This window comes from Triturus cristatus, chromosome 4_2, assembly GCF_964204655.1.
Source record: "Triturus cristatus chromosome 4_2, aTriCri1.1, whole genome shotgun sequence".
NCBI classification, from domain to species: domain Eukaryota; kingdom Metazoa; phylum Chordata; class Amphibia; order Caudata; family Salamandridae; genus Triturus; species Triturus cristatus.
The window spans coordinates 425375529-425447617 of NC_140586.1; positions in this window are offsets into that span (position 1 = coordinate 425375529).

Sequence of the window (72089 nt, forward strand, 5' to 3'; positions counted from 1 at the left end):
AGAATGAAGCAAGAGCAGTGCAGGAAGAACCAACAGATGTGCAAAAAGAGAGGGGTGCAGAAAGAGGCAGGAGAGGTGCACAAAGAGGCAAGAGGAGTATAGAAAGAAGCAGCAGGGGTGCAGAAAGAAGGAAGAGAAATGCAGAAAGAAGCAACAGAGGTGCTGAAAGAGGTGCAAAGGGTGCAGAAAGAGGCAAGTGAAGTGCAGAAAGAAGCTACAGAGGTGCAGAAAGAAGCAAGAGAATTACGGAAACAGGCAGGAAAGGTGCAATAAGAGGCAACGGGGTACAGAGAGAGGCAAGAGAGGTGCAGACAGAGGGAACAGGGGCGCAGAAAGAGGCCAGAGGGGTGCAGAAAAAAGCAAGTGAGGTGCAGAAAGAGGCAGCAAAGGTGCAGAAAGACACAAGAGAGGTGCAGAAGCAAGAGAAGTGCAGAAAGAGGCAAGAGAAATGCTGAAAGAAGCAATAGAGATGAAGAAAGAAGCAAGAGAAGTGCAGAAATAGGCAATTGAGGTACAGAAAGAGGCAAGAGAGGTTCAGAAAATGGCAAGAGATGTGCAGAAGGAGTCAAGATGGATGCAAAAAAGGGAAAAAGGGTGCAGAAAGAAGCAAGAGAGGTGCAGAAAGAAGCAAGAGAAGTGCAGAAAGAAGCAAGAGAGGTGCAGAAGGAGGGAATACTAGTGCAGAAAGAGACAACAGGGGTGCAGAAAGAAGCAAGAGAGGTGCAGAAGGAGGCAAGAGAACTGCAGAAAGAGGCAAGAAAGTTGCAGCAAGAGAGGTGCAGAAAGAGAGAACAGGCATGCAGACAGAGGCAAGAGAGGTGCAGAAAGTAGGAAGAGGGGTACAGAAAGAGGCTAGAGAGGTGCAGAAAGAAGCAATAGCAGTGCAAAAGAACCAACAGAAGTGCAGAAAGAGGCATGAGGGGAGCAGAAAGAAGCAACATTGGTACAGAAAGAGGCAAGAGAAGTGCAGAAAGCGGCAAGAGATTTGCAGAAACAGGCATGAGAGGTGCAGAAAGAGGGAACAGGAGTACAGAAAGAGGCAAAAGAGGTGCATAAAGAGGGAAGAAGGGTCTGGAAAGAGGTAAGAGGTGTATTGAAAGAAGCAAGTGAGGTACAGAAAGAGGCAACAGAGGTGCAGAAAGAGCCAAGAGAGGTGCAGAAAGTAGAAGAAATAGAAGAAAGAGGCAAATGAAGTGCAGAAAAAGAAAGAAAGGTGCAGAAAGAAGCAACAGAAATGCAGAAAGAGGCAAGAGAGGTGCAGAAAGAAGTAAGAGTGGTTTGCACACCATTAGAACCAATTTAACACCCAGATTTAGCCATACATAACTGGTTACCATTCTAGGTCTGCAAAGGGCCTTCCACTATTCTATAACACTTGCCGCTGCAATTTTGGTAACGTTTGAGCTGTTTGAGCCATTTGAGCTAGAAACAAGGTAATTTTTGTTAAAATCTGCAGATTATGCAGCAGATGATGGATTATGTGGCAAATGCTGGAAATGTATAATTGTGCAAAAGTCAATTCAGCCAAACAATTGCATAATTCCAGTGGCCCTGCGTATACCTCTGACTAGGCCCAGAAGTACTCCTCAGTGGTTCCTTCTTTTCTTTGTTTCATTGAGTTTATAGTTTATAGTCTATGGAAACAAGGTAGACTAATTCCGAGGTTACCACTCCACAACACAGACTATCATACCACACAAATACTCTCCATAACACATAATCCCACTCTACATAATTCCTATACACTAAATACCACATACTGTCTATCCACATAATTTCACTGCACAACATACCACATAATTCCACCACACACAAACTACATCCACTCCACTCCAAGAAACATAAATAAAACACTTTTACATTTACAACGCCAATAGCTCTAACTCTAGCAAATGTGAAACCTATTACATTGCAAATGCTTCTTTAACTAGTAGTTGCGTTTGCAGAGAGGTAGAGAAAGGGGGATGTGCCTCTGACCACCTCTCAGGAATTTTGCTGTGTACGACTTACATGAGGTACCAGGAGGGCTTCTTGGCCCAAATGTCCCTCAGGAGGAAAGTAGACTTCATCCCCCAACCCATAGTGTGCCAGTAGGTGTGTTTGCAGTGTGGTGGAGGAAGGGGGGCTTGACCTCCGAAGACCTCCTAGCAATCTCACTGTGTGGGACTTACTGGAGGTAACAGGAGGGGTAGTTGGCCCCCAAGGACAACCTTGGGGGCTACCTATCCCTCCTGTTACCTCCAGTAAGACCCACACAGCAGCATTAGTAAGTGCTCATAGCAGGCCACACCCCCTTTGCCAACCAGTCTGCAAACGCGCTCCCCTGCATGGAGCACCACCTGACTGCACCATAGTATTGAGGAAATCTTCGGCCAGCAGGCCTCCCTCAGAGTAAGTGGCAGAGCCTCCTGTTTTAGTGGTGGCACCGCAAATCCAAAAGTATTAGTTCATGCCATGTGCAGCTGGCGGGCATCTCCATAATGTAAATCCAATCAAATTTCAACGAAGGAGATGCCCATCCTGGTGGGTCGGGAAAACAGGAGACTCCGCCACTGACTCTGAGGGAGGCCTGCTGGCCGAATATTTCTTCAATACTATGGTGCAGTCAGGGTTTGTGGAGGTTCAATAACCTCTGTACGTCGGAAAAGAAGAAAAAAGAAAAGCAAGTAGGCAGCTCAGATAACATAAATAACTCGAGAACGAAAAACACCTTTCTGAAATATTCTTATTATAAGATGACACAATTTGGGGAAGACACAAGATTGCTTTTGAAACCTGTTTGTAAAGCATGAAGGACGTTGTAGTCCAACTACGGAGGTTACTCTGATCAGGACTGGACAAACTCGAACATTATTAAAAATAACTAGATGGTGCAATGATGGTGTAAGAGTACTGTTGAAAGCAAATATCCTTTTGCAAAAAACCGATAAGTTTGAAACTAATGTGCTCATGATACAAGGAAATGAAGCATAAATAATGCTGTGTCCCCCCTCACTGTTTACTGTTGTGGTATATTTATACCAGGAACAGCTGGTGTCCGTCGCTGCATATGATTAGGATCCTGGTGGATTGAAACGCGGAATGCTGATTTGATTTGAGCTGCCCAGCTACATGAATTTAGCTGCCTGCTAAGAATAAAAACATTATTTTGCTTACTTTCCGGATGGCTGGGCTTTTCGCCATGTTGTGAAAGCGGCAAGGGTTTGCAGTTGGAATATAAAGGCGGTGACGTCGCCAAAAAAGCCCCAACCCATCAGGATGGGCATCTCCTTTGTCGCAGTTCGATTGTATATATGTATATGTATATATATATATATATATATATTCACTGAAAAAACCATAGGTTTCAGGGGCGTTATTTTTAGGAATTGGAATTTAAAAAACCTGAGAAATTCACTGAAAAAACCATAGGTTTCAGGGGCGTTATAGTTAGCTGGACATTTCCCTCGTGCAAAACCCTAGAAATTCCCCCGTTATAGTTAGTTCAGCTAACTATAACTCGCGCCCCCGCAATGCACCGCTGATGACGTCACATATTACATCACTCATGACATGGTCAGTGACATCACTGATGACATCTGAAATTACATCACTGATGACATCACTGATGACGTCATCCATGTGATAAATTAGTGCATCTTCTCACACCCTTTGATATACTCAATCAAAATTTCAGACGTCCATTCTCAAAACCATAGATACTCCAATACCAATAACTACATACCCACTCATTGACTCTTAGATCTACACACACATCCACTCACTCACCTGTACAGTCACTCATACTTACAATCACTCAGTACAGGACTATCATATGCATTTATACACCTACATAGACACTCACACACCACCAATCATCCATAGAGGTACTCTCACACCTATTCAGTCATGCAGATCATTAATCACACTCCCATTTACTCACCTATGCAGTTATACCCACACAAGTTCACTTATTCATACAAATAGTGCCACATTCTTACACTCTTATACAATCACTGTTACAAGCACACACTCATCCATACAGCCACTCTCACAATCACACACTCTCACATATACCCACTTATATACTCTTACACACAGATATACTGCCTTTCACATATGTAGTTACTCACACATGTACCACTGAGATATACATTCAATCACTAACACACCCATACATACACACACCCAACCATACAGTCCATCACAGATGCACTCTTAAAACCATGCACCCATAGAATCACCCACTCACACATGTATGCACAGAGTCACACACACACCACCCACACAAACACTCAGGCACCCATACAGATACTCAGACAACTAATCAATAACCCATAGAGACACTCATATAGCTATTCACAAAACCATGCAGCCGCTTATACACCAACAGACAGACAGATACAGACATTCACACAGTTTAGTCACTAGTCTGCAGTAAGATACATTTAATGACTCACTTATAGAGTCAGTCAGGCACCTACTAAATCATCCATTCACGCACTTATACACCCACTCATTCTTCCATAGGTTTTTCCCTATATATATATATTAAACATATTTAAAATTTACAGAAACACACACTCACTGGATGACGTCATCAGTGATGTCATCAGTGATGTCATTTCAGATGTCATCAGTGATGTCACTGACCATGTCATGAGTGATGTAATATGTGACGTCATCGGCAGTGCATTGCGGGGGCGCGAGTTATAGTTAGCTGAACTAACTATAACGGGGGAATTTCTAGGGTTTTGTACGAGGGAAATGTCCAGCTAACTATAATGCCCCTGAAACCTATGTTTTTTTCAGTGAATTTCTAAGGTTTTTTAAATGCCAATTCCTAACTATAACGCCCCTGAAACCTATGTTTTTTTCAGCGACCGCCAGTAGATTATATATATATATATATATATATATATATATATATATATAATCTACTGGCGTTCGCCAGTAGATAGTTATAGTTAGGACCGTGTTTCCATAGGAAATCCGCAACATTCGATTTGGAATAACTTTGGCGCCGGTTGACGAATCCTCGCAAAATTTTGAAATAGGTGGGGCGCTCCGCTCCGCTCCTACCCTGAAAGTCTCGGGGGTATTCGTCAAGCGGGGGCTGAGAAAAAAGGGGGGTCCCAAAACGCGTTTTCCCCATGCAATTTTCCATAGGGACAATTAGTCCAAGGTACAGCCCGAACGGCTGAACAGTATTACTTGAAATTTGGCAAAGAGGTAGTCCTCAGGTCAGGCATGTGCCTTTTGCATATATGGTGTCAATCTGTTCAGTAGTTCCTGAGAAAATCAAAAGTAAAATCACATACATATCTGGGCGGAGCCTAACCACACATCTCATCGTGAGATCTGATTGGCTGTCAGTACTTCATCCAAGAAGTGTTGGCAGCCATCTTGGGACCAATATACATGATAGCACCTCATTAAAAAGCATTGCAGTTAATAGAAGGTTTTAAGACTTTAGTTACATTATAAATCATGTGTTGATGGTACCATACTCATTTTAGCAATTGTGGTGTGTTCTAAGGTGATTTTACCATGTGAAAAAGCCTTCTGCTGTGATATCACGAACCATGTTTGAGAGAAAACTATTTTCTCATACTTTTCCCACAGAGGTTTGGAAGGTGATCTATAAGCTAAACTGAGAGCATATTTTCTGTAAATTCACATTTTCTTTCTCAGTCATGTAAGAATGAAGTCTGACATTCTCAGTAAAACATGTACATCCAACAAGGGCAGAGACTGTCAGTTGATTCCTTTGTGTTCTACTGCAGCTTCACAGAGTGCTCTAAAGAACAACTAGAGCGCTAACAGTCTTACTTATGACAAAAGTATGGCACACCTGAAGCCATCTTGATTGGAATAAAGTAGTAACACTTAAAACATTTAATTTACAAAGGAACAAAATGAGGGGGTTCATGTTGCCATATAAATTATGATTAGTGCTGCAGAAAGAAAAACTAGGGCACATTTTGACTTCTGAAATCATCTTTAATTTCATAAAAACATTCTGACATGCAGACTGAAACATGCACTTTGAATACCAGCAGCAGACTTGCCTGGTGAGCAGTAGCTTTACTACAGTGATCTAATGAGCAACTAGAGTGCTAACATTCAGAATTTATGAAAAATGTGTGACACATCTGAATGCCTTCTTGATGGAATCAACGTAAAAAACTGAAAGTATTTCCTACTGAGGAGACTGCAGTAAATGAGGAAATTAGGAAACTTCATAACAAATAAATCTCCCAAGATGGCCACCAGAGACAAAAGAGCCCAAATGTAGCCCAAATATCACCCAGATGTAGCCCAAGTATAGCCCAATGACAGAATGTCCCAGAGTGTTTTTAAGAACAACTAGAGCGCTTACTGTCTTATGACAAAAGTATGGCACACCTGAAGCCATCTTGATTGGAATAAACTGGTAACACTTAAAACATTTAATTTAAAAAGGAACACAATGAGGGGATTCATTTTGCCATAGAAATTATGATTAGTGCTGAAGAAAGAAAAATCAGGGCACATTTTGAGTGACTTCTCAAATCCTCTTCTATTTCATTAAAAAATTCTGATATGCAGACTGAAACATGCACTTCTAATACTAGCAGCAGACTTCTGTGGTGAGCAGTAGCTTTACTACAGTGATCTAATGAGCAACTAGACTGCTAACATTCAGAATTTATGGCAAATGTGTGACATATCTGAATACCTTCTTGATGGAATCAAAGTAAAAAACTGAAAGCATTTCCTACTGAGGAGACTGCAGTAAATGAGGAAATTAGGAAACTTCATAACAAAGAAATCTCCTAAAATGGCCACCAGAGACAAAAGAGCCCAAATGTAGCCCAAATATCACCCAGATGTCGCCCAAATGTAGCCCAGGGACAGAAGTGTGCAAAACACTTATTTTTTTGTGTATTTGCAGTTTTATATAGTGCAGACTTGTCAGGTATTTGAATGTTTTACATGAACATTGGTTACATCACACAAGATCAAATTCATTTTGGTTGTAGACATGGGGAGATTAAGTGATTTGACCAGAATCAGAGAATGTTGAGCTGAAGCAGAAACTCCAACCTGGTTCCCCAGTTGCAAAGTCTGCAGCTCTGGAAGTAACACCACACCCTCTCCCCTTGGATGCAACATTTAATCAAGTGGTCATCTGGATAAAAAACTAAGATTACAAATAATTTAAAAGTTCTTTGTCGCTATTTGAAAACTCAGAAAATATGTCCTCATTTTAGTTTTTTAGAGCACTAACCATAATTTTGATGCAAATAAGACCCTCTCATATATGTAATTTCTAAAGGAAATGCTCTAGGCATTACAGTTTTGATCACATCAAGATGACGTCAGGCATTCCACACTTTTGTAATAAATATAGAATGTTAGCAATCTAGTTGTTCATTGGGATACTGTTGAGAGGCAGAGGCCAGGGGCACGGACTCTGAAAATTGAAGGCAGGTAGGAGAGTGCAGAGGCAACAATTTGACCACACTAGGCAGGCAGGAAGGGCAGTGGCAGCACAACAGACTATGGAGGGCAGTGGAAAGGGGGGCAGGGGCAACAAACCAACAATACAGGACTGGCAAGAGAGGCTGTGGCAATATATTAGACCATTGTGGGCAGAAGGAAGAGGCAGTGGTCATACAACCATACATGCCAACAGACCCATTTCAGCCTGGAAACGTCCAATGTTTTTAAGCTCAAATGGGCTTTATTTGATCTGTTTCCTGTCTACAATCTTCTCTTTTTCAATGTAACTCGAGGGGAAAATCAATACCCCAGTTTTATTTCAAAATCTCCCTCTTACCAAGTTCAAAATGTTCGCAAGTATGGTACATTGGATCATGGTAGGCAGGAGGAATTGGGGTAGGGACATGGACTCGGATAACAGAGGACAGGAGGGACATTGAGAGGTGCACCAAACTGACCCTACAGGGCAGGCATCAGGGTTTGCAGCAGCACAATACACCACACAGGGCATGCAGGACGGGAGTGCAGCACAACAATCCATAGAAAGCAATAGGGAGGGGACAGGACCATGCACATGGACAACAGACAACAGAGGGGAAAGAGGCAATGGTAGCTAGCTGACCATAATGGACAGACAGGAGAGAAAGCTGCAGCATAACAGACCAAAAAGGAGGGACGGATCAGGGGCATTACAGTGGAACCGACAAGCCAGGTGGGAGGGAATAGGGGTCTGCACATGGAAACAGAGGGCTGGGGACAAGGGGGCAGGGCAGGAGCAGCACGATGACCATGGAGGTCAGGCAGGATGGGTACTAGAAACAAGACACACCATGGAGAGCAACAGTGAGACTATGATGGCATACACACAGACCATGTAGGGAAGGTGGCAGGGGGTCAGGAGCAGCTAGCTGACCACACAAGGAAGGTGGGAGGGGCCATGGCAGCACAGAAGACCATGCATGGCAAGCGGGAGGGTTAGTGGCAGCACAATGGCTATGATGGGCAAGAAGGAGGGTGCAGGGGCATGCACAAAGGACCATGGAGGATAGAAGGGAGGGTCAGGACCTGGGCACAGACAAGAGAGTTCAGGGGAAGGGGCCTCACAACAGACCGCACGGGGCAGGCAGGAGGAGCAGTTGCAGTTGCAGCACAACAGACCAGGGAGGGCAGAAGGGTGTGGCAGTAAAATGGACCATGGAGGACAGGAGGAAGGGGATAGGGGCATGGCATGTGGACAGGCAGGGTGGAGGTGGCAGGGACAGGTTACAGTCATCTGACAATGCTAGGCAGGTGGTAGGGAAGTGGCGGCTCAACAGAACACTCAGAGGAGATAGGAGTGGCAGGTCCATGGAACATGGTGGTCAAAAAGGATGGAGCAGGGGCATGCACAAAGACATCGGAGGTCAGGGGGAAGGAGAATAGGGGCAGCAAGCAAAGCACAGAGGCTAAGCAGGAGGTCAATGATGAGCCATAGAATTGGGCAATGGAGGGCAGGATGAGTGGACTGGTACATCATGCTAAATGCAGGGCAGTGGCAGCACATCAGACCATGCATGGCAGGAGGGAGGAGGCTAGTCCATGGATTCAGACAACAGAGGATAGGGAGGAGGTGGATGGGGCAGCAAGCTAACTGTTCATAGAAGGTGGGTATTAGGAACTTTATTGTTATTAAAATGTGTGTCTGTGCGAACTACTTAAAATATGAACAAGTATGCAGCATAATCTCACTTTTATTCAGGAAGAAGAGGACGTTTGGGACTGTGACTCCAGGCTCACTTGGCAGAAACATCCCCTGACCCTCCACCCCCCATCGCAAAATGTAATGCCCGTGAAAAGGGTAGGTGGACGCAGTGTTATATAGAACATAGTCCTGAGAGCACGACTGAAAATGAAAACTAGATATAGTATATGGTATAAACTATGCACCAAAAAGTGTGATATAAGATGAACCGGGGCGTGAAATATAATATGCAATACATTGTGCGCAATGACAGATTCATTGGAGAGCGCGAGATAGCACAGGCACTAGCGCTTGCTATTTGATATGCGCCTTGGAGTGTAATATGCACAGGGCAGTGTTGTGTAACCTAAGTAGTCTCTAAAGTTGTAATATAAAATATGTGCTGGGTAGTGTAACATTGCATATGCATTGTGACAAAGATATGGATCCCAGATTGTAATATGTATGGCATAGTGAGGATCTTCGATTTTCGATCACAATCGAATAGACCCGCCATTTTGTAACCCGCCGCCATTTTGTGTTGCCATCACTCAGGCAGCACGGCGAACAAAGTCGATTCTGCTTTTCCCGTAGCTTGGTGTCGAAATTCGTCCTCGGCCTTTATTTGTAAAGCTGGTGTTTGGACTAGCCGAGTACACTTATCCTTGTCTGACTTTCCTAATCCCTGTTTCAACTATCTGTAGGCTCACACTATTCTTTCCAGATCATATCTTATCGACTGGCCTTCAATGTGTCCTGCTAGCATTCTCTTGTGTCATGACTGTCCTCCAATACACACAAACGTATCTCGCCACCTGCAAATTAGTTGTAATCTGTTAATGAATTAGTTTGGGGGTGGGATCACAAACACAGTTGGAGGAGAGATCTCTTCGAGTCATCTGATCTTTCTATTTTCGAACCTTTTCTACTGGCTCCGCTTTGTTTTCCACTTACCCTATTGGCTCTTTTCTTCCATGCTTGGGGCGTATGTCTTGTTAATAATCATGTATTGTATGCTATTTAATCTGATGCGCCACAGAGTGAAGTGGCAGTCTCCTGAGAACCTAATTTGTGTACTTCTAGGATAACTGTACTAGCTGCAGCTAAATAAATCCAATCTTCTATCGCCGACAGAGTGTCCCGTGTCTCTGTGTAACGAAGCAGGTGAACCCCGGAGACAGAGGGCGTACCCTGCGCCGCCAGGTCCAAAAGGTTCTGCTCGAAGGTCGTGAGGAACCTCGCAAGGAAATTCCGGAGGGTTCGCGAGCCACACTAAGCGACCCCTGTATGTCGAAAGTGGTCCGAAGGTCTTTTGCAGTGCGGTTACTCCTTCCTGACGGCTACTGGCGACCGCTGCCCTGACTGCCGCCCTACTTTGGCCCATTCCTTTGGTGATGTATGGTAAAGCGAGACGATAGACGGGCCTCTGTTGGTGGAAGAAGACGTCCTTAGTTAAGTTAAGTATTTTCGTGGATCGCGCCCACAAATTTTGATTCTTTGTTTGATGTCCTGAGGTTACTTAGATTTAGTCATTGCAAAGACTAAAGCCGAGGGTAAGTGCATTTGTACTGCTTAAACTGAGTTTTACTCCCTTGAAGTTTGTGAACAGTCCAGAGACATTGCAAAATGCCTGGTCAGACTAAGTTTGGAAGAATTTGTTGTCTTGGTTGTAATAGGGACTCCCGACTTGAGGACTCTTGTCCGATTCCTTCGGTTGGAACTCCCACATATGAGCTCTATTCGAAACGTGGTATCGGCCCCATTGCCTTTAACGGGACATGGACTCGATACACGAAGAAAGATGGTGTTCTTAAATGGCCAGAAAATGGTAGTTTTGACCCTGATGTGCTAGATAATTTGGAAGCAGTTCTGTTCAAAAGAAAAGCCCGGCCAGCAATGTTTGACTCTTTCCGCCTTTGGCGTAAGGAAGCCAAATAAAAAGAAATTAAACAAGCAAAACGAGATAGGAAAGCACAGGGTATGACAATTATTTAGGCTGCCCAACAGTTAAAAAATGATGAAATTGACAATGCGACTGAAATTTCAGAAAGACAACATCGTATGGCGATAGATAAATGCTATCCGGTGTTGCCTGTTTCTCCTTCTGATAATAAGAAAGATATAGAAGAGGATCCCGTAATGTCTCATTTATTAAGGTTGCCTCCACCCTATGCGCAAAATGCCAATGTACCTCAGCCGTTACAGCCTGCTCAGTTGCTGGTAGTACCTCCGCCGGTTCCGGCTCTTCAGCATTTGCCTCCTCCAGTACTACCGCCCTTGCCGGTTTTACCATTAGTTTCAACTTCTCAGCCTTCATCTCCTGATCTTAGCTTTCCTTTGCCTTCTGCTCCTCCTGTAATTTCTAGTTCTTCTCCTGTTAGTTCTCCTAATACTCTGTCTTCAGTTCTGATGTCCAATTCACCGTCTATGCGTAAGCGTCTCACAGATTCTGTCACTAGTGTTTTATCTCCTTTCTTTGGTGCTTTTAATGTGTCTCCGGCTTTTGTTCGAAGACAATCTCGTAGTCAGTTTCCAGATTTTGAGGAACGAGAGAAGCTAGATTCTCTTGCACGAAGATGGATCAAGAAGGGTCCACAATATAGTGTGTCTGATATTATGCCTACCTTTTTGCAATGGAATGCGCCTACACAGAGATATGTTTTTAATGTAATGTGCGATATTCTCATTAAAGAATGGGAAGATGTGAGTTCGAGTCCGATCTCACAAGATTTGTTAGATGTTCAAGCTGATTTTGAAAAAGGACTTATTGTAGGTTCTAAAGTCGAGGAAGCTGTAAGAACACTCATCTCTTATAGAACCTTATTGTTCTCTCAGATTTTTCTTGATTCTGATCCGTCGGTTAAACTGATGTCGAAAAATTATCCTATGAGAGAGGTTCCTCCAGTATGGAAGGAAGAAGTTGCGGCAGCAGGTGTTAATCCAGCTATTCCTGCTCACTTTCAGCACATATGGGCACATGTGCCATGGAAGAGATCTGAAGTTTTGGCCCTTAAGCAGACTCTACCAGATCCTCGTAAGAACCCTGCAGGTTATTACAAAGAATTATCTCAGACAATCGATGCTTGTATTATGAATTTAGCAGATATTGATATGCTAATGGGTAATGTAATCCCACAGACAATATGGGCTAAGATTCGTAGAGAGGATCACGCACAGGAACTGGGTGCTACTTGGAATGTTATAGCTGATACAGATAGAGATCAAGTGGGTGGCGCGAAGCCTGACGCATTGATCTCAGAGCTTCCTGGTAGAATCATTACGTTGATGAAAACTATGATGCCTGCATTGAGAGTGAATTGGGATAAGCTAGCAGCATGCAAACAAAAGAAAGATGAAAGTGTCTCTGATTTCTTTTCTCGTTTCGAAGAGACATTAATCGATCACAGTGGTCAGGACATGGCTACCGAGGGTGGAACACGATTATTCGTGGACAAATTTGTATTCAATTTGCTTCCCGAGCTGTCACACAAATTAAAGGATTTAGAAAGTTCTTGGGCTGTTTCTTCTTCTGCCCAGATATTGGCTACCGCACAATATTACGAGAATAGGGATAAAGAAGAAAAAGAAAAGCAAGAGAAAAAGACGAAAGATTTAAAAACGAAGGTTCTCTTGCAGCAAGCTTTATCCTCCACGTTATGTTCAGCCTCAGACTCAGCAACCACCGCAGTTTCAAAGGTTGTATCAGAAACCTGAGTCATACATTCCGCGACCTTTGTTAGGTCCTAATCAATGTGCCTATTGTAGGGAGGAAGGTCATTTTAAGAGTAGTTGTCCGATTTTATTGCAGCGCAATGGAGCGTTATCTGCTCTACGAGGTCGTGCTGGCCTTCAGTCAGCAAACAGAGGTAGAGGTCGAGGTATGTTAACTCAAGAACAGCGTGCTCTTCCTTCTCCCAATTCTAAGAATTACTTTGATCAGCAGAATGTGAGATCTACTCAGTATTATAATGAAGACCATTATGTTGAAGGCGAGAATGAGAGTCTTCATTCTAACTAGGACAGCCATGGACAAAGTAGAGGAGTTGTGCCAATCCCAGTAGATCAAAATGGTCCTTATGTTAACGTCACTACAATGGGTGTATCAGAGCCATTTCTTCTAGATACTGGAGCAATGAGAAGTTCTATCATTCATTCTAAACTCCCTGGGGCACCTTTGTCTGGCTTAACGAATGTTTCTGTAGGATTCTCTGGCGCCCCTGTTCGCAATCCGGTTTCTTGTCCTTTGCCTATTTCAGTTGGTCCTTATGATTTGGAAGCTCCACTTTTGTTGACGAGTGGTTGTGGCGAGAATCTGTTGGGTCTAGACCTATTGAAAAGAATGCATGCTACAATATATTGTTCTCCTTCAGGCGTACATCTTACTCTAGGTCAGAAGTTGATCTCCCCAATGTATCTGTCTAAAGATCAGTTTCCTCCTGAGTTGCTTTCTCTTCCAACAGCACTTTGGGCCACGGGTCCGAACGATGTGGGTTGTCTTGAGATACCGCCTTATGTTGTTACTCTCAAGCCCAATGTTGAACTACCACGTATCCCACAATATAGAATCTCTGCTGAAGGTGAAAAGGTGCTTTTGGAAATCATTCATGACTTAATTCGGAAGGGTGGGGTTGAAGAAACGAGAGGCAACACATGCAATAGTCCTATTCTTCCTGTTCTTAAACGTACTGATCCTTCTCAGCCACCTGTGTACCTGTTTGTGATTGATCTGCGAGAAGTAAACAAAATTGTGATTCCACAATTTCCTGTTGTTCCAGATATTACTGCCTTGTTGACTATGATACCTTCCACAGCGACTTGGTTTTCTGTTATTGATCTAAAGAATGCCTTCTTCAGTGTTCCCATTGCAGAAGAGAGTAGGGACATTTTTGGTTTCTCCCTTGGAGGCCGAAGCTTCCGATTTAAGCGCGCACCTCAAGGCTATTGTGAAAGTCCCTCCGTTTATAGTCAAACTTTGAAATGTCATCTTGATACTTTTCATTTGCCGTCTGGTGCTGCTCTCATCCAATATATGGATGACTTGTTAGTCATCGCTGACTCAGAAGATATCTGCAAAGACGTCACTGTTGCACTGCTACATCACTTATTTAAGCTGAATCACAAGGTTTCACCCTCCAAACTGCAATATGTATGTCGAGAGGTTACCTATTTGGGTCATCTCCTATCAAAGGAGGGACGACGATTGACACCAGAATGAATTCAAGCGATTGCACGAATGTCCGTAACATCCACACAAAGGGAAGTACGTGCTTTTCTGGGTATCACTTCTTATTGTAGGCAGTGGATCCCTAACTTCTCTTTGATTGCCAAACCTATGTTAGCACTCACTTTAAAAGATACTCTTCAGCCCCTTCCTTGGACTGATGAGTGCCAAAAGAGTTTCACTGATTTACGCACTGCTCTCTGTTCTGCTCCTGTACTAGGCACCCCAGATTACACTGAGCCTTTTACGCTGTATGTTCACGAGAGAGAAGGTTGTGCATTATCAGTCTTGACACAGCAATTTGGAGATAGACAGCGGCCATGTGCCTATTTTTCGGCTACATTAGATCCGCAGCTAACGCATTGCCCAGTTGTCTCAAAGCCACAGCAGCCGCAGCAATTTCTATCCCCCAGTCTGCTGGAATGGTGTTAGATAACACTCTCATTGTCATGGTGCCACATGCAGTGGATACCTTACTAAACAGAACGAAAACACAACATCTTACGAGTGCACGTTTAACTGGTTACGAGCTGACGCTTTGGCTAGTCACGTACACATCAAACCATGTAATACCCTGAGTCCAGCTACTTTGTTGCCCCTTCCAAATGAGGAGAGTGTTGAGGATCAGCATGATTGTTTCTTCCGTACCGAGGAAGAGACAAAAGGGAGAATTGACCTGAGAGACACACCGCTAGAGAATCCGGATGGGACTTTATGGGTAGATGGTTCTTGTTTCAAAATGCCTAATGGAGATCCGGTTTCAGCCTATGCTGTAACTACCTTACATACGATTGTGGAAACTGCACGCATTAGACACAATTCAGCACAAGCAGCAGAGTTGATAGCACTGACGAGAGCTTGTGTATTATCAAAAGGGAAAAGAGTGAACGTGTACACTGACAGTCAATATGCCTTTGGTGTTGCGTTCAATTTTGGGCGTCTCTGGAGAGAGAGGGGTTTCTTAACTTCACATGGCACTAAGATACAGCATGGTCAGTTAGTGACTGATCTCCTTGAGTCACTTGCTTTACCCATCCAAATAGCGATAGTGAAGTGTAGCGCACACAAGAAGATTACGGATGATGTTGGACGGGGAAATGCATTTGCTGATGAAACAGCAAAGAAAACAGCGAGAGATTCAACGAGTCGAATGTATATGGCAGGTCCTGCGAATTGGGTCAGGGAGAGAGTAATGTGTGAGAATACAGGGGAAAGCGTGAAAACGATACAGAAAGAGGCTTCAGAAAGAGAGTTGAGCAGGTGGAGAGAAAGTACGGGAATGTTAGATGAGATGGGTTGTTGGGTAGAATTATCCGAACATCAACGTTGGTTGTTACCGGATTCTTATGTACTCCCAGTGGTTACTATGGCTCATGGTCCAGCTCACCTTAGTGCAAAAGGCATTTGTAAACTTTTAGCCCCAGTTTGGCAAAATGAGAATATCCCAAAATGTGCAGACAACGTAGTAAAGCATTGTATTGTTTGTCTGATGTATAATCCAGGAAAGGGAACCCCCACTCCAGCAGGTCACTTTGCTCCTCCGTCATACCCATTTGAAGTGTTGCAAATCGATTACATTCACATGGATCGATGCAACAACCTCAAATATGTTTTGGTGGTAGTATGTGCCTTTTCGAGATGGATAGAAGCATACCCTTTGAAAGATAACACAGCTTTATCCACAGCTAAAATCCTTCTAAAAGAGTTCTTTCCCAGGTTTGGATTGCCGCGCATTGTCTGGAGTGACAATGGGAGCGAATTTGTTGGCCAAGTCATGCAGAAAGTTTGTGCAGGTCTTGGAATCAAGCAAAAGTTCCACGCGGCAAATCATCCTCAGTCAGCGGGTTTAGTAGAATGTTACAATGGTACCTTGAAGTTGAAATTAGCGAAGATTCAAGCAAGTACGGGACTTAATTGGCCTGATGCTTTACCGTTAGCTCTGCTATCCACCAGAACTGCAGTGCACTCTCGTCTGGGACTTAGCCCTTACAAAGTGGTGTTTGGCCATCCGGCCAACGTATGGGGAATACCTCGTCCTAAAAAGTTTTCCGACTTGCCCTATCCAATGTTAATTGACTATCTGCATGACCTTACAACTAAATTGCATGTCCTTCATCGACAGGTTCAGAGCGCTTTGCCGCAGGCTTCCACAGATCCAGGTCATTCCATCCGACCAGGTGACTGGGTCTGTACCCGAAACTTTCAGAAGAAGAAGAATTTGGAACCCAGATGGCGGGAGCACCGAATGGTCTTGCTAACGACAAGGACAGCAGTTAAAGTTGAAGGAAAGAAAAATTGGATTCACGGTGTGCATTGCAAGAAAGTACCCTTGCCTTTGCCTTTTGATCAGTGGGTTCGTAGAGGGGTTGGTGACTGTGAAGGCGAAACAGTTCCACGATTTGTACCCTTCAGCGATGCACACCTGAATGGGACATTGTCTGAAAAAGAGGACAACGGCATTTTACAGGAAGCAATTCCATCGCATCGTCGCTTGAATACGACTGAACCAAGAACATTGTTTCGAGACCAGAGTGTTCTAGGGAAGGAACGTTATCACCTCAGGCCCAGACAAAAGAACAATTAAAACTTTCTTCTCCCTTGTGTAGTGTTCTGTTTAGGTTGCAGGGTCATGGTAGGAGTCTAGGTCACGACCTGAGTAGTGACAATAGGTCTGCAGGATTTTCAGTGTCATAGGACGGTAGAGCATCGTGACTTCAGTGATCGAGGAAGATTGCCGTGAGCATCCACTAGTGAAAATGGAAACTACACCAAGTAATAAAGAGAGAAGAAATGAAATGAAGAAAGCATCTTGTAAAATAATGTACAGTCGTTACAGTGTAACTCTATGTGTTTTAATATCATTATGTATTGCTTTGGCGATTATTGGTTGGATAGTTTATGTTTTGCAGCCAAGAAATACCTCCCCTTCTTCCTCTTTGCCTTCTTCTACTATCTCTCCACACCTCTTTCATACTTTCCCTTCACATGAACTTGTCAGAAGAACTGAGTATTACAACAATTCCTTTGTCCAACTATTGAACCAGCATCAATTAGTGATTAACACAACTGATTGTTGGGTATGTGGTCTTATGCCACATACTACTGAGAAAGGAATACCATATCTAGTTCTTCCTTTCTCTTATGAGGGTTCTGCTTGGGCATTCTTTGTCATTTTTTCAAATGCATATCAAAGCAAATTTAGACGGTCCCTTGCTTCACAAATTAATTATCCGGATTTTAGTCATAGTTCCTTGATTAAGGGTATGGTAGTTATGGCTAAAATCATGGAGAACAGCAAGATTTCCATCGACGAAAGGAAAGCATACACCAATTGGAACGTCACCCAATATATGTCGAGTCTTAATAATAAAATGGGAAAAGAGAAATCCTCACCAATCTGGACTATACCACATCAAGGTAATTTCTGTTTAAAAATAAACGATCGCTCCTACACGTACATTTATTCCTCTCAAAACTCACCTCCTCTAGTACTGTCTCAAGTCACCTATTTCATTTGCTATGATAGAGATTATACCTGGTTACCAACAGGTTTCTCTGGTACCTGCTACATAGCTTTCCTTCTTCCTCCTATTTACACTGCTTCTGCCAATTTTCACTGAACCCGTCTCAGCCGAGGAATCATTGACTCAAAAGACACCGCGGGACAAGAAGGAGGAGATTTCCTTAAAGGTTTTCTTCCCTTCTGGGGTCCAATGGCCAACAGCAGAAATATAAGGCAACTGGTCCGTGTCGTAGAGACTACAATAGACATCACTGTAGGAGCCTTGAGTAATATCACGGCGGAACTACAGGCGGATCGTCTTATGACCTTGCAAAATCGAGTTGCCTTAGACTTTATTCTTGCCGATCGTGGTGGAGTATGTAAATTGATCGGGTCAAGCTGTTGTATTTTCATTCTAAATGACGCTCCGACAGTATACCAAACTATCTCCAAGTTGCATATAATCTCCGAGTCTATTCATCAGGACGAAGGAGATTGGTCTTTAACGGAATGGTTTTGGGGACTACTGTCCAAATGGGGTTGGAAAGCATTGACATTCCTTGGAATAATCTTGACTATTGTATTTTCTTGTTGCCTTTGTATGCACTGTGGTCCCGCTATCTGTGATCTTTGTGCTACTATGTGCATCCCAAAACCCAAACCTCAAGTAACAGAAAACATAAGGATGATGTTACAGCAACAGCTTGATGACCTCATGGCTATTGATGTTGACTCAGATTAACGTGAGTCTATCTTGCTTGAGTTCTGGCAAAAGGAGGGTCTGAGGAACTTCGATTTTCGATCACAATCGAATAGACCCGCCATTTTGTAACCCGCCGCCATTTTGTGTTGAGATCACTCAGGCAGCACGGCGAACAAAGTCTATTCTGCTTTTCCCGTAGCTTGGTGTCGAAATTCGTCCTCGGCCTTTATTTGTAAAGCTGGTGTTTGGACTAGCCGAGTACACTAATCCTTGTCTGACTTTCCTAATCCCTGTTTCAACTATCTGTAGGCTCACACTATTCTTTCCCGATCATATCTTATCGACTGGCCTTCACTGTCTCCTGCTAGCATTCTCTTGTGTCATGACTGTCCTCCAATACACACAAACGTATCTCGCCACCTGCAAGTTAGTTGTAATCTGTTAATGAATTAGTTCGGGGGTGGGATCACAAACACAGTTGGAGGAGAGGTCTCTTCGAGTCATCTGATCTTTCTATTTTCGAACCTTTTCTACTGGCTCTGCTTTGTTTTCCACTTACCCTATTGGCTCTTTTCTTCCATGCTTGGGGCGTATGTCTTGTTAATAATCATGTATTGTATGCTATTTAATCTGATGCGCCACAGAGTGAAGTCGCAGTCTCCTGAGAACCTACTTTGTGTACTTCTAGGATAACTGTACTAGCTGCAGCTAAATAAATCCAATCTTCTATCGCCGACAGAGTGTCCCTTGTCTCTGTGTAACGAAGCAGGTGAACCCCGGAGACAGAGACGTACCCTGCGCCGCCAGGTCCAAAAGATTCTGGTTCTTCAATAGCGCTGTGCTTTATAACATAGGCATCGAGGAAGGCACGTTAGATGGGGCAATATAACCCGTGCGAAGCCAAGTGTGGCATGACATATTCACGGGGTGGTGTTACAGTGCACATGGGCTAGAGAATGTCATAGCATACACACTAGCTGGTGGAATACAGCACAGAGGTGTGTGGCACTCGGCGGGCACTGGTGGCTGTAACACAGCATTGGGCTCAGCCAGGAGCACGCTGTGACTCTCAAGTGAGGTTTGTCTCCTTTCCAGAGAGTAAAATAAAAAGTATTACACATCCGGCGGTGGATGTGTGTTTTATTAACCGTGAGGGGGTTTCTTGCATAGTTTGGTCGAATTTTTGTCGAATCCCCTTTGAATGGCTTGGTGTGCATGTGTATTAAATGTGCCCGTCAATAGCTACCCATGTTTGTATAAATAAACGACAAGGGTGTCTACTTGGAGAGTACCCACCAGCGGGGGCGCCGGGATTAGGCACGGTAGGGTGTCAGACATGTCAGAGCTTCACTAGCGGTGTGAATACATTCTACGTGGATTCATTGTATGCATAGTCGCCTTTTAATGAATATCACGCAACTCGTCATGGTGATAGGTACATACGGTTTGTCCAGCATGTCCTAGGTGTTTCTATAAATGTATTTGTTTTTTTTAAATAAAAAACAAAGGCCGGCCCCGTGGGATGGGGTCCCCGGGGCCATAAGTGGCCTGAGGAGGGGGGCAACACAGCCCCCCTCCTAAAGAATAATTTTTTTTTAAAAAGGCTATGACCTGGGGGTTGGGGTCCCCGGGGCCGATTAAGGCTTGGGAGGGCCAAATTAATTTTTTTCAACCAAAAAAATTAGGGTGTAGGCCCTGGGGGATGGGGTCCCCAGGGCTAATAAATTAGAAAAAGAAAGGGGGCCACACAGCCCTCCTTCTTAAAAATAAATAAATAAAAGACCGGCATCGCGCCGGAGGCCACGCCCCCTCCTTGCAGCACTCTGCAAACGCACCCCCTGGGCAGTTGTAAGTTGAGGAATTAATTCCCCTTCAATACTGACTGTCCCTGAGGGCCAACTAGCCCAACAGGTATCTCCAGTATGCGCCAGGGAGCTGCGTTGCAGACAGGTGTTCTGAGGCCACGCCCCTTTTTACACCTCCATGCAACGCAGCTCTGTGGCACTTACTGGAGGTACCTAGTGGGCTAGTTTGACCCTAGGGACCCTTAGGATTCAAGGGGACTTAATCTCTCAACTCAGAATGCCCACAGGCCCTGTGGCACGTTTTTAAGTTGGGGAAATAATTCCCTTTCAATCATGAGGGACCCTGAGGTCCAATTAGCCCACCAGGTGCTTCCAGTAAGCACCACTGCTCTGCATTGCAGAGAGGTGGTGCAGGCCGTGCCACTTTTTACACCTCTCTGCAACGCTTACTGGAGGTACCTAGTGGTCTAGTTGGACCCTAGGGACCCTCAGGATTCAAGGGGACTTAATCTCCCAACTTAAAACGGCTACAGGGCGTGTTTACACAGTGGGAAAGGGAGGGGACGGGGCATGAGGTGACGTGTTCAAACACGCCCTGTGGTGCATTTTAAGAGGTAGTTTTAATCCCCTGCCCTATTATATACTAGGGGCTTACAGAGGAGGTCATGCTAATCACAGGGGGGCCCCAACACATAGTGTGCCCTAGTGTATGTAGGTGTTTTCACTGTATTCTGAGTGTCTTTTAACATAGCACTGGCTCTAGGACTGGTTAGTCAGACTCAGTTACCACCAGTATCCGTCTGAAAAAGTTGAGGGTACAGGATGATTTTGCAACAAGGCTTGTTTCTGCTCTTCTGTTTGTTCTTTCTGTACGTTATACTTCTTCCTGCACTTTTCTTCGTCTTTGAGGACTTCTGTTGCTCCTTTCTGCATTTCTTTTTTTTCTTTCTGTGCGTTTTTCCTTCTTTCTTCACATGTCCTATCTCTGTAGGCATAGCTAGAAATTAGCATTTAAAAAACCTTTGAAATTCACTGAAAAACACCATAGGTTTCAGGCACGTTATAGCTAGGAATTAGCATTTAAAAAACCTTGGAAATTCACTGAAAAAACCATAGGTTTTAGGGGCGTTATAGTTAGCTGGACTTTTCACTCGTACAAAACCATAGAAATTCCCCCGTTATAGTTAGTTCAGCTAACTATAACTCGCGCGCCCGCAATGCACTGCTGATGACGTCACATATTACATCACTCATGACATGGTCAGTGACATCACTCATGACATCACTGATAACATCATCCTTGTGATAGAGTGGCAGACCTCCTCTCCCCCTAATATAACCTTTGATACACACATTCAAAAATAGAAAACAACATTTTCAAAACAATGGACATACCAATACCAGTTACAACAACCTATTCAGTAATTGTAAGATCCACATCCACATCCACTCATTCACCAACAGTCCTATACAGTCACTCATACATGTACTCACTCATCATATGTACTCATACACCTATACATCCTGTTACACAACACCACTCATCCATAAAGTTACTCACACACATAATCACTCATGCTAATAAAGAATCAAACATCCGTTTACCTGCATATACAGTTATACACACATCACCACACTTACTTCTACAGAAACTTACACATACTTAGTCTTTTAAACAATCACTTATAGAAAAACATACTTATTCATACAGGAACTCTTTCAATCTCTCACATATACTCACTTACATACACCAATAGTCACATATACTAGTTTAAAACATATGTAGTTACTCATAGAGACACTATTGAGACAGTCATTCACTCACTAACACACCATGCACACACTCATCCACCCATACAGTCCTGCACACATGCTGTCTTCAACACATACAAACAGTGAGTCACTCATTCATGCACCTATGCACTCTGTAATACCCCCCACCGAACCATACAGACATCAGACACTTATACTGATACTCAAAAAACTAATAACCTATATAGACACTCATGTAGCTACTCACCAACCCATGCAGCCAATTATACACAAAGTGAGAGACTGATACAGATATTTACATATTTAAACATTACTCACTAAGCCATGTATTCACTAAGATACACTTAATCAGTCAGTTATACAATCAATTTTTCAAAAACAAATCATCCATTTAGACACATATACCCATTTATTCTTCCATCGACCTTGAGATATACATATATAAAACATATGTATTTTTCAGAAAAACACACATTCACTGGATGATGTCATCAGTGATGTCATCAGTGATGTCATTTGAGATGTCATCAGTGATGTCATGAGTGATGTCACTGACCATGTCATGAGTGATGTAATATGTGACGTCATCGGCAGTGCATTGCGGGCGCGCGAGTTATAGTTAGCTGAACTAACTATAACGGGGGATTTTCTATGGTTTTGTATGAGTGAAAAGTCCAGCTAACTATAACGCCCCTGAAACCTATGGTTTTTTCAGTGAATATATATATATATACACACACACACACACACACACACACACGCAAACACACACACACACACACACATATATAGCCTTTGCAAAGTTAGTACAGAGCACACTCAGGCAAAAACAATGACACTACAGCAAAAAATTTGATTTTTTACTCCATAAACCCCTGTGGTGCGTTTCGATTGGTATACAGTCTTCATCACACAGTGAAGTGCAACACCAAAACGTCTTTACATACATGAAAGTAAAAACCAACATAGGACCTCAAACTGCGTAAAAACAGTAAAGACAGTGCCATTTTGAAACATGTTCCAACTTATAACATTCAATTGAATTGTGTATTGTCTAATACAGGGTTACTCATAGTACGGCCCGCGGGCCGCCGCCGGCCCGGCAAGCCTTCCTCGGCGGACCGCGGACCTTGCAGACATCCTACAGGTGTTTTAAAAATAAATAAATAGTGTAAACACTGCCGGTTGCAGCAGCCCGGACTCTGAGACTCTGCCCTGTGGAGGCCGGGGGATTCCAGTGATTGTCAAAGTGGAGGTGCAGGGGCCTAAGAGGTGAAATACAAATAAGCTTTATTAACATGTAAATGGTCTTTTAAAGACCTGTGAAGTACTCGGGTGCTGCTGTGTGTCAGTGCTGGGAAGCTGTCTCAGGGCGGCTGTGTGTGTGCGCTGGGAAGCTGTCTCAGCCCAGGTTGAAGACTGACACACACATGGGTGAGATGACAGAGGGTGACGGAGAGAGGGAGAGGGAGACAGAGGGAGAAGGAGGGAGACAGAGGGAGGGAGACGGAGGGAGGGAGATGGAGGGGGACGGAAGGAGGGAGAGGGAGGGAGAGGGAGGGAGGGAGACAGAAGGAGACAGGGAGGGAGGGAGATGGAGGGAGACAAAGGGAGACAGAGGGAGAGGGAGGGAGATGGAGGGAGACAGGGAGGGAGAGGGAGACAAAGGGCGAGAGACAGAGGGAGAGGGAGGGAAACAGAGGGAGAGAGACAGAGGGAGGGAGACAGAGGGAGGGAGAGAGACAGAGGGAGACGGAGGGAGGGAGATGGAGGGAGGGAGACGGAGGGAGGGAGATGGAGGGGGACGGAAGGAGGGAGAGGGAGGGAGGGAGAGGGAGGGAGAGGGAGGGAGGGAGACAGAAGGAGACAGGGAGGGAGGGAGACAGAGGGAGACAGAGAGAGAGAGAGACGGAGGGAGGGAGACAGAGGGAGGGAGACGGAGGGAGGGAGATGGAGGGGGACGGAAGGAGGGAGAGGGAGGGAGGGAGAGGGAGGGGGAGGGAGGGTGACAGAAGGAGACAGGGAGGGAGGGAGACGGAGGGAGACAAAGGGAGACAGAGGGAGAGGGAGGGAGATGGAGGGAGACAGGGAGGGAGGGATGAAGAAGGAGGGAGACAGACAGAGGGAGATGGAGGGAGGGAGACAGAGGGAGACAGGGAGGGAGAGAGACAGGGAGGGAGGGAGACAGAGGGAAGGAGACGGAGGCAGGCAGACGTACGGAGGGAGAGGGAGGGAGAGGGAGACAAAGGGCGAGAGACAGAGGGAGAGGGAGGGAAACAGAGGGAGAGAGACAGAGGGAGGGAGACAGAGGGAGGGAGAGAGACAGAGGGAGATGGAGGGAGGGAGATGGAGGGAGACAGAAGGAGGGAGAGGGAGGGAGGGAAACGGTGGGAGGGAGATGTAGGGAGGGAGAGGGAGACTGAGGAAGAGAGACAGAGGGAGAGGGAGAGGGAGGGAGACGGAGGGAGGGAGAGGGAGGGAGATGGAGGGAGACAGAGGGAGAGAGGGAGAGGGAGGGAGGGAGAGGGAGGGAGGGAGGGAGACGGAGGGAGGGAGATGGAGGGGGATGGAAGGAGGGAGAGGGAGGGAGGGAGAGGGAGAGAGAGGGAGGGAGACGGAGGGAGACAGGGAGGGAGGGAGACGGAGGGAGACAAAGGGAGACAGAGGGAGAGGGAGGGAGACGGAGGGAGACAGGGAGGGAGGGAGGGAGACAGAGGGAGACAGAGGGAGATGGAGGGAGGGAGACAGAGGGAAACAGGGAGGGAGAGAGACAGGGAGGGAGATGGAGGGAGGGAGACGGAGGGAGGGAGACAGAGGGAGGGAGACATACGGAGGGATAGGGAGGGAGAGGGAGACAGAGGGAGAGAGACAGAGGGAGAGGGAGGGAGAAAGAGGGAGGGAGAGGGAGGGAGATGGAGGGAGACAGAGGGAGAAGGAGGGAGGGAGAGGGAGGGAGGGAGGGAAATGGAGGGAGGGAGATGGAGGGAGACAGGGAGGGAGACGGAGGGAGACAAAGGGAGACAGAGGGAGAGGGAGGGAGGGAGATGGAGGGAGACAGGGAGGGAGGGAGATGGAGGGAGACAAAGGGAGACAGAGGGAGAGGGAGGGAGACAGAGGGAGACAGGGAGGGAGGGAGGGAGACGGAGGGAGACAGAGGGAGGGAGATGGAGGGAGGGAGACAGAGGGAGACAGGGAGGGAGAGAGACAGGTAGGGAGATGGAGGGAGGGAGACGGAGGGAGGGAGACGGAGGGAGGGAGACATACGGAGGGAGAGGGAGGGAGAGGGAGACAGAGGGCAAGAGACAGAGGGAGAGGGAGGGAGACAGAGGGAGGGATAGAGAAGGAGGGGGAGAGGGAGAGAGAGAGAGAGATCTGTGTATGCTGGGTCTGGTGGCTCAGTGGACGAAGGGGTCTGCTGCAGGGACCTGTGTTCCACCTCATGGTCACAATTTTTTTTGCTTTAGCCCCGCCCCTCCCCCTCTGACCCCGCCCCCACCAGTGCGGCCCTCGGCCACAAACCACACTGTAAATTTGGCCCACGAGAGAAAGTTTGTGAGTACCCATGGTCTAATAGATGATGCTTACAGAATTATAAAGCTGTACACACCCAACTGTCATTGGTGTCCAAGGTGTCAACATGTGATAGCAAATCCCACATCACTCATGACATGGTCAGTGACATCACTCATGGCATCACTGATGACATCTCAAATGACATCACTCATGACATCACTGATAACATCATCCAGTGAATGTGTGTTTTCTGAAAATTATATATGTTTTATATATGTATATCTCAAGGTCGATGGAAGAATAAATGGGTATATAAGTGTCTAAATGGATGATTTGTTTTTGAAAAATTGATTGTATAACTGACTGATTAAGTGTATCTTAGTGAATACATGGCTTAGTGAGTAATGTTTAAATATGTAAATATCTGTATCAGTCTCTCACTTTGTGTATAAGTGGTTGCATGGGTTGGTGAGTAGCTACATGAGTGTCTTTATAGGTTATTAGTTGGTTTTTTGAGTATCAGTATGAGTGCCTGAGTGTCTGTATGGTTCGGTGGGGGGGTATTACGTAGTGCATAGGTGCATGAATGAGTGACTCACTGTTTGTATATGTTGAAGACAGCATGTGTGCGGGACTGTATGGGTGGATGAGTGTGTGCATGGGTGTGTTAGTGAGTGAATGTCTATCTCAATAGTGTCTTTATGAGTAACTATATATGTTTTAAACTAGTATATGTGACTATTGGTGTATACAAGTGAGTATATGTGATAGTGAGAGATTGGAAGAGTTCCTGTATGAATAAGTATGTGTTTCTATAAGTGATTGTTTAAAAGACTAAGTATGTGTAACTTTCTTTAGAAGTAAGTGTGGTGGTGTGTGTATAACTGTATATGCAAGTAAATGGATGTTTGATTCTTTATTAGCAGGATGACTATATGTGTGAGTAACTCTATGGATGAGTGGCATTGTGTAACAGGATGTATAGGTGTATGAGTACATATGATGAGTGAGTACATGTATGAGTGACTGTATAGGACTGTTGGTGAATGAGTGGATGTGTATGTGGATCTTAGAATTACTGAATAGGTTGTTGTAACTGGTATTGGTATGTCCATTGTTTTGAAAATTTTAGTTTCTATTTTCGAATGTGTGTATCAAAGGTTATATTAGGGGGAGAGGAGGTCTGCCACTCGATCACAAGGATGATGTCATCAGTGATGTCATCAATGATGTCATTTGAGATGTCATCAGTGATGTCATGAGTGATGTCACTGACCATGTCATGAGTGATGTAATATGTGACGTCATCAGCAGTGCATTGCGGGCGCGCGAGTTATAGTTAGCTGAACTAACTATAACGGGGGAATTTCAATGGTTTTGTATGAGTGAAAAGTCCAGCTAACTATAACGTCCCTGAAACCTATGGTTTTTTCAATGACTTTCTAAGGTTTTTTAAATGCTAATTCCTAACTATAACGTGCCAGAAACCTGTGGTTTTTTAGTGAATTTCAAAGGTTTTTTAAATGCTAATTTCTAACTATGCCTACAGTGATAGGACATGTGAAGAAAGAAGAAACAAGCATTTGCAATGCAATAGGTCTCGCATTTGCAAGAGTTTAACCTATTGGCATTGTAAATGACAATGCCTTTTATTTATGTTTTAAAAACCTACACATAAATAAACGGCATTGCCATTTACAATGCCAATAGATCAAACTCTAACAACTGCGAGACCTATTGCATTGCAAATGCTTGTTCTGCCTCTCGTGCTCTGAGTCAAAGTCTGATCATGAAACTAAACTCCTGGTCCATAAATAGGAGGGCCGGTGCCCACAGCCTGTAACCCCAGCACAAATTAAGCATCTTTCTTTACAAAGGGTAGTGTTACTTCACAACAAAATGCTCGGTTGTTGGAATATTAGCCTATTTTGCTAATTTCGCTAGACCTGTTCTGGAAATAAGTGCCAGGAAGTTGAAATTGAATAAAATGGCACCATGACAAATGTGAGCAGGCTACCAAACTCACTAGATGCAGAAGGCAGTTACAACTGACACAATGCAATATACTCAAGGGCCTACATTGAAGACAGTTTAGAAAGTAAGCGTTGCCCTCTAACTTATGTCACATGAAACCAATTTCAAGGGATATTCCTTTGAAGTGTGAGTTTTGACTTTACTTAAATAAACTCTACAATCCAGTTTAGTAGGAAGATGCGGCCTAACAGCAGAAATGCCGACGGAACCCGGTTCAAGTCCTGGCGTCGAATCAACATCCTGTGATTCTGGGTAAAAATGTAATCTTCCTGTGTCTAAAAACAAATGAAAACCCGACCTTCTGGAATACGACCTTGTGGTCACTGGAGCACTCTAATGCTCTTGGGCCAACTGCGTGCTATATAAAAAATGCAAAAAAAAAATAGTAATTCAATTTGAAAAGATCCTTTCAATGGTATTTTCAAGAAAGGCACCATTGATATTTAAGTGAGAAACTGTGTGCCTACCTGACAAACAGCCAGAAATAAACGAAAAATGAAAATTAATCTGCCTTTTTTCTGTCAGACAGGTTTCCCGTGCCCATCCCCCTCCCCCGACAGGGAAAGTAGAAGGTTAGCTACCCGCCAGTTCAGAATCCTTGTGACTTGCATGGCCACGCCTTCTCCATGACACAAACAACTGTGAATTGACACAGTGTCTCTCCTTATAGTACTGTAATCATTCAGTCAGTAAGCATGTAGTCTTTCAGTGAGGCAGGCTTTAGGGCATGAACTCCTTCAAAGTAGTATGCACTACGCATGTAGTGGTCTAACCACCTTCACACTTGTGCTTCAGGTCTATAATTTCTTAGTCAGTATTTATATAAAATGTGTTTGTATAGTAATAGAAATGTATAATATATAAAGATATTAAAATTCATTTTTACAGATCCTGTTTATTACCATTAAAATAGAGAAATCATGCTGGACAAAGTAAGAAAAGTAAAAGAACAGAAAAAGGACAGTTACTTGAAGAAAAATCAACCACAAGTATTGAATGAACAACATAATGTGGCTAAAAAGAAAAAATCTTCTGGTAAGATCACAAAGAAATGTATTAAAATTGTTTGTAGGACCAGACAGAATGTACAGAATGCTGAAACCTCTGAGAATGTTTCAGCTAGAATAAATATTCAAAATAATAGGAAAAGCAAAAAAGCTAATGGACAGTCAAAGGAGACGAATTATGGTAAAAGAAGACAAAATCAGTATAAAGAAATACGCAACAAATTATTTTACAAGAGATTAGTACATAATTTGCTGAAAGATGTGAAGAAATATAAAAAGAGAGCTCTATTTTATAAAAAGAAGAAGCATATTGAAACCATTGTTGAAAAGGCTTTTGAAGTAAAAAGGAAACTATTCATTTTAGTATTAAACAGAATTCGATCACTAGATAAACCAATCCATTTAATGAAGGCCAAAAGTAAGAGGAAAAGAGTAATTAACAGAACACATTTTTGGGATTTTTTTGGGGTGAATGGAAACACAGTTCCAGTTCAGAGCCTTTCTTTAATGAAGAGAGTTATTTACAGAGCAATAATTTATTGCATGCAGTTGACACCAGTGGTCGAGGTTATGAGGTTAGAAATGGTTGTCCAATTGACAAAGAGAAAATGGTTCAAAGAAATGCAGAAGAAGTGATAGCTGATGAAGTTCTAGGGAGACGTCCTAAATACCCTGTGTACACTTGAGATTGCAGTAGTATTTGTAGTGTACGACAAGAATCTATTGATAAATTATGCAGTTTCTTACGAGCATATAGTAAAAAAAGCGTTAAACAAAAGATTAAGGTGTTGCAAGGACTAGACCCTTGCAGAGTGAGAAAACATACTGGTTTGCAAGGTCATTCTCTGGCTTGTCTTTCTAGGAAAGTTTGTCAAAGTGTTTTTCACCATTTCAGGATGTTGGCAGTACATCAAACCCAAATGCGGAAGTTAGTGAGACGATTGTATTACTAAAGTTAAATGAGTTGAACAGTGCTCTTTAGCATTGGGTCAGTATCAGATGTAAAGAAGGTTTGTGATGATATTGAGTTATGTTACTTTGGTCCTCAGCAAAAAAGTGCAGAAACTGACACATTAATAGAAAAAAATGTTGAAGACAATGTAGAACCCATGATTACAAAAGATTTTGAAGATCAAATCACAAAGGTGATTTCAGGTGAAAGACGAAATGTTTCTTGTATTTGTTGTCGGCGAACTAACTATAAAAATCAGACTAGGAGTGTCAATCTGTGTTTAAAAAGTAAAACAGAAGATAATGATAAGTGGAAGGAATTTGCAACTTATTTGTTGGTAGAGGAATGTTTTGATTTGGGATCTGAACAGCGTATTTGTAAATATTGTTATAACAAATTAGATGAGAATAAAATGCCTGCTAGAGCTGTTCATAATAATCTAGAGTTGGTTTCTATTCCTCCAGAGCAGATAGATTTAAATACCTATGAGTCTATTCTCATTCAATGTGTGTGCACCCGTTTCAGGCTATTGTTCATATGGAGCCTAAAACAGGTAAATTGTCTCCATCAGACTTACAAAGAGGATTGAAAGGAAGAGTTGTGTATTTACCGTTAGATTTAAAGAAAAACAATGAAACTATTGGTGTACACCGTGCAGAAAATGAACCACTAGTTAATGGTGTTCCTACCAAGAATAAGAAAATCTGGCAAGAGTTAGTGGATGTTAGAAAAGTGCAAAAGGCAACATTGTATCTGATAAAATATAAAGAGTACTATAGGAATGTGTTTGTCGGAGAAGAAGAAATAGATTTAACAGAAGATACTGAAACATTAAGTAGACAAATTGAAAAAGTGGACATGTCCAGGTGTGAAGAAATCTATGAACATTACAATGTACAGCCACTTCATTCCAAAGAAGTGATGGGGAATATGATTGAGTTGTTCCAAATGAAAAAAGCAAAAGGAAGTCCCATGAGTGTATGGGAAGAGAGCTTGGAAGCTCGTTGTTTCCCGCAGTTGTTTCCAACAGGAAAAGGTGGACGATATGATGAACGTCCTGTGCAGAATCCTGCATCTGAATATCGGGCAACAAGATTATATGCATAAGATCCAAGATTTCAACAATGTATCCCTTATATGTTTCATCTTCTGTTTGAAAGTGACTTGTCTGGACTTTCATATGCAGTAGATCACATTTTAAAAACTGGAATGCATCTGCAAAATGTAACTGGAAAGGATTTTATGGATAAAGTGCATCAGAGAGATGATCATTTAGAATCTCAGTTGATTAGTCTGATGGCATGTCAGTGTGGGACTAATGAATATTGGTACCGTCGTCATGGAGAACTGAAATGTATGCTACGGAACTTAGGAACTCATACATGGTTCGTTACACTAAGCTGTGCTGTGTATGCTTGGGATGATTTACTTGAATTTCTTCGAGAGGCAAATTCAAATATAAAAAATATTGAATACAAGACATCTGGAGAATTGTGCTCTTTGGATCCTGTTAATGTATGCAGATATTTCAATCATAGATTTGAAGCTATGATGTCTTTCATCTGCAATAAAAAGAATCCTCCTCTTGGAGAAGTTGTGGATTTCTTTTGGAGAAAGGAGTATCAAGCAAGAGGTGCTCCTCATATACATATGTTGTTATGGATCAAGGACGCCACCAAATTTGGAACAGATTCAGATGATACTGTTTTGTCTTTCATTGAAGAATATGCCACGTGTGCTGTACCCAATAGCAGAGAAGATAAAAACTTAAAACAACAAGTCTTACGATTCCAAAGCCATAGGTGTGGAAAATACTGTAGACGAAAGTACAAGTCTAAGGATAAGTTCTATACCGAATGTCATTTTGCATTTCCACGTCCTGTATTATCCAAAGGAAGAGTGAACAGTTTTATGTCAGCTATGCGACATACCATCACAAGAAAGTCTCCGAAAAATACCTACAACTTAAGAAGAAGCGAAGAGTCAAAATACATAAATGACTACAATCCAGTTATTTTATCCATGTGGAACGTTAACATGGATATTCAGTATGTTGCGGACAATTCCATTGCTGTTGCTCGATATGTAGCGTCCTACATTACTAAATCAGAAAAGACGGAATTGAAAGAAATGTGGGAAGAGATTTCTCACGAGAAGACTCTAAGTAAGAAATTATACAGTTTCAGTTTGAAGATGTTATCGCATCGAGAAATTGGAGCATATTAATGCTCAGATCGGTTATCATCTGCAAGTCTATACTCCAAAAGTAGAAGAATCATTTGGGTGAGTCTAGGTCTTGCAGCAATGCGAAATCGGGTACTGAAATCTGTTCAAGAAATTGAATATTTAGCAGAAAAAGAACCAGAAAGTACAGATATTTTGAAAACAAATATGTTGGACACGTTACTCAAAGAGAAGTCATCATCTTGAGAACATGTGTCTCTATGAAGTGCTGCAAAACTACACTTTTAAATGGAATACTACAGAGAACATCAATGATGGAAAATATGCAGTGATTGGTTTCGAAGGATGTTTGGTGAAACAAAGGAAAGGAAATGTAATTAATCACAGAAAACTGAGTTGCGACACTGCTGATGAAAGGGAATTTTATTATTTAGCCCTTTTGCAAATGTTCAAACCGTGGCGTTCAGAACTGGAATTACTTGGAGATTTTCAGAGCTATGAAGATTTATTTAATGCTTGTAAAGATAGCATACAATGCAGTGCTTTTGCAAATTATGTGAAAATGTTGAATGATTAAATTGATCAAGAAGCTACAATTGCAGCTGAGATTGCTAGAGACATTTCTCAAGACAGTCAAAGTTCTGCTGCACTGAGTCAAGAGCCACTAGGACAACCAATTGTTGAAAATGAAGCAGCAATTGCCATGAATGAGGTGGAAACAGCAATGCATCAAGCGCAAGAATATGTAATGCAGTTAGGAAACTTGGAAGAACAACTAAATGTTGAACAGAAACAAATATATCAGCAAGTGCGACCAGTAGAGCATGAGAACAAATTGGAATACCACAAACTATCTGGAGAAGCTTATTGTGAAGTTTCAAGAGTCCTGAAGAAAATTAAACTTCTCATTATTGATGAGGTAAGCATGGTCTCAAACTTGATGCTTGCCTTTGTGCATTTAAGAATGCAGCAAATTCTTAAAACAGAGTATGACGTGTTATTTGAAGGAAAACACGTCATAGTTTTTGGAGATCTACTGCAACTGACTCCTGTAAAAGGACAACCAGTATGTAAAACACTTGCGCATGAAGATACCAGAAAGTCTCTGGGTAGTGTTGGAAACTTGAACATTTGGACATATTTTGAATACAAAGAACTGACGACATATATGCGACAGGCAAATGATGCTGAATATGGAAGTATTCTTCAAGATATAAGAATTGGACTTCTGACAGAACAGGACAAAACAAGCTTTGCAGAGTCGATTACTTTCCAATTTGTTTCCAAATGAAAATGTAGTTCCTGAGAAAATATACATGCAAATTGCAGAAAATAAATCAGTGATCTGCTTAATGCCAAAACTGCGCGAGTGTTCTATATTCAACAAAGAACTATTGAAACTGGAAAATTAAGAAATTATTAAAATGGAAGCCATCGATAAAATAGAGCATGAAGGAATCCCTATTATTTTGACAGGAAAATTGAAAACAAAACTGGATTCTTTAGAAAAAAACATATCTAAAACGGCTGGTTTAGAAAAGACTGTATATGCATGTATCAACTGTTGTGTAATTTTAAGGCGTAATTTGGATGTAGAAAAAGGTTTAGTTAATGGAGCAATGGGTAAAGTGGTGGATTTTGTTAATTATCAGAAAAAAGATGGAATTGAATTTTAAAAATTAAATTTGATCAGATTGAAGAAGTTAAAGAAATTGGTCATTGTTCAGTTCGTTTTTTGCTTGTTAAAGATTTATATGTCCGTAGGAAACAATTTCCATTTTCTCTGGCATACGCAGTGACTATTCATAAATCTCAAGGATTAAGTGTAGACAGTGCATTGGTGAACATTGGATCTACCGTGTTTAAAGAGGGTATGGCATATGTTGCTCTGTTTGTGAGTCAGAACATTATCTGGTTTGTTTTTGATTGATTTTTGTGACACAAAGGTTACTGCAGATGCAAACTGTGTAAAAGAGTATAATGGGTTAAGAAGGGTGTGCTCCCAATTTAGGTCAATATCCTGCATTTGAAAAGCATGTGGTTGGTTGAAAAAGAAGGTATGAGAAGAATATCTGTACTGAAGGTGTAGAGAAGGGAAAAGAACAAGATAATGTTGTGATTGCAAGCAAAAAGAAAAAGGACACTGTTGAAGAGATTGTTGGTTATCAGTTTGAAAATAGTTCAGGTGTCAATTGCTATGCTAATGTAGTGGTCAATGTTGTTTTTTATCTTAAAGGTTTGCAACAACAAATTATGCAGAATCGGGAAAAAAGATTTTGTTCCTTGTTGCATTCTGTTTCTGAAAAATTGAGACCAGATACAAGTAAAATACAAACTGTTTCAGATGTTCGTAATCTTTTGGATGTATGTTCTGGTTCTACACAATTTACGCAAAATATCCAACAAGATGCTCAGGAATTTTTAATGTATATGCTTACCGTTTTTGAAAATGAAGGTGTAGAAATAGAAAATATTTTTGGCCTTTGTTACAAATGGGAAAATCATTGTGAAATTTGTATGTATACATCTAGCACTAATGTAGACACTGAAAGATTTCTATATTTAACATTACCGGACTGTAAATCAGTGTCTTTCAATAAATTAGTTAAAGCTGCAAATCAAAACATGGAGTGTAGCCAATGTAAATCAAAAATGTTATCCACATTATTTAAAAACAAATATGGACAATATTTTATTTTAATGATGCAACATTGTACAGCTGATGGAAGAAAATTGGACACTTTAATAAAGCAATTTGTAGCAACACAACTATCAATATCAGGAAGGACTTTTGTAGCAATTGCAATCATTTTCCATGATGGTCCTTCCACAACATCTGGACATTACAGTGCCTATCTAAAATGTGACAAAGGCTGAACACTTTGTAATGATGCCCAGTTGGTTTTCAAACAACGTTTGCCTAGTGTATTACCAAATTCCTACCTAATATTTTTAAAGCCAAAGTTTTAGGAAGATAATTCACTCTCTGAGGAATTTAATATTATAATTTATTAGGATTACCATTGGACAATTTACATAAAAAACAGTGCAAAAATACCATTTGGCCCCAAGGAAAGGTATATGTTTGAATTATGGACTTTTTCTTACTCATTGACTCAGTGAATATTTTAAAGCGACAACATTTACAGTTTTTATAAATTGAAGTTATAAAATGTTGTTAGCAGTAAGCATTTTATATATGTGTGATTTGTATTTTCTGGTATTTTACTGAGAATAGAATGTTGTTTTTTTTTAAACAATCTTTTTGATTGTTTTTTTTTGCCCGCTGATATGTGATGAGTACGATTGAAATCACTATTTCTAGTGAAATTCAATATATTCTGAGAACAGCAAAAAAGCAAACAAATTACTTTGTTTAAATTATGCTGTGTTGTTAAAAATTTATTTTTACATGTTATAACTATTTTTTCTTTTATTTCACAGATCCTAATTCTAAAATAAGCAATTTACCCCAATTTACATTACAAAAAACATCTGAAAAAAATGTGTACCATTTTTTATTTCTATTACTGTGAAGGTAAGTTTAATTAAGTATTAATATGAAAAATGGGCAGATCTGCAAGAAGCTACAAAGTTTGAATATGTTTTTCAAAACACCTTGTTTATACCTATGTAGTTTTGGAATCTCCCTGTCGTAGGATATCATATGACCTGCAAAAAAACAGATTTGAGTGGTTCATAATATTTCCCATTGTACCTATTGAACGACCGCAATCATTTCAATCATTCTTCTTTGAGCATCTTTGCAGACAAAACTCTGTGCTTACCTCGTATCATTCACAAGCAATTTTCCAAACTGAAATATGTTACTTTTTGTAACATAGTTATAGCGCAAGACACTCTTTCATATTTACAAATAGAGGAAAAGGCACTCTGTGTAAGTTTTTTTGTCAATGTAAATACGACCTCATCATACACACCACTTTGCATTGAAGGGGTGTTCAATATGTGTTGCTGTGCGTGATTGCACAGAATACTGATAGAACCAGGCACATCTCCAGATTTATCAAAAATAATAAATCTTGACATTAGTGTGAATACTGCATCATTCTCCAATTGGTGTAGCAAAGCACAACAAGGAGAATTGTTTTAATTTCTCCTCATTTTTTAACCTTTAATATATGCTAAAATGCTCAGCATACATTGTAGGAGATAAATGCCTTTACTGATTGTTTTTGTGCAGGAAGGTTTGTCTTCCTGCACAAAAACAAACACCACATGACACAGATATCCTTGCACCATGTTGCAAGGGTGCCTGTGTCACCACATGGCTGCAGTTTAAGCAGCCGTGCAGAGAGAAGCATAGACTTGCAACATATTTATGTACATATGTTGCATCCCTGTGCTTCGGAAGTACCGCAGCACACTGCAGTTAAAGAGGTTACTGTGTGATGCTGCAGCCCTTCCTCATAGTTCTAAACTTATAAATTCACCATACACTACTAATGCATTAGTTCAGTCAATTACGAACTGCACATACATTCATCTAAACTTTCACACACTAACATACAAATATAGCTCTTTTTTTAAACCAGGAAAGTTAGTTCTTACAAGAATTTGTATTTTTTTTTTTGGTTTTATGAACAATTATTAATTGTTTTTGTTTTTTTCTGGAAAAAAAGGAAAAAACAGAACTGGAGGAACAAATCAATGAACTTCAGGGAAACAAAAAAAAAACTAGCAATGATGGTTTTCTTGCTTCCTGCAAGTTAAGGCAATGGACTGCTCTCCATAGCAAAGGACGGCATTGCATTTTAGGCAGAGGACTTTCAGTGTGGCAAACTGTGGACGGATGTCCAAGTGTTGGTCTGATGGATCCACGTGCAAAGTACTCGGCTGTGATGTCTGTGAAGGACCAGGAAGAACTCGCATTCTTCGGCACTCTTCATGTGCCAGCTTGACTGGATGCATGGTTTTGAGGTGTTTTTTCATGCTGGCTGTACCACATGAATACTTTTTAGTTGGATCGCCATGGGAGAGCACTCGTTGACATATCTTGCATGTCACTAAGGTGGCATTGGTTTTGGTTTGCCCCTCTGGAAAAGTAAAAAAATTCCAGACCACAGATGAATACCTCTCTGGGTGTGGTGGTTCAACCAGAAATTCATCTTCAGCTGAATGAGCAGATGCTGGAGATGCCTGCTGCCCTGAAGCCATTGTTTGCAACAAAAGTTTGATCTAAGTGTAAACTTAGTAAAAAAAAGTTCTTCTCAGCAGAGAGATGCTCCTCCAAAGAAGGTCTAAGAAGAATGATTGAAATGGGTGGGGGTCTTTCAATAGTTAGATTAGGAAGTCTAATGAACCAATCAAATCTCTTTTTTTCAGGTCACATGGGATCCGCGCACCGTGCGCATAGGCAGCACGCACCAAACGCGAATTTGCAAAATTGCATTTAAAAGCAATATAGGATTATTAAAAGTAAAAATATATTAATTTTATGAGTAGATTAGATTATGTCTTCCCTTAATATTTACATGAAATACATTTATATGTTTTTTGACATTTAAAATATTTCGCGGGATTCGCGCACCCACTGCATCAACCACGCACATGACGTTTCGCGGAAGAGCGCGAGCGTCGCGTAACGTACTTCGTATGTGTCACGTATGCGCTTTCAGTCGCATACCGGTCGCATAGCAATCGCGCAAGAAAATACGTACCCAACGCACACCGTACGTGGATCCTACACTACAATCATAAAATGGCGGCTATGTTCCGCGCAGGGATCGAGAAAGGTGCGCATTGGGTGAGCAAATCCCCAAAAATTACAAATATATTTTTTTAAAATTCATTAAAAACAAAAAAACTAATAATATTTATTAATTTTTTTAAGAAATAAGCAAAACAAAGTTTCCAAAATGGTGAAAAACAATATAAAAAAACATAAATAAAGGAATTGATACACTGAAAAATAAAGATTTAGAAATTCTATGAAAATCATTAAAAATCATAGGTTAGAGATAAGTTATAGGAATTAGCATTTAAAAAACCTTTCAAATTCACTTAAAAAACCATAGGATTCAGGTATGTTATAGTTAGGAATTAGCATTTAAAAAACATTTGAAGTTCACTGAAAAAACCATAGGTTTCAGGCACGTTATAGTTAGGAATTAGCATTTAAAAAACCTTAGAAATGCACTGAAAAAACCATAGGTTTCAGGGGCGTTATAGTTAGCTGGACATTTCCCTCCTACAAAACCATTGAAATTCCCCTGTTATAGTTAGTTCAGCTAACTATAACTCTCGCCCCCGCAATGCACTGCTAATGACGTCACATATTACATCACTCATGACATGGTCAGTGACATCACTGATGACATCTCAGATGACATCACTGATGACATTACTAATGGCATCATCCAGTGACTGTGTGTTTCTGTAAAGTTTAATTTTGTTTTATATATATGCCGAGCTGTATTGAGGAATGAGTGGGTGTATAAGTGTCTATATGGAGGATTTAGTAGGTGCGTGACTGACTGTATAAGTGAGTGATTAAACGTATCTTACTGAATGCGTGGGTTAGTGACTAAACTGTGTGAATGTCTGTATGTGTCTGTCTGTTGGTGTGTAAGCGGCTGCATGGGTTTGTGAATAGCTACATGAGTGTCCATATGAGTTAGGGGTCAGGTCCTGGGGGATAGGGTCCCCAGGGGGATAGGGTCCCCAGGGCCAATACAATAGGGAAAGAAGGGAGGCCACACAGCCCCCCTTCTTAAAAAGAAAGACCGGCATCGCGCCGGAGGCCCCGCCCCCTCACTGCAGCACTCTGCAAATGTGCCCCCTGGCGCGTTTGCAGATGGGGAACTAATTCCCCTTGAATAATGGGGGTCCCTGGGGGCCAACTAGCCCACCAGGAACCTCCAGTATGCACCAGGGAGCTGCGTTGCAGAGAGGTGTTCAGAGGCCACGCCCCTTTTTACACCTCTCTGCAATACAGCTCTGTGGCGCTTAATGGAGGTACCTGGTGGGCTAGTTGCACCCCAGGGACCCTTAGGATTCAAGGGGACTTAATCCCTCAACTTAAAACGCACCACGGGGCGTGTTTGCACAGTGGTGAAGGGAGTGGGCAGGGCCTGAGGTGACATGTGTGCAAACACGCCCTGTGACGCGTTTTAAGTTGGGGAATTAATTCCTCTTCAATCCTGAGGTCCCCTGGGGGCCAAATAGCCCACCAGGTACCTCCAAAAAGGACCACAGAGCTGCGTTGCAGAGTGTTGTAAAAAGGGGCGTAGCCTATGAACACCTCTCTGCAACGCAGCTCCCTGGCGCATACTGGAGGTACCTGGTGGGCTAGTTGGCCCCCAGGGACCCTCAGGATTGAAGAAGAATTAATTCCCCAACTTATAACGTGCCACAGGGCGTGTTTGCACACATGTAACCTCAGGCCCTGCCCCTTCCTTCACCACTGTGCCAACACGCCCCCTGGTGAGTTGTAAGTTGGGGTCTTAATCTCCCAACTTAAAATGGCCACAGGGCGTGTTTATACAGTTGTGAAGGGAGGGGACGGGGCCCGAGGTGACGTGTGCAAACATGTCCTGTGGCATGTTTTCAGTTGGGGAAATAATTCCCCTTCAATCCTGGGGGCCTCTGGGGGCCAACTAGCCCACCAGGTGCTTCCAGTAAGTGCCACTGTGCTGCGTTGCCGAGAAGTGGCCCAGGCCGTGCCCATTTATATACCTCTCTGCAACGCAGCTCTGTGGCGCTTACTGGAGGTACCTAGAGGGTTAGTTGGACCCTAGGGACCCTCAGGATTCAAGAGGGCTTAATCTCCCAACTTAAAACGGCCACAGGGCATGTTTACACAGTGGTGATGGAGGGGACGGGGCCTGAGGTGACGTGTGCAAACACGCCCTGTGGCGCGTTTTAATTTGGGCAAATCATTTCCCTTCAATAATGAGGGCTCCTGGGGGCCAACTAGCCCACCAGGTGCTTCCAGTAAGCTCCACTGCGCTGCGTTGCAGTGAGGTGGTCTATGCCGTGCCCCTTTTTACACTTCTCTGTGGCACTTACTGGAGGTACCTAGTGGGCTAGTTGGACCCCAGGGACCCTCAGGATTCAAGGGGACTTTATCCCTCAACTTAAAATGCCCACAGGGTGTGTTTGCACACATGTCACCTCAGGCTCCCCCCCTTCACCAGTGTGCAAACGCACCCCGTGGCATGTTTCAAGAGGTAGTTTTAATCCCCCTGCCCTATTATGTACTAGGGGCTTACAGAGGAGGTCATGCTAATCACAGGCGTACCCCAACGCATAGTGTTCCCTAGTGTATGTAGGTGTTTTCACTGTATTCTAAGTGTCTTTTAGTTGGCCCTTTGGAGGTGGCTGTCCCCATGGCCTTTAACGGCTCCTGGAGGGGGAACAAGCGCCCCCTCTTTTGCTGGACACAGTCGGATGTGCCTGCATCCATCCTTAAATATTTACATTTGCCCATGGGAGGTTGCGGTCCTCGGGGCTGCCGGGGGTGCTGTTGCCACTCCTGCAATAATTTCTTATTTAGCCCCGAGGAGGAGGCAGTCCCTGGGGCTGTGGGGTGCGGGGCACGTGCCCCTACCACAATAATTTCTTTTTTAGACCCAGGAAGGTAGCGGTCCCCGGGGCTGTGGGGGCTGCCTAGGGCAACCCCTGCATATATAGTAGTAATGAATGCCCACGGGAGGCAGTGGTCACTGGGGCTGCGGGGTTTACACAGTCCCCTGCATTATGTAAATGTAAAGCCTAAGGGATGTGGAGGCACCCGAGGCTGCGGGGAGTCCATGCGCCCCTTTCAATTAGAGATAAAGCCCCGGGAAGATGGTGGTTCCCAGAGCATGGGGGTCCCGCATAAGCACCTCCCAAATATTTTTCTATTCATGCCCCCAGGATTTGCCCACCCATGGGTCTTCTTTCAAAAGATGCACAGAGCCCACACATCTATTTTTATCCATTTTGCCTGGATTTGTGGATCGAGTGCGAATTTGCAGCACAATTTTTAATAAAACAAAATGCTTTTCCAGCCTGGCCTCTCAGGGACCTCAACAACATTCCTATGGGGGGTCAGTAAGTAAGTAAGTAAGTTTATTATATGATTAGCTAATAAAAAACATTGCATAAAAAAACAATCATTGAAGATAAAAGAAAGAATATATATATAACTTGTTAAAACAGATAATGTTGTTACATTATTATCTCATTCACATAGGAAACTGAGGTCATCTATTAGTTTTCTTCTCTCCAGGCCTATCAGATCAGGGGTCTTATAGCAGTTCTGTGTTCCTGTGAGCACAGGATCTGGTAGCATTATTCTTCCCTTGAACATAGATTGTTTTGAGTCAAAATTATTGTGGGGAAGAGGAATGTGCACTTAAGACCATCAGTTTAAAAAATGCTAAAACAATCAGTTAGTACTTTTCAAGTAAAAAAAAAAAATATTAAAATGTGTGGATCCTTCTATTGTCTTTTTTTTGTAGAGCAGAGCATTATTAGCAAGGTCATTATGGTCCTTTAAAAGTTCTCAAAAGGTTATAGATTACTGTCCTTTGTAGTGATGTTATATTGCTTCTCCTCCGCCTTTAGTTTTTTCCCCAACACATCCATGAAGCGAACTAGACAGCAGGCCAGCCGGATGTCCTCTCCGTCAAAGCAAGCCTTAACTGCCTGTCTGCATGTTCTAATACATAGTCTATTGAGGGCAGGTTTTAGTGTGAATCTTCTTTCCCTATCTAAACATTTGCATGTGCAAAGAATGTGTAGAATGTCTTCCTTTACCTCGGCACACAGTCTGCCCAAAGTTATAGATTGTGGCCGTTTCCATGGCGGTAGATGCAGCAGTGTTGGTAGAATACCCATCCTGAAATGCAGATATTTTTCTTTTTTGGTCCTTGTGAATCCAGTCCCCAGGTAGAATTGTGGGGAGCAGCTGTTGTAGCTCTGGATAACGAGCCATCCGTGTGCTCTTTCTGTAAGGGAGGCTTTATCCTCAAGATTAGACAGTATTTTTACTGTTTTGTTGACAAGCTCCTTAAAGGTTTCGTGGGCCCCAATCGTGTCCCAGTGGGCTTCTAAAGCTAAGCTCTCCATGGAGTCTTTTAAGTAAGTCAAAGCTGCACAATCTTTTTTCCAATTGAGTTCATTCCATAAAAATTCGTTTAACTCCGTCATGACCCACGGGTGCCGTGTGCTCATGACGGAGTGGTTTCGTCATGCTGCGGCCATTGGCCGCCGCTCCTCCCACGCTGTGCTGATTCCCCGCCTGTGCGGGCGATTAGCGCAGTGGGCGGAGTCATGACGGAACCACTCCGTCATGAGCACAGCTCAACCGTGGCTCATGACGGAGTGGCTCCGTCATGAGCACAGCGCCTCCGCGCTGCCCCCAAACCCCCCCCAGCGCTGCGGTGGAATTCATGCCGCAGCGAAGGGGTTAATGAGCCCGATTCTGCTCCTTTTATTTAGTGCCAGCATTTCAGGTAGGCCCCATTGCGAGCAATCTGTTGTTTTGGAAGGCCGAACTCTAGTCTGATTTGGGCTGGTGATGTGTAGCAAGGGAGGTTGAAAATGATTCTCATTGTCTTTGATACAGTCCTGTCCAGAGTGTCAGCGTCTCTCCCTCTGAGGCACTTGCTTCCATAGGTGACAGTTGGGAGGAGTTTTGCTAGAATTACCTGTAATAACGGAGTGAGACTTGGGCCACTTATTTTATGTTTGATGTTTTTAGTGTGACTACTATCAAGGTTCCTTTACCGTTTATAGATGCTTTTTGCGGGAGGAACGTGCCTTTATTGTCCAAAATTACGCCCAAGTATTTAAATTTGTTAACAAAGTCGAGTTTCTTCCCTTCCAGATCCCATTGGAAGTGGTGTGGTTTGTTTTTTCAGTTGATAACCATCATTTTAGTTTTGCTCAAATTTATGTGTAGTCCATTACTACTGGAAAAGTTGCTAGTGATGTTTAACAAGTGTTGTAGACCGATTGGAGTGCGGCTAATCAAAACCAGATCGTCTGCGTAGAGTAAGTTCGAAAGAGGAAAGCCTCTGAAGTTCGGGGTGTGATGATTACATTTGTTCAGTTCTGGTGAGAGGTCTGCCTAGAACAGATTGAACAAGATTGGCGCTAGTACGCACCCCTGCTTCAGACCCTTGGTTGTCGGTATTCTCCGGGATATACTTTCTCCAGCACCTAGCTTGATTTGAATCCAGGTGTCACTATGTAGTAGGATCAACTGGTTCAGGAGTTTGCTCTTGATTTTCAATTTGAAGAGCTTTTCCCAGAGTTTCTTCCTGTCAATGCTGTCAAAGGCAGCAGAATAGTCTATAAAACACAGGTATAGCGGGTTTTTGATATGTTTGGTAGCATCTATCAGTAGTGATAATGCTAGAATGTTTGTCGATGTGCCCATACTTTTCTGGAAGGCTGATTGATTGATTGGAATTGATGCCATTTTCGATGCCCATTCTGTAAGTTCTTCCAACAGCAATCCTGCAATTTGGCATCAATGTCTATTAGTGCAACCAGTCTGTAGTTTCCTGCCATGTTTTTGCTACCTTTCTTGTGTATCGGAGAAAAAATTGACCCCTTCCAGGAGTCCGGTATTGTCTCTGTTTCCATGATGTGCAAGAAGAGTGGCAGGAATTCTGATACCCAGTAGTCCGGATCTCATTTGTATAGTATCGGTGGTATCCCATTAGGACCTGGTGCACCCTCGGTTCTGCCCTTTGCGATTCTACTCTTGATTTGTTTTAGCGTAAAGCCGTAGTTGGAGTCTTCGTGTTGTTTAGGTGGGCCTTAGCCGGCCCTGCTGTGCTCCCTGGGTTCCTGTGTTATTTGGTGGCCTGCTATTAAAGTGGTTCCAAAGGTATTTAAACCATTCCTCTTCGGTGATGTGTGAGTTTATTCCAAGGGCCCTTGGGTTCTGTAATCTCTTCACTGTGAGCCAAAACCTGGTGCTGTTTTTGACTATTGCATCATGGAGAATTTTGGCCCATGCTGTTTCTATGGCTTCGCGACGTGCTTTCCAGATGAGTTTTTTCTTGCTGTTTTTTAGCGAGCTAAGCTCGGCTAGGAGTTTAACGTCTGGCCCTGCCCGGTGAAGTTCTCGTGTTGTTCTATTTATTCCTTTCTTGAGTTGCTTTAATTCCTTGAGTTGCACTTGTCTTAGAGGCCAGTCTTGCGTGCTCAACGGCGGAGAGTGAGCCCTTTGTCGGGCCGCAGCTGCTCTGGTTACATCCCTCCCTTCTTCTTTTGTGTGTAATGTACCAAGAGATTTGGTGAATTTAGTCCAAGTAACAATCATATTTTTGTATCTTTCTTTTTGTCCTCCCAAAGATTCTTTGCCTCGAGCAGGAAGCTGTCCAGGTTAGAAATTTTGCATTTGACTCTTCTCAGGTTTGTCGTGAACACCGTGCCTAAGCCAAATGGCCGCACAGTTGATGCGGTGCCATAAGCATCCAGAGTGATCTCTTGTGGTAGGTGGTCACTGTGGTCTGAGCTTCCTATCTTAAAATCAATTATTTTATTATAGAGGGAGTATGACGTGAGGGTGTGGTCAATTGTTGTGTTTGCAAGTGTGCTGTAGAACGTGGCTGCCGGTAGACAATCTCCATGGAAGCGCCTGTTCAGCACAACCAGACTCAGACTTTCAAGATCCCTGAGAAGTTTCTTTGCTGAGTTTGTTTGCTTTCCCCACTTGCTTGCTTCCTGGTGTGGGATCCCTCAGGCCCGGGAATTTTCTTCGACTATTTCGTCTCTTTCATAGGGCCCTGTTAGGAGCATTTTGAAATCTCCTGATACTATAAGATTCGAGGTGGTCTCTTCTTCAAGTAGTCTTGATGAATCAGAAACCAGCAGCTTGGTGCCGGCTTTTTTATCCCGTGGATGAAGATAAATGTTGACAAGTATGAACTCCTGGTTGTCGGCAAGACCTATTAGTTCCAGCCTAATTGCTTGTAAACTGTTGGTTGGTTTTGCCATGTTAAGTAGTTCCTTAGCTGTGGTTATTGTTTTAATAGAGGGGAAGATTACGAGACCACCCTTTGCATTACCAAACTTGGCTTCCTTACAGGCCGGAAGGTGATAGGTCTTCTATCCTTGCATGTGCAACGGCTCAACCAGCCAGGTCTCTTGCAGTAAGATGAGATCAAAGTCTTGAAAATAAAGCAAAATGTCTTTATCCGTGGCTTTGGACCCTAGTCCAATAATGTTCCATGAGCAGAGTTTTAGTTGATGTGCTTTATTAACTGAGTTCATGCCCTTTCAGGCGTTTCTTGGACGGGAATTGATCGTTCGCGATATCCAGGTCCAGTTGTTAATTGACATCATATTCTCACTCGTAGGCCTGGAATTCCAGATGGGGGTGAGAGTATTCATATCCTGCCTCCTTTATTTTTTTAAATATGTTTTTTCTGGGACTCAGCTTCCAACGATTCCTGGTTTGAAGTGTTGGCAGCCAAGCAGATCTCAGCACCTGATCGGGAGGGGTTGTGGATGATCTTTGTGCCTATATCTACAACTGGAAAGTTCTTTAAATAACTCCAAAACTACTGAAAGGATGTACACCAAATAATGAAAAGTCTCAACCCTGAACCAACATCTACTATCCTACCAAATTGGTGTGATTCCATTCAGTAGTTCGAGCTGTAGCTGTGTCTAAAGGTCCTATGTTAAAACCATGCATACGCCCTTAGTTATTTATATTATAGTTCATTGTAATTCTTTACTGCATAACTGCTGCCAAAACAAACTAAACCCAAGAATGCCAGAATATGCAATTCATAATGAATCATACCACACTATAACATCATGTTTTAAATTAAACTAAAAAATCTAAGGCACGACATAGTTATGTTAATTGAATAGTCACTAAAATAATACCTGCATAAATGCATCATATAATCACTGTTGTTAGCATGTACTGAGTTTGTTGGTGTATACTTTTTAACTCGGGTGATTCCTTCTTGTTTACTATCTATTAAGTGAGTCCTCTTCTATATGCTTGAATATTTGTGAAAAATTAAGCACCTTTGACAGGGAAGTGTTTTACACATTTTAGCATGATTTAAAGGAATGCATATAATTCTTCCTCAACATTTAACCCATAGGGTATTTTGTTGGTTCATATTCGTTTTTGTTATTTTGTTAAACAGAATAATTTCCCAGCCTGTGGCTTGTACCTTGTTCAGTGCTGATGTCAAGGTTTGCGATGAATAGCCACATTCCCAAAAGTGCTGCATCATGTCAACTTTGCCATTGTGCCATTGTGCCAATCAGGCTGGTGTTTCTTTTTAGCTTGAGGAGCTCCCCAAAGGGGATACTAGCTTTCAAGTGAATATGGTGATAACTATCTGCAAAGGGAGTGGTGTTTCCTGCTGTAGCTTTTCTACACTATCGAGTTGGTAGTTGGTAGTTTCCCTTGCTTCCCATACATTTGCACATCAAGAATTTCAATCTGTTTCTTACTTATTGTACAAATTAAATTTAAGTTCAACTGATTGAGATTGATTTGATTGATAAAATCCTAGCAGTAATATATGACCCCTACCAAACTACAAGGAGTTCGTCAATGAAACTAAGCCATGTCACCACATGCTCCTCCTACATTTTGTTGAGTTCTGTGATGAGCACCTGCTCCTCCTACCAGTCTACGTGTAAACACATAGCTGGGGGCAAAGCAGGTGCTCCATTGCTGTTCAACGAACTTCTGTGTATATCTGTTTTTTAAACAAAAAGAATATATTTCTTAGACAACATTCAATCATTGATAATAAAATGTCCGTGGTTAGTGCAATTTGGCTGTTCTAGATTGCAAGAAATGTTTCACAACACATATCTATTCTGCATGCTGGTGTACAGAGCAGTCACATACAATGTCATCATACAGGAATCATCATTCCAAGGTAGATCATAAGCATGTCTCAACAAATCACTCGTGTCCTTGATGTCAGAAGGCAAATTTCTTAAATTGGGCTGTAGGAAATAGTCAATGTACATAGAAGTTTTTTTTTTTCAATGGACTGCCCATTGCGAAAAGGATTGGCTGACCAGGTGGTGTCACTGCGTCTTTAGGAATTTTGGGAATGAGGTACATTTTCAGTATTTTTGGGAAGTCATTCCATAGGTACTTGAATTCATCTGAGCTGATCAATTCCAATTGTTTCCATTCTTCAAGATTAGCATGATAATCAATTTTGACCTTAAGCACAGTTTGTATTTTTCTCTTCATATCGCACTGAGAATTGTTAACTAGCTTATGAGCTTCATTAATGTATTTGGCAATGGGCCATAAGACAGCTTTGGATTTTTGCAGTGACAAACAGGCTATGTTCCTTGTAAAGAAAAAAGACATGCTGGCCAACCAAAACCAAATTTAAAAAGTAACAAAAAATAATATTATCATTTAAATTATAATTTTTCTATAATAGTGTTACATCATATATTTATATATCTAAACATCAACACACAATGGATATATATGTATGTGTGTGCTTATATAAGTATATATTTATATATAGTATTAAATGTTATTTAAATGTATTACATTTACATTATATTAAAGTTATGTATTACCATATATAAGATTTCCTATTTGAAGCTATGTATACATATTAAAAAACAATATTTCTATATTACTGTAAAGCAATAGTTTATTTTCAATATTGTTGTACTTTCCATTACAAGTATAAATATACTATATTTTTGTAAACAATATTTTTTGTATAATTTTGTAACAGGGTATTGTTTTCAAAATTCTGTCAGCGATCCATTGGAAATTTTATAAATAAGTAGGAAAGGTAACTTGTAAAACATTTGACTTTGTCTGCCTGAAGTTCTAGTAGGGTAAAGAGAATGTGCCCACTGCTTGCAGCTGCCCCTGTCAATACTTCCTCTTAATGAGGTGTGAAAACTGCTCCCAGAGCACACACAATGGCTTAGCACTTTGGCGGGAAGGCCTACCTGGGAGTACAGGATGTGGCTCATCTCAAATAAGGAAGGGCAGTTGGGGAAGGTTCAGAAACGTCATTAATTGAAAGGGTCCAAGATGATACCTGCCCATTAACAGCTAAGCGTAAATATGAGACCTGGGGAAGATAAATATTTGTTTACAGGGCCAACTGTAGTCAACTTGGCACCAACCCAGTGGGAGAGGGTCCTGGTCATAGAACCTGTTTGGTGTGGGTGAGGAGGAGGGGATATCTCATTTTGCACTGTTGGCTGCACACCAGCTACTTCTAAGGGCAGAAAGGTTCTGTATTTGTTGGAATGTATCAAGAATAGTGTATTAATAGTTACTTTGCAGTAAGGCAAACAGGGCGTGCTGTAAGCATGGGAAGGTCTGCCCTTGGAAACCTTTTTTCTCATTGATTGATTCAAGTACCTAAATTGATGGGGCCACATTCAAAAAGTCTAACCTGTGCCACTACTATAACAGGTTGGGGCATTGGAAGTAAGAATGTTGCCTTAATCCTGAAAATCAAGGTTAGAATCCAGGGTTCACACAGTTACAGTACAATAATTCTGTGCAGCAACAGAATGTACCCAGACCGAGGTCTCAAAATGTTAATGCAACACAGTGATGCAGGTTCTACAACTCCTGATGCTACAGCAAGCAGCCAGTGGTCCCAGATTAGTTTTGAATCAGGTGCCGAGTGTGAACTAGAATCCTTTTCAAGGTACCAATCCCTAACACCAATATCCTATGTTTGATACCATTGAAAATTTTGGCTCTGGTCAATCCTCCTGATAGTGCCTGAAAGTGGAGGAAGATTGTGTGCTTGGCACAGTCTCTGAGGTAGAATAGAGTGGCCCATTTTTAGACGGTTAAGTAAATAACCACACCGTATCATTTTTGATTGATACAGTTGCTACCCGTTCTACAGAACAGGGGAAGTTACAGACCTACCCTTTTGGGAAGAAGTATCTGAGTTTTTGGAGTTGCTAATCAAAAAATGAGGAATGCTATTACAGAGGATGTGCCGGTAAAAATAGGATATTTTGAGGATAATCATCAGTTTGTGGTTTGTGATTTAAGCCCTGTGAGTTTGTTAGCACGTGACTTGTTGTGGAAGCTAAATTGCACCATTTACTGCACACTGAGAAGCATTGAGTTTCAGACCCATAACAAGGATTTTGCCTTTTAAATAGTTTATCAAAACGCAGTTGTTTTGCTGTACTCTAGGATGACAAGTGAAGAATTACCCTGTGAGATCCGAGTTTCAGTATCTTTGGAGAAGGAGATTGGACTTTTTAAAAGAGTTGAGGCGTCTGTAAACAGATAAAGCAGAAAATCCCAGAACACCACAGTATAATTTGACCCCTGAAACGATTGCTGGAATAACTCCAGTAATTGAGACAATGAATAGGTTCTTTTGAAAGAGATTATGGGGAGCCCATGTAATTCACCTATTATGCAGAAGCCTAGCAGTAAGTACCACATAGCGCAGGACATTCTCATGAAAAACAATCTTGTCACTGCTTGTTGTCCCATGGTCTTGAATCCTACTGTGATATTGTTTCAAACTCTATATGAGTTTGAGTGTTTCTGTTATTGATTTATCTCAGACATTTATCTCCATCCCGTTGCATGAGGACAGTCAGTTCCTCTTTGCATTTAGGCTAGGCAGTCATCTTTTCGCATGGTGCTGAGTCACACAAGGGTATGGGGAGAGCCCCTCCATTTTCAACCAGATTTGGTTATGCCCTGTAACTGTGTTCTGGTACAGTACATTGATGACCTGCTGACACTATTGCATTTTTGAACCACTTGGCTGAGAATGGGCTTAATGTGTCCCCCCAAAAGCTACAGTTCTGTTTGTGAGAAGTCTAGTATCTTGGTCATATTGAGAAAGAAGGCAGAAAGGTGTTGCAAGAGAGAATCTCAGTGATTTGGCAAATTAAACTACCAACAACCCAGAGAGAGGTCAGGATGTTCTTGGGAATGGTGGGATACTGTCGCCAGTGGATACCCAGCTTTTCCATAGTGGCCAAGCCTTTACAGAGGCTGACACAAAAAGCTGTGTTGGATCCAGTGCCGTTGGACAGCACTTGTCTGGTTGCTGTCCTAGAATTGAAAGAAAGCCTCTGTTGCACCCCTGCACTAGGAATGCCTGATTACAACAAAGTGTTTTTGCTTTTTGCAATGAGCAGGTGGGCTGCTTTGTCTCAGTGCTTATGCAAACACATAGACATGCCTCGAGACCTGTGGCTTACTTTCAACTACCCTAGATCCAGTAGTTGCGGTGTTGCCTGGCTGTCTTAAATCTGTGGCTGCTGCTGGACTCAGCATAGAGAAATGTAAATTGTAGTATCGTCCTGTTGTGTTTATAATGTTCCCTTGTCACCTGGTTCCTAGCTGCTCAGCCAGTGTGAGTGTTCTGCATGGAATAATGGTGTGATGGGCCTGGGTGGAATGCTTGGGTGCCTGGTGTGAGTGTTGACAGTTGAAGATGGGCTGAGCAGCAGGGAGAGTGCTCCTGGTGGGGCTGCTACCATTAATTTTATTGACTTAATAAATAACTTACCAATACTACTACTACTCGGCTAAGTCTACTTCACCGCGTCTATGCATGGAACGTCATTACTACATTTTGCGATGATCTGGAGACTTACTCATGCATTACAACTAGTCCTACTGAAGAGGAAGTTGACACAGAAAAGAAGTTTGTGCAACTGAAAAAACAAATCAAACTGGTAAACTAAAAGAAATAAGAGAAACTTTGAAAGGACATAGGTTTACAGACAAGCGATCTCAGCTTTTAAGGAACCTACTTAAACGTCAGATGCTGATAGCACAAAGCACTTTTCCAGGTGGAAGATGTTCACAGAAGAAAACAGGGGTCAATAAGTAAGTAGAGAAAATGGAACAGCAAGCCTTGCGGCCCCACCAGTGTCCTTATTAGCGGACAGCCCAGGCCTGGACATGCTTCATTTGCCTACAATGTTTGGGTTACTTCCAAAGGCACATCTGGTGGGAGTCTGAGCTGTTCCAGACACCTCATTTATAGTACATTCAACATTACAGTAGAATAAAGCTCCTAGTTGCTGCCAACAGGAATTTGTTGAATTTTAATATTTGCATTTCTCATGATCCAAGTCATCCATGGGTGAGGTCGGTATTGGCAGCTGCTCCAAACGTTGGTATTCTACTAGTTTAATGTTTCTGTCAGCTCTGGGTGTAAGTATTATAGCCACTGAAAGTGTGGACTCTGCCTGCACAGTATCTTTGGCATTTTTTATTTCGCAATTCGATATCTACATTTGCAATGCGTAAAAACTACAGTATTGCACATGAAAACTATGGTCAGATTTGGACTGGCGTAAGGATATTTTTTTTATTGATTGTCAGCAGCACAAACAGTGGTGAGTTTCACTTTATTTGTATTTTTCTCATCAACTACAACTTCTTAAAAGAGGGTGCCCGGGTAAACCGCTAGTCTGCTGTTTAAATTTTAAACGCAATGAGTGCAGCTTACCTGGTCAATGGAGTTGCGCGGGTATGTCCATGGCACCACTGTTCTATCTACATCTATGTGGCACTCAAGCTGCTCTGGTAAGCTTTTCACTTCAGTATGCTGCAAATGTCAGCCACCCGGTGCTTTCGTAACAGAGTGCCGCCATCTTGCTATATGTGGCAGCACACAAGCAGTGGGGCTATGGATTGTCCGTTATTGGCCGTTCATTGTTGTATCACGTTTGGACAACCGAAAAGCAATGCGAGTAATAAGGATCGAAGTTTAAGCCTACCGGGCACATCGCAGAATCCCGGTGTACTGTTGCTCTGCATTTTCATTGGTGATAAAGGAACGATGGGGTAATGTAACAGTGACTTTTGGTCATCCTTTTCCATAGTTAGACTGTGGATGTGATATGTGAATCAGACAGCTCAGTATCTTTCAGATGAGGCGATTATCAGGGTTTGCTATATTTATTCCCCGTGGTTTTTTCGGTGACTTTATTTGTGCTCACAGCTACGTCATGTTGACATCACTCAAGTACTTTCATTTAGGTGCCACTATATTTAAAAAAAAAACAAAGGAAAACGTTATACCAAAGATGGGCCTTTGTCGCTTGACATGGGTGAGAGGTCGCTCACCAGAGGAGGGCTTTGTTGTTTCTGGGCATTGTTTTTTCTACTTGCCATATTCTGTATCTCTTCTTCTGCATTGACAAACATTTTACTTGTATGATGTGTAGTCTTCAGTGTGCATGTTTTTTCCCGTGGTAGTGTCCATGGAGCTTTGTTTTATGCATGCTACACTTTTAGGGCTACATTTCATTGTTTGGTGTTCGCAGTAAGTCACATGACCCTTAAAGGAGAGGTGGCTTAAGGGGCATCTTTCCCTTTTTCACAGTTATTGGGTTGTAGTCTCATTTTACAATGGTTCAATATGCTAAGCCTTACATTTGGTATGTTAGAGTGGGTGTTAGTCCCATTTCTACAGTTTGCATTGTCATAGTGCATAAGTCACCTTGTGCTGCACGTTGGTTATGTGGTGTGTAAGTCATCCCGTGCTGCCCCTTTTCTTTTAGTTGTTATGTGTGTGTAAGTCACCCTGTGCTGCATGTCATGTTCTCTTACTTAATGGGTTTTAGTCTCATTCAACGCAGTTAGTTAGTCATGTAAAAACCCTTACATGAGAGTGGTTTTGATAAGACATTTACTCTTTCCTGAGGGATGACATAATGGGTGACAGTCCAAACTACATAGTTTGCTTTATGGTTCACAGTCCATGGTTTTGTTCCTTGCATGAGCAGGTTATACATGGGTGCAGTTCACCCATAGTGGTAGAGTTCTGGGGGTGCGCTACTCCCATGTTTCTCTTCACAGTGTTAGAGTTCTTGGGGTGCTTTACTCCAGTTTTTCTCTTCACAGTGCTTTGCTCTGCTTTGCAGTGCATGGTTGCATACTTATTTTGCATCTTTCATGTGTTTATGTTTCATGTGTCTTTTTATGTGGTGGCGTCTCACTTTGTTCGTGTGAGCTTGTCATTCTTGAATCATTTTGAATTGTTTTCAATATTAAAGGAGGAGGAGGTGTGATATTTCGGGTGTATCCTTTCATTCTTCTTTCCTTCTTTGTTAAGTCTTTGTTCCCTCTTGTGATGTGGCGTTTTACCTTGCATCCCTGGGTGCTAGACTATTTCTTTCATTTGTACATTATTGTGCATAGTTGTTTCTATTTTTGCATGGTTCAATTAATTTTCAATTTTAAGGGGAGAAGATTTATGTAGTATCTTCCTGTTGTGTTTATAATGTTCCCTTTTTACCTGGTTCTTGCTGCTCAGCCAGTGTGAGTGTTCTATGTGGAATGTTGGTGCGATGTACATGAGTGTAAAACTTGGGTGCCTGGTGTGAGTGTTGACAGTTGCAGATGGGCTGAGCAGCAGGGAGACTACTCTGGTGGGGCTGCTACCATTGATGTTATGTACTAAATAAATAACTTACAAACACACTACTCGGCTATGTCTACTTCATCACATCTACGCATGGAACGTCATTACTACATGAAGTCATTATCATGGGTCCTTTAATGGTGTACATGACCCACTCTGTGGAAATACCGTTAATGTGTACTTGAACACAGCATTTGACAAACAATCGTCTGACTCTGTATGAGCAGATTATACCAGTGGCTGAAAATATGACTCTACAAAGATGTTCTGCTTTGAATACTGCCACTCTATTGCCTCTTTCTGAAATCTCTTACGATGAAAATGACGTGGAGCATGACTGTCTCAATGTCCCTGAATTGTGCACAAAGCCAGGACCAGATATACAAAATTAGACACTAGCTGAATCTGATTTGGAATCATTTGTGGATGGCTCGTGTTTGCGAGACCACAAAGGAAAATTATGAGCTGCTTATGCAGTCTATACAGTTTCAGGAGTACTAGAAGCTTTGTGGCTCCAGGTAGTGTTCTCAGCATAAGTGGCTGAATTGATTGCTCTTACTAGAGCATGCTGTTTCGCATACCAGCAGAGAGTGACCATTTTCGCAGATAGTACTGCTTTGGTGTTGTTCATCATTGCAAGCAGTTATGGTCCCAGACGGGGTTTATGACCTTCTCAAGCTCACCCATTTGGAATGGGAAACAAGTCTGAGAAGTCATTGACATTTTCCAGATGTCTGCACAAATTACGATTGTTAAGTGTGCGCCACATTTTAAGGGGAGTGAGTATGTGACAGTTTGCAACAAAAATGCCGGCTAAGTTGCCAGATACTTTACTTCTAATGCTTGTACCTTTTATGGAGAGTAATCAAATGAGGGAACAGAGGAGACCAAATACAACCTTTTGTTAACTACAGCTGATGCTTTGGAGGCTGTTAATAGGTTGCAGAAAGAAGTGTGAGAGGCAGAACAGCAGAATTGGGTCAAAGCAATTTATGTTGATAGGAGGATGAGATTTGGGTTTAAAGAGATGGGAGACCAGTGTTTACACCCGATGGCCAGGCATTATCATGGTCCTACTCATGCAGGAACAGACAAGATAGTCCAGTTGTTTAGGCAGACTTGGTTCAATCCAAGGTTTAGGTTGATGGCTACAGCAGTGTGCCACAGATGTGTTGTGTGTCAAAGTGGGGAAGAGAACTGCAGTAGCACTGAGTCACACATGGAGGTCAGGTGGTCCTTTCAACAACATGCATTTGGATTTCAATGAGATGCATGTGGGCAAAGGATTGAGGTACGTGTTGGTTTTTTGTGTATCTTCTCATGATGGGTTGAGGAATACCCCACAAGAAGAAACGATAGTCTCACAGTAACATAATGAGGAAGGTAACACACAGTCCTGGGTTTCTGACCCCTGACTGAGGCACACAATTCAACAATTAAATCCTGAGGCTGCTGTGCATTGCTTTACAATTTGAACAGAGACTGTATTGTAGCTGCTAACCTGAGGATTCGGGTCTGGTAAAGCAAGCCAATGGTGAAGTGGTTTGATGCTTTGCTGCTTGTGCTGATGAGTCTCTGCAGCAGACTTGATCAAAGGACAGGATTGTACCCTCATGAGATCATTATGGGCAGGTCAATGAGATTGCCAGCTGTGCCTGCAAAAGCGCTTGTGAACTTTTCTGATGATTTGATGCTTGATTACTGCAAAGAACTTGATAATGTGGTGCATTTTGTGTCTCAGCAGCGTAAAGCCACCACAGCCCTGTCTCACCAGGAACAGTGCCATGACCTCAGCCCCAGTGACTGAATTCTGGTGAAAAAACATGATCCTGACTCTTTTTGTTCATCAGGTCCATACAAATTTCCATTGCAGGGTACAGGGAAGAAGGACCCCAAAATCTGTGCATTCTCAAGTGCTATGTTGTGAATTAGCGTACAGTTCAGTGCCGTCCAACTCAATCCGGTCAATTATGCAAGCATACAATGTAGTCACGTACTGATGGTTTCGTTGAGTGGGGCAGAATGTACTCTTGTAAAGCGAATTAGCATACAGTTAATTGTGGTACAGTGCAGTGGTCTATAGTGTATTTCAGTACAATGCAGTGGCGTAGTGTGCAGTAGCGGAGACTGGAATAGCGTACACTGTATTAGGTTATCATCAAGTCAGCCATAGTGGAATAGCATGTATTGTAATAGTGTAAATTGCATTAGGAACAGTGGAATAATGTTGAGCTGAGAGTACTGCAGTTTAGGGGCATCCAGTAAGCTGGTATAAACGAAAATGTAATTGTAGGAAACCGCCTCTCTGTACACTGTACTAAAATGAAGAACACTATGTAGAGAGTGTGAGAGATCCCCAAAAGGCATGTAGAGGCAAAAGTAAATAATACTAACTATCTTTTTGTTGTAGTGTGGGAGAGCAGTTAGGCTTATCAGAGGGTAGTAACTATTTGTTGTAGTCACAGAGGCAATAAATGAGACACACACTCAAGAATAAATCAAAGACCAATTTATAAAAATAACTGATTTTTATGTAATTTTTAAGACCATAAACATAATTCTAAGGTAGGTACTTTTGGAGTTATGATTTTTCAAAGTTCTGAGAATATATCACTTCTATGCGCAATTACACACCATAGCAAACAATGGGGAAAAAACTGAAAAATTAATAAAAATTCAGGAAATGCTTCACTAAGCTCACCTTCTCATTTTAGGACAATGTCGGGACCAGGTCCAAAGAAGTAGCAGGAGAAGTTCGGGAGTGTCCCATATCAGCCGGTAACAGCGGTGCTGAGGTCTTGGAAGCTGTTGCACAAAGACAAAGGGGGCTACTTGAAAAACCACTGCACAGGTAGGTAAGTGCAGCCGGGCAACGTGCGTCTTGAGATCCTCGCGGGTAGGAGAGAACAACTTGGAGAGGTGATCTTGGGACAACTGGGCCACTGAGGAAGTGGGTCTTGGGTGTCTCAACCTCTCTTGATGGGTGCTTGCTTCTGGTTTTTTGGGAATCTGGTGTAACGGTTGGGAGTCTGGTACCCCGGATATTGGTACCTTGTGGCTCTGGTAGTTCCTGGTGCCTTCAAACTTGGTGGGGAGGCAGATCTGCCCCTCCAGAGAGATTGTTCTTGCTGTGGTGCTGTGTTAAGGTCATCAGGGAGCAGAAAGTTGACTAGCCGGACTTCACAGCATCGATGCCTGCTGTGTGCAGGGGAATGATATCTTCACTCCAAGGGAGCTTCACAGTGATTTCTTGAAGGCTGGAGGTGCTCCGGGGTTCTTGGAATCCTTTCAGTTTTTAGGACAACATAGCAGCAGCAATTGTCGAGTCCTCGGAGCAGCAGTCAATGTTTGGCGCCTTTTTCTTCTGCAGCAGGGTTTCAGTTCTCGTGCAGTGGGTCGTCTTTGTCCTGGACTCTCTTGTCTGTTGAATCTGATGTTCAAGTCTCAGGGTGCCAGCTAAATGTTGAATTAAGCGGTGTTACAAGGGGAGACTTACCTTTAGTGTGTATACACCCTCTAGTGACCACTTCCTGTGCGAAGAGGAACTACCCTAGCCCTGATTAGAGATTTCTCCACCATTCCAAGATGGTGGAATTTCAGGAGAGGGGTGCAGATCAACTACCCTGCTCTAGAGGTGGGGTCGGCTAAGTGGGGACCCTCCTCCTCATCTAATTAATTTTCCCACCAAAAGTGGAGCAGGAAAGGGGACGTGACCTCCCCCACTATCTGGAGGTTCCTGGGTTGAAGTTCAAAGGCAGTATTGCCTTTAAGGCTTCCCGCCCATGAAGGCCATCCTGCCCTGGAGGATGTGCGAAGCACCTCCCCCCAGAGCAGGCTTTGTCTCTGGCTCTCACCTCATGAGGTCAGAAACCTTTCGGGCAGTGACAGGCTAGTGAAAACCAGAAAGGAACCACACCAGTGCTTGGTAGGTTTTCAGGGGACCCTCTTAAAGGGTCTCCTGTGTGAATAATGTATTTATAAATCCATCACTAGCATCAGTCAGGGCTTATTAATACAATATGTTTGGTACCAAACATCTCAGAAATCATTGATGCCATCAATGAGCTAGGAAACCCATGCTGACAAGTATCCAGCCCTTGTCCTCCTTTTGGCTTACCTGTGCACTTATAGCATCTCAGAATGGACTGTAAATTGTAGGGGCATATCTTCTGACTCTGATGTGTCCACACATAGGATATAGTGCACCCTGCCTTAGGGCTAAAGGCCTGCAGTCAGGGTGACTTGCCCATATCCCATGCAGTGTTTGGGAGGCATGGCACACACAAGGCTGTGTGCCATGTTGACTCTTCAAATATCTCTGCACCAAGACACGCACCCTCCAATGGCAGACTGCAGAGATGAGGGGCCCCTGGGGTGGCACCACTAGTACTGCATCCCCAGAGGACCCTCCTCAATACCTGTGACCTGGGTACCAGGTGTACTATTTATTAGGGACTTACAGGGGCCACTAAAGTTGTGCCAATCATGGTACAGTTTTGGGGACCTAGTTAGCAGGTGAACAGTGCACGTACTGTTCGAGATTACATCAGACATCAGGCAAAAAGTGGAGGCTAACCATGTCAAAGGAGGAAGTTTCCTGCGGTAATGGAATACAGTGGTGAACACTATAATAGCATAGACTATAGTGGTGTACATTGCAATGGTGTGCAATCCAGTTGTGTCTTAGCTTCTTGTTGGATCCATGCTTGTAGATCCTGCAAATCATGGTGAGGAGCTAGAGCCATGCAAATATCCCTCACAGAAAATTGTTTAAAAAAACACATTTAAGGAGCACAAAGTCTGAAGTTCAGAGCTTGTACCAAAGCATGTATGTGCTACAATAAAACCTACTGTAACCCCTTGGTTTTTATAGCCACATTATCAGGCAAGAGGTTCCTCACTAATAGGAAGTTTGTAAAAAATCACAAATGGATGTCTTCTGTGGACCATCAGGGACCAAGATGGCAGGCAGAAAGGCACAGAGAGCCATGCAGGGAGTCCCCATAAATTATTTCCATAAATAGGTTTCACTGCTTCACTTCAGTGATTCAACATAACATATCAAGTAGAGAAATACACCAGAAATACTACTTACATATTTAAAAGGTTCTTTTTTTTATTTAGCCCCATGACACCTTTAAATAGTGCTTACTAATAACTGAAACAGTTTATCAACCACTCTGCTCTGGGTGGAAACCAATACAAAATTGGCTACATTATGATCAACTTACATATTGTTAGCCCTTTACATATAGTTAATCACCCATGCCCTTGTTCTGATTGGCACAGTAGGTATTTTACCAGAATATCAAGGGCTAAATATTGTCTGACAAAATAGTGTGGTCTAAGTATTATTTACTAAAATAGTAAATAATAGAGAATCTAAACAGAATGGGGTTATTGTTTTGTAAATTATATTTAGGCTACTAAATTTATGTCACACAATATTCTGACATACAATCTCAAGCTTAATAAAATATCTTTCTAGTGTGATGACTCATGACCTAACTTTCTCCATGCCATTTAAAAGTTCCCTCTGCATTCTATAAAAATGTAAATCCTAACAGTGGTGCTGTAAATATAATGGGGCATATTTATGAGCCCCTTGCTCCGTTGTAGCGTCATTTTTTGTGATGCACCAGGAGGACAAACCACAAAACCATATTCATACCCTCCCCACAAAGCCACTTGGCAATGCTTTGAATGACCTCACAAATAAAGGGGTAAGGCAAGGCAGTGCAAATCACTGTGTTGCCTTTCGGTGCACTAGGGAGGGATTCCATTGGCATTGCAATGGGTGCTCCCACGCAACACCCATGGATTTTGACTCTTCCACAGATTTACAAGACCATGTAAACCTAGGGATGCGCCAAAACCTTACATTTCCCCAGGAGAGGTGCAACAAGGAGAAATAACTCTATTTCTCCTCAGTCTTTCCTCTTTCTATATGTGCTGCATTTTGCAGAACACACAGAAAGAGGAAAATGCCTCCCAGTATTGTTTTTGTGCAGGAAGGTGTCCCTTCCTGCACAGAAACAATCCTGCTGACAACACAGGCACCATTCCACTTTGGTGTAAGGGTGCCTGCTTTTGCGCTTGGCTGCCGAATCTGCACCAGCGCAGCGGGAAAGACAGGAATTCACCGTATTAGATAAATATGGTGCTTTCGTTCCCATTCACTTTGCCATAGGACAGCGCAGCAAGGTACTTGCTGCGCTACCCTACGCCAAATCCCCATACATCTGCCCCCTAGAGTCGGATTATTGGTATCTGCCTCCAAAATAGAAGAGTTTTTGGTCTTGGGAAAGTTTGGTGAATATGTTTTATTTTATGGACAGGTTTAAATATCCTGGACTGATATGGCCAAATAACTTCAAGAATTAGTCTTTCTGTGTCTGGAGCTGTGCCTGATAATTTACAGCCCAGGGTTGGGGCACACTTTTGTATTCTACAGTTTCGATGTTGTCCTATCAATCAAACTGTCCTTCTACAGGCAAGGGGAGGAAGCGAGGTACAAGCTTTACCCATAGATACTGGGCTCTCCCAGGGGCCTCTGTATGATGTTTTCCTTATTTTGTTTACCTCGGACTGCCATGCATTCCAGATCGTATGGCTCGAAGCACTGACATTAATCATATTTAATGCACCAAGACTCGCTTCTTTGGAGTGAAGTCTGGTACGAAGTACACCGACTATCCCCTTCACTACTTCCCCATAACGAAACACAAAAAGTGCTCACAAAAATGCAATACTTACTGAATGCAAAATGGACATTAAAAGGAGGCCTAACTTCACCGTGCTGAAATTGCTACTGCCTCTGCAGCACAGTCTAACAAAGGGAAGTCCCCAGCAATTCAGTCTACATTCATGAGGTACCCTCATTAAGGGGTTTAAAACTAAATGCATCTTTTTTGTAACTTCTCTTTGAATACTAAACCACTCCTTCCATAATATGAATGTAAATATGTAATTTTAGCAGCTGCATTGCTATCATTTTTATAACATAATGTCAATGATCTTCACTTAGAGCTAATGGTGAGAGATTGAATGCTCCTGTTTGTGATTAGTTTTCATTCTGGATGGAGGAGAAAATAGTAGAAAATTTGAAGCAGAGGAAGGAGTAAATAAGTGAGGCATATTTATGTAGTGTAAAAAATTGGGTTATTGTTTGAGTGGGTTGACAACCAAACTCCTTGTTAACCAGTGATTAAGTCTCTGGTAGCTTGCAACAAAAGCAGTCAGGGCTAAGAAAAATCCCAAGCCAATTTAGAAAAACCTAAATAAAATGATACCAGAACAGCACAAATCCAAATAGTAGAACCAGAGATATGCAATTTCAAAGTTTTTAGTGAATATAGCACCTACAAGCACAAGTGACACTTTGGGTCACCTGGTTGCGCTAGATCGGGGAAAAGCCACAAGTTCAGGCCAACCACAGAGTGCAGGTTGGATACAGGCACCAGGTTAGTCTTGGTAAAAATGTACCTCATAGACCGGCCTAAAGTGTGACGTTTGTGGTGGAGAAGGCCTCGTGGGGTCGTTGCTGTAGCTTGGTGTAGCCAGTCACAGCGAATTGTTGCTGTAGCAGGAAGTGCAGCTCTTGCATTGCTGCTCATCGCTGGTGGTCACATTAACACGAAGAGAAGGTCTCACTGGAGCTTTGTTGTGGCAGTTGTTGGGAATGGCATATTCTCTGAGCCAACGGGAGTGTTCAAAGTCAGGAGGAGCCCAAACATCAGGGGTTTCACCTTTTCTTACAGAGGAGTACACTCTAATGCCAGCCATGGGTCCAGTACCTGGTGAGACACTTCTTGGGGATCAGAGACAAACTCCAGCATTTGCTAGAAGGGTTCACGAAGATCAAGTTCAGGTCCAGGCAGGTCACGTTGCAGCAGGTCAGCTGGACAATCACAGGGAGGCCTCTGAAGCTTGTTGTGCTCATGTAGCTCACACAGGAGGTCAGCCAACTGATCATTGGTGTTACTCTGGGTTAGCCTGGGATAAAGGTAAGCAGGTTCAGTCTTCCCTCTGAGACAACAAGGCAGACTTCAGCAGCAGGGCAGTGATCTGGCAGCAGGGCGGACCTTCTTCTGTAACTTCCACAGGTCAAGGAGTGTTCTGAAGGGTGGATCTAGAGTTAAAAATGTATAGCTGGTGCCAGCCTTTGTGTGGGATGACTCCCTGTCCTACCCACATTGGATTCTTGAACATTCTCCCCCTTCCCCCATCAAGGCTCCAAGCTGTATGGTGTGACAATAGACAGGGCAGACCTGGTATCATGTTCCTTTGTGTGTGCAGAAGGCAAAGCCCTTTGAAGTGTAAGTGAGGTTGGGTACAACTCTTATCTCAGTCATCCTATCAGGATGCTAGATCCTGTCCACACATAAGCCCCCTTTAGTGTTACTGTCTGAAAGGAGTACAACAACCCCAACAGCAGGGCCATTCACAGTCAGCTGTCCCAGGACACTGGCAGAAGCCACAAATGGTTGGGACAAGAAAATCCATTTTCAGAATTGTGACTTAGAATCTGGATTTACGATTAAAGAGGATTTTAAATTGCAATTTATTTGAGTCTAAATAGCATATCTCTATCTTGACCCAATCTAAAGTTATCACTTATTAAATGTAATAAGGTAACCTAGTGTTAGTCACAGGGAGATCAGTAAAAAAACAACTTTAGGAAATTTGCACTGCCAGTACTTAAGAACACATATCCTACTTGATAAATACAATGCACTCTTCCTTATGATCCTTTAGGGCTTACCTTAGAGGTGACTTACATGTATTAAAAAAGAAGGTTTAGGCCTGATATTCTTTTTGTTTGCCACGTCGGAATGGCAGTTTAAAACTGTACTACAGGCTGCAGTGGCAGGTCTGAGATATGTTTTTAAAGGCTACTTTAGTGAGTGGCACAATGAGTGTTGCAGGCCCACTTGTTGCATATAATTTACAAGCGCTGCTTACATGTAGCACCATCTACTTTACCACTGGTTAGCAGGGAGAAAGTGCAGAAAGCCCTAATGTCAACAACACAGGTTCAGAAACAAGTAGAATTAAAGGGGCCAAGTTACATGTATTTTTGGTTGTGAACATAAGTTTATGGCTCAACATACTCCCATTTACATTGGAGTACAACTGTGATAGTATGATAATATTCAATGTGTATTTGAGTACGAGGAAAAATATGATAACTCAACTGTTTAATTTGTGGAACATCATAAGTACACTAGCATTCCGGTATCCAATGGCCGGATTCATCATCTCTGAAGACTTTAATATACATGAGGTTGCATTCTTTACCTGTGCCGAGTAATGGTATTGCTAAGATGTGCAGCAAAAATCTGCAGCAGCTTGGGCTAATTACGTTAAATGAGTCATCCTTGTGCAAATTAAGGGCAGTTGCTTCTTTCAATCAATCCTAGCTTGGTTCAATTATTGATTACACTTTCGTATCAGATAAACTCGTTTCAAAAATTGTTGAATATAAGGCAATTCCTTGACTCGAAAGTGATCATAAACCTCAGCTATTAACTCTGCATTTGCCAATAAGCTTCAATCCCGAAATCAATGTACTTCAAAATATCATTCATTCTTCATGTAATTTGAAAAGATTGGTGTGACATTCAGAAAAACAAATTGAAATAATGAAGTTTGCAGAAGCTTTAATTAAAGATAGTGATCAAAGTTTGGTGGGAGTAGGATCAATGATGGATTAGTGGAATTATATAACTTCATCATTGGTTGGAAAATATACAGCACGAAAACCAGCAAAAGTGAATTCATTATTACCCATCCCCGATGAATGATAGTTACCCAAGTTGCTTGAATTAAAAGAGTCACCTAATAGGGCCTCAAGGGAAGTTTTTATCAATCGATATCAACAAGGTTACAGTATTTCTTAGGATAAACTGAGGTTCTGAGGTCATTAGGAAGGTCATATAGACTACAAGTGTAGCTGGCGAAATCACGTTATCAAACAGGGCTATGGCACAAAATAATAAATGCCTCTAAGTTAAATAATGCAAAATCTTTTTGGTATGTCATTATTGAACTCGAAAGCGGAGGTAATAGGGCCTATAGTATTAATAATATGGAGGAGGATTGGTTGAGGTTTATCACTAACCTCTATGGTGCTGGTGCTTCTGAAGAAAATAGGCCAGACTTGAGCTTCTATAATGTGAAAGCTAGTTAGTCATCTATATATCAAGTGAGTAGTTCCGATCCCAGAGTCAGACCTGGGTTTTATAAGCTGTATTGAAACAGCTACTCTTTTGCGTTGGCTCAGATCAACTGGGGCTCTTGGAACAAATGGGTTCCCTAATGCTATATTTGTGCCATTGCTGACATGTGGTCCGAAGTGTTGACTCCAGAGATTAATGAGGTATTGTCATTGAATATCACCCCATAGTGGTGGCTAGGAAGCATTGTACATCCAATTTTCAAAAGTGGGCCAGTGGATAATCCTGTCAATTATCAGTTAATTGCTTTAACTGATGAAGAAGCAAAGGTCTTTCCTTCACGATTATTGATTGATTTGGAAAATTGGACAGAATTGCAGGACATAATCCCAAACCAACCATAGAGGATTTTGCAAGGGACAATCTACAATTAACTTTACTATATTAGCTGAGCGGGCTGTTTTAAAAAAAACATAATCTATACATTTGTTTTATAGATTTAAATGACTATGTACTTGCCCCCTCTCTTTTGAATCTTTTAATGTCAGACCTGTTACAACATCTCAAGTCTGTCAATGCCCATCCTATGAAACTTGGCGATGTGCATCTTAGCTATCTACTATATGCTGACGATATGATCTTGTTGAGTCAAACTCCAATAGGTTTACAAAGTCCAATTAATGCATTTGATGATTATATGTTAGTGAATAGTCTGGAGTTGAATTCTAAAAAAATAAAAATCATGCAAATTGGCCCAGTGAAGTTTAAGACAAGATCACGAATAGCAAGAAGGTGGGCTAATTGAAGTAGTGAAGATTTATGAATACCTGGGCATTTTATTTGATAAAAAAAGAAGTCTTATTTAAAAGCCATTTTAAAGTTCTGAGAGCAAAAACATCATCTTTAATTTATGCTTTTAAATGCTTTTAAATCTTTACAGAAATCATTGAACATCATCTTAAAGTTTTGGGAGCCAAGCTACAGCCAACAATTGCACATAGCTCGGCTATTACAAGGGGGAAGACACTAAATTATTAGATTTATTAGTAATCAAGGTCTGTAAATCAGTCTTTGGAATCCCCAGTTTAATAGGCCCAGCTGAAATTTGATTGGAGTTTGGTTTCCAAAGGCAGTCCATGGTGGTTAAAAACATAAAACATGTATGCATTCTTTGTATTTATCAGATCTTGACCAGGGCCGGACTAGCCGTAGCGGGCACCGGGCAATCCCCCAGTGCGCCGCACAGGTGGGGGCCAGTTTTGGGCCCCTGGGGGCCATTTTTGTCACAGGGCCGTTTTTTCAGCATAGCTGTAAAATCGGCCCTGTAACAAAATCGGCCGAAAACCGTCCCTGGCAAAGAGCTTGGCGCCACCCCCAACCCCCGGGAAGGGTGGGTGGGGGCTGCCGAGCACTTTGCCTGGGCCGGTTTTGGTTCCCAGTCCGGCCCTGATCTTGACTTCCTAGCAAATAATTGCGGTTGTGAAATAATTTGTTCTGTTTACGCAGACGCTTGCAGATCCCATATTTTAACATGTTTTCAGAGCTGTGATCTGCAGTCAGGGTTCCAAGAAATGACAATGTCAAATTTAACCAGTCCTTAAATAAAAAGATTAAAATTAATTCACTTACTGCAGATAAGGCGGCATTAGTGGCAAAACACATGCTTGGTCATTGATTAACTCTCATCAGTCCTGGTGAATTCAGCCCTATCTGACTGCCTATTTTTCGGCTCACATGAAGGATATGTTTTTAAAATTAAGACTTGGCATATACCCAACTAAGGAGGGCACACCAACCTGGATATAACAATGGCCAACTGCTGATTGCAGATTGTGCGGGTGGCCCTGTGAATGCTTATTACACATTGTGCATGTCCTAAATTGATCAAAACACGTTGTGCACAACTAAAACCTTTATTTTTCAAGGCTGGGGTAAGATCTGCACATCAGGCCCTCATTTTATGTTTATCAGGTGTGTTGATTACATAGATCTGTCAAATGATAATATTTTAAACAATTGCAAAAAAAATATGCCCGCTCTGTAGTTTATATTTATTTCTTTATAATTATTGTAATGAGATATTTTAAAGGATCAGATAACATAAGGTTATTGTTTCTGTCACCTTGCACTTTTTATGTTTATGCAATGATTCTCTTTTTGGTGACATCTGTAATCAAGCTCTAAAGATTATGAGAAAACACAGAGGCACTGTATTGTTCATTAGCAAGGTTGTATATATTGTTTACAGCTTGTACAGCTTTTAGTATTGTTTTATGGCCTATATTACTATGAGGGACAGTTTTTTAGTTACTTGTGTGAATAGACTCTATAGACTATGAGTAAGAACTTAGGCACTTTATTGTTTAATTTTGAGAGGGCACATGATGCTGCAGTTGTTATTGTATATCCTTGGGATTTACTTGATCGCCATATGCTAGTTTTACTGTGATCAACAAATGACTGTGATAAAAGATGTGGATATGTGGTGTCAGTGTTCCAGTATGGTATGTAACCATTAAAATATTGTTTTTGTGTAGAGTTGTAAATCCTTTGGCGAAATATGTAAACAAAAATGGACCTAGTTAATTAACAAGTCAAATTTTTAGAATGACTAAGGAACTGTTTTTTTTATGACATTAATGTTTTAATTGAAATTATTTTTGTTAATAAAGCAATAAAGAAATATATATACATCCTGCCAGGGTGCTAGATCCTGTCAACACCTAAGCCCCCTTTGTGTTACTGTCTGGAAGGAATACACAAACCCCAAAACTAGGGCTATTCACAGTCAGCTGACACAGGACACTGGTAGAAGGCACAAATGGTTGGGACAAGAAAAAGCATTTTCAGAATTGTGACTCAGAATCTGATTAAAGAGGATTTCAAATTGCAATTCATTTGGGTCTAAACAGCACATCTCTATCCGCTCCCAATCAAAAGTTATCACTCATTCAATGTAATAAGGTAACCTAGTGTTAGTCAAAGGAGAACAGTGAAAAACAACTTTAGGAGTTTTTCACTGGCATGTTTAAAACTTAAGTACACATGTCCTACTTTATAATTGTAAAGCACCCTGCCTGATGATCCTTTAGGCATTACCCTAAAGGTGACTTATATGTATTAAAAAGGAGGTTTTAGGCCTGGGAAAATACTTTTTTGCAGGATGCTTTAGTGCGTGGCACAATGAGTTTTGCAGGCCTACTTGTAGCATTTAATTTACAAGCACTGGTTACATGTAGCACCATTTACTTTACCACTGGTTAGCAGGGAAAAGGTGCACATAATCCTAATGCCAGCAAAACAGGTTCATCAGCATGTAGAATGTAAGGGACCAAGTCACATGAATTTTCGGTTGTGAACATTAGTTTATGGTCAAGGTACTCCCACTTACATTACACCTGACAGAAAACCACAAAATATTCCTGTTAGAAAACAAATGTTTTTCTTACTGATTATTTCTCAACCAAGAGTATAAAGTATCAAATCCTATGCAATGGTGGGAAATCGTGGGAAGAAGCAGCGGTTTGAGAATGCTCACAAATGTGTACATTTGTGGACATTTAAAAACTCTGAACAAAACTATTCATAGAAAGGTTTGGAGATTTAGTCCAGCAAAGGGCTGTAACTGTTCTTCCAGAATGGGAAGGGTAATGGAACTCCTCCAGATTTGGAGGACAAGTAATGGAAATATCAGTACTGCAGGAATGTTGTTTTTTCATTGTAAAATAGCACAGACTCTGGGCCTGAATCACAAAAGTAATCTGAGACAAAATCCTAACTTTATGACTTTCGGTATTCACAAAGGGCATTTAGGAGTAGTAAAGTTAGGATTTTTTCTCAGTTAAACTTAAGTTTTGGTCTTAAGTTAAACTTAAGAGCAAAACTTTGTCTCAGTTAAACTTAAGTTTTGGTCTTAAGTTAAACTTAAGACCAAAACTTAAACTTAAGAACAAAACTTTTTCTCAGTTAAACCTAAGTTTTGGTCTTAAGTTAATCTTAAGACCAAAACTTAAGTTTAAATGAGACAAAATCCTAACATTACTATTCCTAAATGCACTTTGTGAATACCGAAAGTTGTAAAGTTAGGATTTTGTTTCAGATTACTTTTGTGAATTGGGCTCATAGTGATCAATTACAAAAGCCTGAATTTTGTATTTTGAAACATCTAACCCAGGTACTTTTCATTTTTTTAAAATAATTACTGTACATTGTTTGAGTGTTATCAGTTTGCATTGCTGAGTTCTGACTTTCTAACCCACAGTTCCTCCTTTAAGTAGTCTTGGACTGCTCTGTCTCCCTTTCATGAGACTCAAGTGCTAAAAGCGATACTTGGTTTCCAGTTTTCTGTCCCATAGTATGGCAGTCCAAGGTCACCAGAACTAAAGGGCCACTGTTGTGAGAGTTTGGCACGTGTAACCACTGATTCCCCTGGGGGCTCTCAAACCTGATTTCTCATAACAGGCTTGTAAAGTTACTCACAATATGCTCGAACTACTCACTGATTACCTTCGATTTTTAATGCTCCTACTGTGGAATCCCAAATGAGTGAGTTCAACAAGCACAAAGTCCATATGTCCTTGCAACCTTGAATGGTAAAATCCTGTGTAAAAGAATAGATGTAAAATAACACCTACTGGGATATATGGAAAAACACTTCAGTGAAGTAATGATCCCCTCACCACGACTTTGAATTCATACCTCTGGAGGGATGGAGCCATAAAGTCCAATATAAGGGAACACCTTCTTGATGCTATAGCTGGAAGATAAGCTTTAGTTTCACTAGACCTATACACAACAAATAATGGGTTAGGCAATGGTAGTCTTCTTAAGATATTGAACATGAGACATTTAATCAAAGAAGTCTTGGACTGGATCAAAATTGTTCTTTGTCATGCAGAGTGAACAGGAGGAAAAAGACGTGATGTTTCACAAGTCTCTTGCTTCTCACCATTAATCTTCAATAGATATGTATGCCTTTTTGTTCAGTTAATTGAACAATGTCACATACAATTTCAAATGTATATTCACAATGGGTCACGTTCACAAAGGTAAAGTTAGACATTTGGTCGAAACTTGGACCAAAAGTCTACAGTTACTACTTTAGGAATTCACAAAGGGCATTTACGAGTAATATTGTTATGTCCGCATTCGAGGCAGAGATCAGCCCAGCATGCAGAAATAAAGATAGTACTCCTAAATGCCCTTTGTGAATTCCCAAAGTTGTAAACATAGGCAATTGCCCTAATTTTAGACCAAGCATTTAAGTTTACCTTTGTGAATCAGCCCGTACATTTTGATCCTACACCTCTTGAAAAAGAAGTTTGAAATCAAACTGGTTTAATAATGTATATCATAAAAGAGTACCTTAATGGAGCCCAAACTGAGATTGTGCTAAAGATCTACCAAGTACTGTATAATGAGAAGGCTAGGGTGCACTGCTAAGCAGAGCTTCAGGTATTGTGTTTTACTGAAAATGTTGGCCTCACTAAGTCTCCTTGACTCTCGGAGTAATGGTGGATGACAAGTCAAGGGCTAGCTCAAGTGTGACACTGTATGGTGAGTCTAGTTGCAGTACAGCATCCTTATACTTTCAAAAAAAAGATTCTTATATCCAGCCAGAGTTGTGAATTGGGGTTGGTGAAGGCTTTCTACTAGTTGTGTAACAGGTGAGATTTGCTCGTATTTTCAACTCCTCTGGGCAGGACGGGGTTGGGACAGCATATAGGCCTGGGCACTGAAATAAAAGTAGTCCCCACTAACAAATCACCTAGCTAAAACGTGGCCTACATTTGCAAATTGAGGCCATTTTGAACTTGTAAAGACAGTCTGTATAGGCATGGGATACTACATGCATATGTGCGTGCAGCAAGCAGTGTTTGAGTTAAAATCTGAAAAATTAACAGCAAAAACAGGCCCACAAGACCATAAAATGGGCCCATAAAAAACCCAATAATTTTGCGCCACACACTGACCTTTCCAACCAGCACTTTTTACATAGCTAAATTGACCTGTAGGATAGTACAACCCTGCATCTGGGAGCACATTTAGACAATGATACCAACCTAAATCAAACTCTACACGCAAACCTGCAGATTTCTGGAATGTCACATGGTTTATCCAGTTTGTGTGTTTTTCCCTGGTAAAATGAGGTCCAGGTAGAATTACATCAACTGTCATACTGTCCATGAATCCGCAGTTTGTATGCTTCACATGATTGTCCCAGATCGTGAAATATATGGATGTATTCTTCAAAGTAGAGGATAAAATACTCTAATCTTTAATTACTTCCTACAAGGAATGCATATCGAATTCGCTTTGAACTTGGTGTGAAACATGCCACTATTTACAAAATCCTCACAAACACCAGAAGAATGGTTCAACTTTTTTTTTTTTTGGCTAACTGTCTATCTGAACTGTTAACTCTTCAGTAAACTACTGGAAATTGAACTGTTCGGGCAAAGAAGGCCTATAAACCAAGAACCCCTAATATAGCAGCTATTAGGACAGGGTGGCAGGATTTCTATTAGGTAGAGTCATATTGGACAGTGCCAGCCTATTATCTAAACTGCCATTTTCCTCCCTGTCTCTACTTTCATGAAAAGCATTGACACCAACTCCACCAATTATCCTTCTGTTGTTCTGCTTCTTGACTTCATTGCATTTCATGCATTCATATATTCAGTATTTGAGGTCATGTTTCAAGTTATAAACTAGTGCTTACTGCATCTTGTATTGATTGTACAAACACAACATATAACAATTATTCATATATATGTATTAATATACTTTAGAATATGTGACAAATGTAATTGAAGGTGCAGCAGCATAAATATATATTATTAAGCAGAATGGTCTATTAAAGCTGGGTACAGACATCTATTAGGCAGAGAGGAATCTCTGACTTTCTGTGAGTCCTGGTTCATGAAAGCTGGAGCTTTAACATCCTCAGCAAAGGCCTTAGGCTTCCTGAAAACACCACAACTAAAATGTAGAGACAGAGAGAGACCGTCTCAAAGTACAGAACAACAGAGGCTTTGTTCAGCTAAGGTATGTGGGCTGTAAGGCACCTCGAGAAATTCAGACAGGTATTAATTAGGGGCTAGAAGTGAGAGGTTGGTGAAACATAAACTGATTCCAATACAGTTCAATGAATTTATGAACTAGTATCACAATGTTAAAATTCTTCCTAATATTCTGCTTTTAAATTTCTGTCATTGGCACTAGTTTGTTTGTTTTCATAATTATGGCTACATTTACTCTGCACTAGAGTAGGGCATTGGTTTCAAAAAAGATTTAAAATACATTCATTGTGTGGATTCCTCTGTGTGTTCATTCATAGTGACAGATGATTTGGGGCTCACTCACCACAACTAATCCTTCAAGTCTCACCAGATTGATCGTTGCCCAGAACGGAATATCCTCATGCAATGCACAGGTGGTTTGTGGTTTATATTCCACCAGATTTCCTGTGGTTAATTGGCTGAGTCTGCACTTTACCAGAGAGACTAGGTAGCGTGGTATTTTGCATGGATTGCACAAAGCCCATCAAGGCTTCTGCTGAGCATTAGCGGTTAGCAAGGCAATTTTCAGACCATGCCATCATTCTCACATATCACATAGATATCCAATTAAATTATATTAAAGTGTTCACATGGCGCATCGAAGGGCTGGAAAGTGTAGATTAGAAATTAGATTTGGAAAAGAGAGAATGCACATTTGGTGAATCAAATAGATCGTCAGTCTTAAAATCCTTGACAGAAATAATTGATTTCCATGCCCTGAAATGTAAACAAATATGCAGGTGATACCCAGATTTAACTTTAAACAAAGCTTCTGGAGGCAACCAGAACAAAACGTCAGGCTAAATGTAAAGCTCCAATTTGTGATGTGCTTTAGTGTTAAACTATACCTGGACAAAGGCAGGCCACGTGGTTAAATACTGCTATTACGATATCTCAATAACAAGCTTGTTCTGCCAGTTCCAACCACCAGGAACAGAAATATTTTCAGAAAATTAGGCATGATATTTAAAACAACCCAATTGGTCCAAAAAAGGGTTAAAGAAGGGTTTACTTTTGTCATTATGAACGAATTCTACCGCTAAAGGCCAACGGGTTACTAAGTACAAAGTCTATTCTAAAATAAGCTGTTACACTCTAGTTCTGCCTAATAAACAATTCAAATATGTGAACTAGTGCCAAACAGAGATGCTTGATTAATTTTAGGATGAAAACCAGGGACAAAGTAAAATCTTCCAAAGCTCCTCGTGTAATAGAGGACGAATATTGAACACTTTACGTTGTTCACAGGGTAATCATATATGATTAGGTATTTGCAAACATTTGTTACACATCAACAACCTAGAAACCCCAAACCTGCTCCACACACAAATATTTCAAGAGCAATGTCACCTAAGCCCTATGCACCTGTGATCCAGCGTGGAATTTCAAATCCTCCCTTCGTCACAGATCAAATATCACACTAGCACATTCACTCAATACATTCATTGGTGGGGCCCATAACACCAACTATTACACATTTCTGATCTGCTCTTTACGAGAGGGATACGTTTTCCAAACGCTGACATGAAAGGAATACCTTTTTACCTAAATGAACATATTTACATATACATACATTGAATACCTTTATTAAA